Consider the following 71,398-nt stretch of genomic DNA (forward strand, 5'->3'; position numbering starts at 1 on the left):
TCAAAAATTTTCCTAACTTCATATTTAACTTATACTTACTAAATTAATAATATTTTCTACCCATTTGTCGAATTTAATGATCTCGAATCACCGTTCCGACACCTCTGAAAATTCAAGCCATTACATTTTTTTTTTCGTCGGATTTGTGGTCCCGAAACCACTGTTCCGACTAAGCCTAAAATCGGGCTATTACAGGGAGTTAGCTCGAAAATTACGGTTTGTATTTCTATAATCCGAACCTAATACTTAATTGTTGAATTTATTTCTTAATATGTATATTAAGTGTTTTGAAGTAAGAATTATTGTGTTTTGCAAATGAAATGGATTGATATAGTATGTGATGAAATTATTGAATTTATATTGATTGAATTGGCGTATATATATAGATATATATATTGAATATTGAATATATATTGATTATTTGAATTGAATTGAAATATAAATTGTTTGAAAATTTTAAATATGAGATTTGTGATATTTGGATATTTGTTATTGAAAAGTGAATTGAATTGTATTGAATTATGAATTTATGTGATTAATTAAAATGTGTATTGATTGAAAAAATTGAAAGTGAATTGAATACCCTATTAACAGTATCGGGCTGAGTCGGATATAGTTGGTATGCCATAGGATTGGAAGTGTTCAGGGATTCTTTGACCTCGAGTCGATAAGACACTGGGTGTCACTATATTTCTTCGGATAGATTCGATGAGGTACTGGGTACCAACTTTACTTCGGCTAGGCCGATGAGACACTGGGTGTCAAATATTGCTTCGAACTATCCGATGAGGCACTGGGTGCCATATTGGTGTGTTTGGTTGGATCCGTGTATCCGCCAAGGTCCGAGTCTTGTTAATAGGGGTAAATAAGTGAAAAGATAAGTCGAATGAATTTGATTGATTGAGCTATTGGAATGAAATGAGAAATTGAATTGAGAATTGAAATTGAGATATGAGATTGAAAACATGAACCAAAAGGTTCATGAAATGAGTGAAGTTCAAATGGATGATGATTGATGTTAGAATGAATTAAAATGGTATATTGTTAAGAAATAAAGTGTGAAAACAAGTGAATTGTGAATATATTGTATAGAATTTATACGGTAAGTAAATGAAAAGAATTGAACAAATATGTTATTGTGTTTGTTATATGACTTGTATAGAATTTATATGGTAAGTAATTGAAAATTTATCTATAAAACAAATAAATGAATACTTATAATTGTTATTGTGATTTTAAGTTTAATTGTTATATTATTAAGTGTTCGGATTATGGAAATACCACTGAGTATACCATACTCAGCGTACGGTTTGTTTCCGTGCGCAGGTTTAGTAAAGATAGAACGTTGAATCAGCATCCCAGTTCGATCCCGAATTCATTAAGGTAAAGTGTGTTAATTATTGGTAATGGCATGTACCTAGGATGTTTTATGAGAGTCATTTAGGTTGTAGATGTACTCATGAAATGAGTAAATTATGGTTGGCAATAGTATGTAGTATGAACTTTGAAATTTACTAAAAATTCGTAGTGATTCTAAATTATTCCCGAATTGAATTTACTGTTCATATTGGACCGCGAGGGCCCATTAAAGGGACGACATCTTAAAACTAGGATGTGTGTAAATATTTATTTTAATTAATGACCGAAATTGGACTGTACTGACTGGTAATGTCTTGTAACCCTGTTCCGATGACGGTATAGGTTTAGGGGGCGTTACATTTAATGTATGCATGAATATGTATGGGTGTTCAAAATGGTTATGATAAAAAAAATTCATACGTTATAAATTCAAAAAAATTATATTACAAAAATAATTTGTGTATTTTATAAAATTATAACGAAAAATTATATTATTTAAATCTTAAAAATAATTAAAGTTATATCCAAAAAAATTATTATAAAAATAATTTACATATTATAAAAATGTTATAATATATTTATTTACAGAAATTTCTGATAAAAAAGTATAGACATAACTTATTTATACGTTTATGCTTTATATTGTAAAAATAATATACGTATTCATAAAAAAAATATTGTATCTTTTTTACCACTACTTATTTATAGAAAAAAATTATGAAAAAATTATATTATTTGTAAGAAGCGTTACAAAATTTATTAGACAATTTATAAAACCTTGTTTATAAAAGTTATATAATATAAATTTTATATTATTTTTTACTTGGTTTACGTACTATAAAAAGAATATAATCTAGCATAAGTCTTTCTCCAATTTGTTTTACCATTAGTGTTTATCCAAATTAAGTTTATATAAATATTTATAACTAAAACTATGAATTATTTGGACGGTGAACCCAAATATTATAAAGTCAATGCTAATTATGCAAATACAAAAGATTTTATTGTACTATATCATGGAGGCATAAATGTAATACCAGTTGAGAGAATGGTACCAAACACAAACATTAAAGATAGCTTGTGAATTAATATTTTTTAAAAAATATATAAATTGTATAACTGTATAATTGTAAATTGTACTATAAAATAAGACATAAATAATTACGATATAGTTACACATTGTCAACCAAATACGCCTAAAGAATTACAATTTTTTGTAACTACAAAATTAATAATTATATTTTCAATCAATTATTTTGTGTTTCACAAACAAACCCTAAATTTTACGCTAATATTTTTTAATTATTGAAATTGATGAATAAAATTGTCAAAAATAAGCGTCTAAATGTTTGGTTGGATTGTGGCCCATCATTATGATAGTGAATTTATTGGTTTTGATTATTTAAATGTTTCTATTCAATTGCAGGGCAATTATTATTTGCTGGCATATTCGCTATGCCAACTATAATTTTTTCTATATTTTAATGGAATATTTGATAAAATATTAATTAGATTACTAAACAATTAAAATGCGGGAATATCAACTTTAATTTTATGTAATTATGCACATTAAATTTTAATTTTAGTCTAAATGTATATATAAAATTTTGATTTTTAATAAACAATAACATTAAAATAAATGAATACATCAATTCATTTTCATATTAGATATGTATAATTATTTGTATATGTAATATATAAATGTAAAATAATAGTTATAACGATAATGGTGTTAATTATTTACAAAACCTAAACAAAATCAAATTTTATGTATAATTTATACATTAAACAAAAAATTAATGAAGAAGGCAATAAGCAACATTTCTAAAAATGAAATATTAATAAATATTTATATTGCTGCAAGAGGCCCACATTAACACGGGTCTCTCTTTTTCGTTTTGGATGAGTAGTCCAATAATGCTTTAATATTTTAAAGAATACAATGTTAGGTTAGTTTTGAATTTGATGTGTTATTGTTGTAATATCTCGATTTAAAGTTATTTGAATTTTATGATTCTATATTCTATCCTTGTGTCAATTTTCGACACATAACTTGTTAATTGCATTTTTTTTAATTTACTTTTTTCGTAGTTAATTTAGAATTGCAATAATTAAATGTTTTTGTGTTTTTAAAATATTAACGGTATTTTTCTTTAAAAAAATTATAAATATAAATATATTAGAATTACAAAATAAAATTAAATTATTTCAACATAAAAATTTATAAAAAAATATTTAAATTAAAACTCATATATGTATATATAACTACCATTCAAATTTAATATTCACAAATAGAGAACTGTCATTGCATATGGAGAAGTAAAATTATTCGCTTAAATAAAACTATGGTGTGTGAGTCATGATGTGACAGTAATTTATTGTTAATAGCGTGTGAGTTATAGTTTTTTTTTTAAATTTTTATTTTTATTGATTGAGTATTAGTTTAATTGGTATTGATATTGTTGTCAATATGGGAGCATATGAGTTTATATAAAAAAGAAAAAATATGATAAAAACCTATTATGAGATTAAGGCTCTATTTATTTCACTGAAAATAGTTTTCGGAAAATAATTTCTAGAAAATAATTCATTTCTTTTGTAAAACTAATATTTTCCAGTATTTAGATGAATCTGTGTAAAATATTTTTTATTATTTGGCAGATTTCTTAAAAATATTTTTAAAAATTTGTTTTCAATGAAGCAAACATACATTTGAGATTTTATTATCTTTTCATTGTTTAATTGAATATATTTCATAAAGTTTGTTTATATTTTAATTAATCATGTTTTAGTTTTAATTAATCTTAATTTACTTAATTAAGCTTAATTGTTTTTTTACCTTAATTAAGCTTAATTGTTAATTTCATACATTAGGGAATATAAATTTATATTTAATTAAGTTGAAAGTGGTAAATATTTATTTTGAATATTATTTGGATGAGTAAGTTGAAAAATAATTTAATTTGATAAAAATTGAAGTAAGGACCAAATTATAAAATTTATAAATTTTCGAATTCTAAGGGTTTGAGTAGTAAAATTTGAAACATTGATGTAGTAACTAAATTATATGATTATGAAATATGAAAATTGGGACAGTTGAGCATAAAATAGTAAAGTTTGAAACTATAAAGGGTTAAATAGTAAAGATTTCAAAACTTGAGTTTTAGGACTAATTTACATTATTTGAGAATTTACAAATTTGAAATTTAGAATATGAAAGTTTAATTATTTAAAAATCAAATACTATTTTTTGGAAAATTTGACAATTTTAGCTGGAAGGATTAAATTAAAAAATCTAGGAATTTTAAAAAAGTGATTGTTTTACAAAATTGTACAAAACAAGGTTTAAGACTGAATTGTATAATAAGAAAATATGATTTTGAGGAATTAAACTGTAGACTAGTAAAAATTTGGATTTTAAGAACTAAATCGTAAAAATAATAAAATTAGAATATAAGGGATTGTTTCCCTCTACAGTAAAAGGAGCTTCCTTTCTGTTGCTCTGAATGCTTCCCTTTTTATTTCTTCGACAGTAGAGATAGTAAATAAAGCCTTATCAAATTGAAAAATGTCTTACGAACAAAATTTGGGAAGACATTTTCCTTAAAAAGAATCTTGATTTTATCTCTTTTTGGAGAATGATTTCTTTTGATAATTCATTTTTTACCAAATAAATATAGTAAAATAATAAAAAATATTTTACAAAAAAATATTTTACATACAAAGAAGCAAACCTTAATGTCTAAAAAAATATGATAATTTTATTCTCATTTTTTGTTTTATGTCATAAATTCTCAATTTAGTTAATTACTTATTATTTTATCAATTTGAGAAAAGATAATTTTTTTAAGATAAACTTTAAATAATAGCATAGAAATAACAATCAGTTTTTTAAGGTTTTCTTTTAATATTTTAAAAAGGTCCACCAAAAACAAAATATGGAACTTTGTATCTTGTTGACTTATTACCAAAAAAAAAAAGAGGAAGAAAGGTTAAAAGGAACACTTCAGCACAAGGAAAGCTTAAACAAAACTCTTTGGTCTATGTAAGCTCTGCTTTTCTTCTCAACTTTTTTTTTCTTTTAATCCTTCAAATTGGCCAAGTTGCTGGAAAAGAAAGACTGAGAAGAAGAACAATAATAAAAGAGGAAAAAGAAGACTTAAAAAGGCATCATCAGTGAAAATTTTCGAGCAACTAGAGACGCTGAATAAAACAAAGAAAACCCAAATTGACACAGGTAAATTTGTTTTCTTTCCCAAGAAGAATCAACCTATATATATATATTGTTATGCCTATTTGGTTTTTGTTCCATTTCCATAAATTTGATTAACTGCTGTTTCCTCAATGTTTGGTCTTTCATTTCAGGAAATCAGATTCCATTGAATTGCAGATCTCTTTTAGCTTTTGCTAGTTCTTGTTTTGTATATATGGGGTAAGTTTTCTGTTTTTCCCCCCTCTTACGATTTTGTTGTTTTACGTCGTTTTTATTGATTTTTTCCCCAGTTGCTTAGGGAAATTTTATTCCTCTCATTTTTTTTTTGTTTTGAATTTACCATTTACTTGTAAACATTTTGATGGGAAGTACTGATACCCACTCAATTCGGACATAAGCTTCATCCTGACCCCTTTTTACTTTAGGAATTGCATGCTCATTTGGTTCTTTAATTATGATCATAAATTTTTGTTGTAGCACTTGGTTCTGCAAACCACTAGGGTTTTGTTTGAAACTAAATACGAAAGTCCATTTAGTTTTTGATGGATATGGCGAAAAAGTGTATGCGCTTCTTTATTAGCATTGGTAATTTGTGAAAATTTGCAATGTTGTCTAGGGGTTTTATTTTAGTGGATAACTTTTCTTTTATTGAGTGAACATGAATGATTTTTTATTGAGGTTGATAAGATACGGCAACATAAGGACTTCAGAATGCCCTACCACTTTTTCCAGTTTCATATGTGTTAGAAGTATTGAGTCCATTATCGAAGGATGTTTATCTTGGTAACCCCGCTGCAATGCCGGGCATCAATTTTCAAGGTCAATGAATGGTTCCAGTCATAGTTTTGATTGGTTTAGTTTTCAGATAAACTGCCAGCACTTACTTCTTTAGGGAGCATTTATTGTAGGTTTTATACCTACTTAACTTTGTTCCAAGAAGTTAGTTTTGATGAAATAATGCGACCAATACCTCTGCTTAGTAATAGATTTGTACCGTGGATCACCTTTGAATATTTTTGGTCAAGGGCTAACATGGACTTGAGTTCTGTAAGGAAACATTAGACTGGAATGTTTTTAGTCAAGTTGGTCTGAGATGGAGTACATGGATTGTGAGTTCACAAAAGAAAGAATGTTAAAAGGAGCAACTATAAAAAATGGAGAGCAAAACCTATTGCAAATTGAACAGATACTTTGGCCCAGTCATGTCAAATGATGATGGCATCAATCGAGAAGTCGACCAAAGGAGCCACAAGTACAATTGCTAAAATGAAGAAGTGCTTTAGAAGTTACATATGCAACATACTTCTTAAGATCAAGTGAAACTTCTACAAGGCATCTTAAAGATCAACATTGCTTTGTGATAGCTACTGTTGGGTTTTCAATTATTGATATGTACAAAAAAAAGTTATTGTGGCTGATATGAGAATTCTTTGGTCGGCATTTGGATATGCAAAAACGTTAGGACTAGAAAATGGACACAGTCAGAACAGATTTGGATGGTACCAATATGGGTTAACATGAGAGACATGTTTTAAATTAGTTTGAACATTTGAGATAAAATGCTTATCAATGCTTTTTGTTAGGTTATGTGATGCTTATCAATGCTTTTTGTTAGGTTATGTGATTTAATGGAGAGTACTCATTAAGAAAAAGGTAGATTGAGATCAACTAGTACATCTGTGGAAACCATTGAAAAGGACTTTGCTATTATTTTACCTGGGATGTTAGTCCTAAACAGAACAAAATGGTGAAATTTTACTCTACACCATGGGAGAAGGCTTTATTGTTGTTATTGTTCTATGTACTTTTTGGCTATTTAAGGTGGTGCTCTGATTCCTATGAACTCTTAGCAAGTTCTGTCATTTTGAAAGAGAGTCTTGCCAAGATGTTTATTGTACTTGGCATAAGTTCAATGTGTCTCTCTGAATTTATGTGAATATTATCTCTGCTTATCAATGCTTTTTGTTAGGTTATGTGATTTAATGGAGAGTACTCATTAAGAAAAAGGTAGATTGAGATCAACTAGTACATCTGTGGAAACCATTGAAAAGGACTTTGCTATTATTTTACCTGGGATGTTAGTCCTAAACAGAACAAAATGGTGAAATTTTACTCTACACCATGGGAGAAGGCTTTATTGTTGTTATTGTTCTATGTACTTTTTGGCTATTTAAGGTGGTGCTCTGATTCCTATGAACTCTTAGCAAGTTCTGTCATTTTGAAAGAGAGTCTTGCCAAGATGTTTATTGTACTTGGCATAAGTTCAATGTGTCTCTCTGAATTTATGTGAATATTATCTTGTGTCTAACTAATGAACTTTCTATCATGATATTAGGCACAACTTTGGAGTTTTTGGTATGGTACTAATCATTTATATGATTATCCGTGATTGTAACAGAGCAGTGGTTGTCTAGGATGCTGTGCGAGGCCCATTTTCAATCCCTTGGTGAATGAGTCATCAAAAGGATTAAAATTTCAAGGACAGACAGTGAGTAAACCCAATATATCAGAAGGTTTCTGGACCACTAGCACTTGTGATATGGATAACAGTGCCGTGCAGTCACAGGGAAGCATCTCCTCAATCAGCACAAGCAACCAGACACTTGATCCAAATGGCAATGCTGCAAGTGCTAATGGCCCCTCCGAATTTGTAAATCATGGCAAGTTCTCTGTTCTTAAGTTACTTTGGTTGGTAGTTAAAAAACAAAGGGTTACCTTGGTTGGTGTTGGACTAATATATCTGACATCTGGATACCGCCGCCTATCTGGAATCTAGATAGTCCGGTTCAGACCACTTTTGGCACTAAACAAGATAATGCTCCGTTTTCTCCAACTCACTGCTGCTCTTGGATGCAGGCCTTATTCACTGGAACCAGACTAGGCAGCGGTGGGTAGGAAACAAGAAGTCTGAAAATCAGCCTCAGCAGGCCCGAGAACCGAAACTAAAGTGAGTTGTTATCAGAATGTATTAAATTAGTGTTTTTTTAAATTCCCATAGTTTTAAGATCTTCAAGTTCTATTCTTCCTATGAATTCTCTTCCATTTGCTATCAAACCTTTACCTATGTGGGGCTGGCTGTGTGAATCATATTTTGTCACTATGCTCTATTTGCGACCATAAAATTGAGGTCCCTTTTTAAATTTACTGTCTATGACATCTTTTGTCTTTCTGTTCACTAGTTGACATTGGATTTCTCCATTAGTTCACTTTGTTTTCCACGTGTGTTGATATTTATTTGCCTAGTATTCATTTCCATAGCTCATAAGATTTGAAGATTAAAGAGAAGGAAAACAAAAAAGGTTAATGCGTGTATGTCAATAATTCATAATGCTTCCATTATTTTTCGGTTTCTTAAGACTTGTGTCTAGCATCCTGGTTTTAGCAAAAATCCAGATGCTTGCCATTGTAGAATCTGTATCTTAGGTTATTACCTTGGAACAGAATTTTGTGTATAGTGAGGGAAAATCACTTTTGGGATATAAGCCCTAATCATTTAGGAACTTCCCTTTCTAATTGGCTCTGCATGGTTAAACGATTCTGGCTTTGCAGTTGGAATGCAACTTATGAAAGTTTACTTGGAAGCAACAAGCTGTTCCCTCAGCCTGTTCCTCTTTGTGTAAGTCCCATCTCCACCGAACTCATATAATCATAAAGTGCTTGCTTACCTGATTTGCATTCTCCTGAAATTTGACAGGAAATGATAGATTTTCTTGTGGATGTCTGGGAGCAAGAAGGATTGTATGACTGAGCAACAGAATAAAAACTGCATTTGGAAGATGGTTAGATATTAATATCAATCTTACTTGCTGTAACATTTTTATTGGTCCCATAGGGAAAACGCACTAGAGCTTAGCCTTGCTTGTATGTCTATTGTAGCAATTGCAGGTCTTGCTTACCTGCGGTTTCCCATGTTCTGGTTTTTTTTCCACCAACTGAATGGACCTTTTTGAACGTGCCATTGTATTGCATTGGAACTAATCCAAAAAATTGCTGGCTGCCTCAGGTGTTTGAGACAGCAATTTGTTTTTTTCGCAAAATTTCTTCCATAGGTTAGTGATAAGCTGTGACCATATGTCCCATCAGAAAGTATTACGCTTTCATTAGTTTCAAAGGTCCAAGATATATAGCTAGTCCCTCAGGATCTTAATGTTGGCTAGATTGGAATCTGAAGGACGAGAGACAAATCCAAAATTTATGTGATGTTTGGGGCGGGGTCAACTATTTATTCCAGGAAGTTTTTGAGTTGTTAATGCAATAACTATGGTCCTCCCTTTCACTAGCTAAGGATAAAACTTTACAGATTCATTTAGTCCAGGCAATGCCTCACCGTTCAGACCTTTCTCGCCTTTCAGAGACTGTTTCTTATTTTGTGAAAATTGTGTTAGTTGCCAAGGACCGGTGACTCAGTTTCTGTTAGTTGTGTGTGTGATTAGGATGAAATAATGGGAGCTTAAGCCCTACTTTACCTTTACTTAAATAGGAGCTATTGACTTAAATCTGGCCTGGATTACATACAAGCATTAGAAGCTATTTGCTAGAAATGAGATTCTCTAGGCAAGGCACTGATACTTTCATTAATTACCCAAGGGTATCACAGGGAGAGATTGTGGAAATAATTAAATACTGTTATCTAAATTTATCATTTTCCCAAAGGAAAAAAAAGGATAAAAAATATCTTACAAAGTGAGAAGGTAGAAAGCATCTGATGCCTTTTCCTCTGGAACACTCCACAAGAGTAACAGTTAATGTTTGAGAAGGTCCAGGAAAAAATCCTCTCAACTGTCTATCAATCTGTTGATAGGATTGTCTCCACCACCTCCTAGAACCTCGCAGAACACTCTTCCAAACTCCAATCGTCCAACACACGTATAAGATTTGCCTTAAATTTCCTCCCTCAGCATCAAACACTTGGACACCACCAACAAAAGATAAAACAGGAAACAAAGAAAAGTACAACCATTCTAAGTTTGCCTGCGTAGCAGCTTGTAAACTCACCATCAATCTCTGCACCCAACAATGGCACTGGCTCGTTTGGCTTTGAGAAATTTGCAACTAAGGGTGTCATCTTCTTCATCATCTCTTTTGGGTCATAATGTTGGAGAGAGGAGCGTTGGTGGGTTGCAATGGCAAAGGTGGAATGATGAGATGCTGAAGAGGTTTATGGCAACAGCTACTGATAAGGACTCTGACGACAAAAAACAAGTATCCGTGTCAGATGGTGAAAAGAAATTCAGGCTTTTCCCTAGGAGGAAAAACAGGAGGAGTCTTTGGAATTGGAGGAATAAACAACATGATTATGCTCCTCCCCTTTATGGTGGTAAATCTCATGGATTTCAAGTTCCTGGTTTAATCCTTAATTTTTTTTTCTTATCTTGTTCTCAGCTGACTATTTTTTTTTTCCTTTTTTGGTTCTTAAGAGTTATTCCCATCAGGCCTTGGGAATGCACTGTTGCAGGCGAGTGAGAACATAAACAGGCTATTCGACAGCCTCAACATGACACCATCCCAGTTGATTGGGCGCGTAAAAGAGCAAGATGACTGCTACAAACTGCATTACGACATGCCGGGGTTAACCAAAGAGGATGTAAAGATCACCATTGATGATGGGGTTCTAAACATAAAAGGGCAGCATAAGGAAGAAGAAGAACAAGGTTCCGGCGATGAGTATTGGTCTGCCAGGAGCTATGGCTACTACAATACAAGCCTTGTGTTGCCTGATGATGCCAAAGTCGATGATATTAAGGCTGAGTTGAAGGATGGTGTGCTTTCTATCATCATCCCTAGAACTGAACAGCCCAAAAAGGATGTGAAGCAAGTTCCAATCAATTGATACCTTCATGTATGAACTTGCTTGCTTAGTATCTTTCTGTTTGCCATGCTGGGTGTTTTCGTATGAAACTGAAATGGGAAAATAAACAGTTTGAACATATGTTGCTAATAAAAATTTAACTGGTATTTTGTCTGATTTAAATTTTTATATTTAATGTACTAAATCAAATGTGATAATTATTAAAAAAATAAAATGATGTTATTATTATTAGTTTTTTGCCCAAAAAAAAACATTCATGTATTAATTGAATAAATAAAGTACTGCAGTATCATCAACAAAGAAAAAACACCAATGAATCATTAAAGGTAAATAGGGTGCCTAATAAAATTAAAAGAGCAGACATAAAATCAACTCTATCAATATTAGGCCAAATAGGCGAATATGACAAGCCATTATATTTTAAGATAAACACCAAAAAAGATGGTGGGTGATGAATCTAACCCTCCAAATACATTTCCACTGTAGCATGCTTAGCTGCCTAGTTCGCAGCTTCGTTAGCATTCCTTTTGATCTTTTAAATTAAAAAGTTGTTCCCTTGATTTTTTTGAAGTATTAAACCTCTTTAAAATTAGTTTCAGCTTCCACCTTCTCTCAGAATCTTTTTTCTTAGATTCTGAAAAAAGAATAAGAGAATCAAATTTCAAAAACACAAATCTCCCAATCTATTTTTAACACCAAGTTGGACCCCTTTAGTGACAGCCATAGCTTCTACAACCTCAACCTCATCCGCTGTCACCTTTTCAGCTGCTCCATCAAGAACCATTCCTCTACAATCTCTACAAATGACACCTACACCAGCTTCACTATATTTAACATCGAACATCCCATCGCAGTTAATCTTAACCATCTTTCAGGTGGTCTCAGTACCCTCCTGCTTTAAATCCCCCTCAATCGAATATTCATTTCTGACTGATATATATTGTTGAGTAGTAGATTTTATTTATTCTACAAATGACCCCATTAATATCTACATACTTACCATCAAGAGTAACCTCGCACTTCATTTTCTAAATAAACCCGAATATAAAAAATCATCCTAGTGGTAAGACCAAAATGATATTATTTTATTCACTAAAAGTCAATACATCAAACATAAATTTCAATTTCCTTTCTCCCAAGGGAAAAAAAAATATGGATTAATGTTGTACATGTTAACCGAAAAAGAAAGAATATACGCTTGATGTAGTAAAATTTAAATGTAATTTAAGAATAAAGAAATACTTTCAAGAGAATAGTAAAAAATAAAGGAGTGATATAAGATTTTATAAGATTTTAAATTTAAAAATTTAACTAAAATTATATAAAACTGTTTTATTTTTTTTTTATTTTAAATTAAGATAAGAGGTAGGCTCAAATTGAAAAGAGAAGATGAATAACAATAATGAGTCCCGAAGCAGAAATTGAGCCACGCAGTTCAAGCCCATTACTATATATATTGATGGTTTTATCAATTTCAGACATTTGGCGTCGATACCTTAGAAATGGCAATGACCACCACTTTGTGTACTTCGTCTCCTTGGCGCCATCACTATTGTTTCACTTATTCCAATTCCAAAAGCTTCCATTCGGGTTCGCCTCAACAGTTGATCTTTCCCCGGAAGTTTGATCGCCATCGTCCCTCATTCCTTGTCCGCCTCCGGTCCAATTCCAAGACGCGCTCGCCACGTTGTCTTTCGGCTGGCCCCGGACCGCCTGACGCCGACCCGCCTCCTCCCCCAGGTTTCCACTGCCTTCTGAATCCGCTTTCTTATTTTTGGTAATTTTATTCATGCGTTTGAACTCAGATTAATTTGTTTGTATAAATAATTCTTCAAAATTTAGGCTTTGTCGACTAAAACAAAAACTATTCCTCTAATATGAGTACGGGATATGATCCTTCAAGCTTTTCAAATATGCACACATATCCATATTCAATACTCACAACCGAAATTGAGTGGACATACTATGCTGAAGACTCTTTTTGAGCAAGAGGAGGCCAAGGGCATGGGGAAATCGGAATGTTAGGTTAAGCCTAGGTTCCTTATGTTGATGTTCTGTCCTTCTAGTTTTAATTGCTTAGTTTTTCTTTCTGTGTTTTTTTTTCTTTCAATTGCAGATATATCAATGTAAATTCAAGCTTAGTGTAGACAAAGAGAGTGAAAGTTTGTATAGGAAAAACATTGGCAAGGTTACTCTTTTTTATTGTTAAAAGAAAAAAGAATTCGTGGTGTAAGAAAAGAAATAAACAGAGAGAATCATAATAGTATTTCAAGTTCCTCCAGAATTTAGTAATATTATTAAACAAAATAATATAATTGTTGAAACAAATAAGCATTAGTGCTTAATCTTGGACATCATCCATAAATGCAGAGACTAAAAGCGACTGATGAGAAATTTTTGTTTTGACAATGGTAATGGAAAAGATTTGAATTAGAAGTACCCATATTTTTCCTTTGCATGTAATTGGCTGGATTTGACTCTTTCTTCCTTGCTTATTGCATTTGAAATTGCTTAGAAGGTGGCGTCTTATGATCTTTTTTCATGGAACAGAGTTTGCAGGAAAGTTATCAAAATTTCAAGATCAAGTGCGGATCTTCTTTGCTGTCCTTTTCTGGGTGTCTCTGTTCTTCTGGTCCTCTGCATGGGATGGGGGGAATTCTGGTAGACCAGATAAAGGGTCTCGATTTAGAAGATAACCTAGTAAGATTTTGATTCTATATACATGCATATATATACAAGAAATACATCATTAATATAGACAATGATATGTAATTGTGTTCTTCCATTTCCAATTGGTTTTGTGATGTTAAGGAAACATTTTCCTGTAACATCTTAGTGAATCAATTCCATATTTCTTTCACTTTCTAAGATCATAAAGTTGAGATGCCGGACAGTGTAATTAAAATAGTTAGGAAGGGGTAAATGTAGCTTGCTGCTGTTTGTAGTTTCCATTGTTGTTGTAGATTAACAGATTCATTGACTGCTTTTTATGTACCGTTATTTGTCAGCAAGAGTAGAAAAAATTGTCTCTTGTTGGCGTGAGTGTTATTCTGCATTATTGGTACTCTTTATTTTCCCTTAAGAATCCCATCTGACTTCTTTTCTCTACAACATATTCAGATACACTGGCACGGCTCCTAAAAATATATGAAAGAACTTAATAAAAATTGAGCATACCTATGTCTGTTACGTATTGATATCCAATACTCGATCTTGAGTCCAGGTAACGTAGATGTTTCCACGTTGCTTACAAAATCAATCCCAATAATAGTTACTCTTATTATGTCTAATTAGACATCATAAGAGTGAGTTGCTACATGCGTAATCAGATGGCATTAATATGAAAATCTATTAGTCGTTTCTTGCTGCCGTTTATTGAATTTATAAATTTTATGTATATCAGGGCTATTGTTCCTTGAGTACATGGTGGAGATGCTAACCAATTAGATTATGATTGAGATTTTGCACAAAAGCTGTTATTAGTTATTATTGCAAATAATATCAAGATCAACAATACTTTTTCAAGAAGCTGTATTTCAACATTACTCCCTTTTAATGCAGCTGTAGTCAGGTCAAATAGCTACGTACTTAACTGATATTATTTGGACCAGAGGTGAGTGTCTGATATGGATGGGCTTTTGACATGTTTATGCTCAGTTTCCTGAAAGATGTTCTAATATTTGGAGAATCATATCTATATATATTAGACATGCGTGCCTAGCAATAGTTATTTTAGAAATAAAAAAGGTATAGCTAACATAGCTTTGTTATGTATGCAGCTTGTTTTGTACGTAGGACGAGGTATTCATATGATTAATTAGATTCAGAGAATTGGTGTTTTGTTTCATGTTCAATTACAGCATTGTTAGGGGAGGAAGGGTTTAGTTGATTGTATTCTTGGGAGGTGGTCTAGGACTAGGAGTAATGGAAAATTTGGTGGTTCAAGTAGGTAGTAAGACTGCTTGAATTGGTCTCGTATTTTAGGGTTTATTAATGTAAAACCAGCTGAGTAATGTGAAATGAACAGAAGATTTGACAAAAGGCCATTGTTTGTCTAACGTTGATGCATACGATGTAAGGGTAGACAAAAGTAGATTTGATATAAATCTATAAGAAATACCATTGACGGCAATACTCTACAGCTTGGGCTCAAATTTGACCGTCGTTTTACTGTTTTGATATTAGTAAGAAAAAAAAATTTACATTTAAATGAAATTCAGAGAGGATTAAATTGATCGGGTAAGAAAAAAAAAATCTTTGCCCAAATCTGACTCGTTTTTCGGATGGGGTGGTGAAACAAGTTAAAGATAGCGATCTGTTCGCGTGTGTTGTTATCTGTGAAAAGCAAAGGGCACGCGTCGACATAGTTTTGGGCAAGCTAAGATGTCAAATGAATATGATGGTGATGGTGAAAGCAAACGAGGTGCGTTCATTTACTTTGATCCAAAATGCAATCGGAAAGCGGGTGTGGTAATGCGCCGCCCACAGTGTGCCTTGCCCACTCCTGGTGTTCCTGTAAGTCGGAAATCGATATGTATACCTATATCCATATTGCGATCATATTGGTATTATAAGCTATAATTATATCTAATATATTAGATGTCCGAATAAATTTGAGTGGATTAATGCTTCGTCTGTTATATAAATTTCATACGGCATATTATGATATTATTTTTTCTTGTTTTATGAATCTTGTCTCAGATTAATGGGAAGTATTAATTGTATGCTTAAGCAGGGAGCTTGGGATCAAGCACCTTGAATCAATTTTTACTTTTAAAACCTTTCGAGATAAAAATGAAGTATTTAAGGTACACGATTAAGTTTATTTAAGTAATAAAAAATAAGTTGACTTTTGGTATTTTATTTTAAATTAATTATTTGTATTTGAATTGGATCTCAAACTTGGGTTTGTATTATATAAATAACAAACGAAAAGTTGACTAAATTCATGAATTAATTAAATGGTTTTGGACGTGTACAATAATAGCTCGATGATATTATTATTATCATCGTCATCAAAATAAAATTATCTTATCAAAGCATGCAGTATCAAGACATGGAAAAGTAAGTAGGGTTGTTGGGATGTTTGTCGTTTTTTAATGGATTGAGCTGATGCTTATCCGGTGGATCTGATCAAATAATACGCAGTTTCTTTATTCTTCTTCTTTAAATCCCAGTTAGCTATTTGCTGTTGTAAGCAGAGAAGTCTCCTCTGACAAACCCAAACCCAAACCCAAACCCTGTCAAATCTTCTTCTCACTTTGAAACAGATACTTGTATAAATCCTTACAAGAATCATATATATAGAATCTCTCACTTTATACTTCGTTACTTATTGCAAGAAAATATCAAATTTGGTTCGCTTGTAGAAATTTCCATATGGTTAGTTGGGTTTCTGATTCAAAAGAAAGAAAAAATGCTGCTGATGAGAAGCTTATCGACACCAATCTTAAATTCATGGTTATGTCACTCCAAAGACTGTTGTTCATCACCAGACCCCGACTTCCCCATTCTCCAAAGATCCGGATCAGTCTCTTTTTACACCCCAGCTTCCATTGATTACCATAAACATAAACAACTCAATCTCCCAAAACCAAGAAAAAAAGAGGGCAAACCCATGATACCAACACCGCACTCTCTCGACTTCCACAAACAAGCAGAGCAGGAAAGTGATGACCAAGAACAAGAGTCAGAACCCAAGTCTTGTTCCATCCGAACACTATTTTCAATTTCTGGGGTGGGAGAAAGAGTAGTGGATGATGATGAAGTTAGTAATGTGACGGATGGTGGTAGTATCTGCGGCCCTGGAGATGATTGTGGTGGCGGCGGCTCAGGGTTATTTGGGACTGACAGCACTGATGTTTACTACCAGAAAATGATTGAAGCAAATCCTGATAATCCGCTTTTTCTTGGGAATTATGCCAAGTTTTTGAAAGAGGTAAGGGATAAATTCTTAGGAAAGATAACTCTTGTTGGGTTCTTGATCTGACAAACAACTTCATCTGTCTGAATTTACATCTTGGTTTCATTGCATCGATTTACGTGTTGTTTGATTGCAGATTAGAGGGGATTTTGGCAGAGCTGAGGAGTACTGCGAGCGAGCAATTTTGGCAAATACTATTGATGGAAATGTTTTGTCACTCTATGCTCATCTAATTTGGGAAAACCAAAAGGATGCTCATAGAGCCCAAACTTACTTTGATCAAGCTGTTCAGGCTTCCCCACATGACTGGTAAAATACCCCCCCCCCCAAGGCACCAATTTATCAAAAGAATATTTTATATGTTCTTGGCATCTAAATTCTATAAGATCCAAATAGACCAACTATTTGCCTGAAACTTTTGCAAGTTCCAGAGCACTTGATGGATTCTTTGAATTCAATCTATTCAACGCTCTTCTTCCATTGTTGGAACTCCTGAAACTTAACGTGTGATCATCTGCAGTTTTCTCCTGGCTTCATACGCAAAATTTCTTTGGGATGCAGAAGAAGAAGAAGAGCATAGCGGGCAAGGTGACTGGTGAGAGTGGACAAGAAACTGATAACCATATACATCGTCCAGATTTCTGTCCTCGGCTTCCTCAACATCCATCCATAACCGCACCTTCTTAACTTATAAGTATCAATGTATGTTCAAAAACTGACTCGGTGGGAAATCCTATCCTACTCTCAAAGTGTGGGTTGTGAGTGTGGGATGCAGTATATATTCAATTCGGGTGTACAGGAGGTCTTTCTACACATTCATATGTCGAGAGCTAATGTATAGAACACGGTAGATGACAATCTCTTGTGTTGATTTTCCTCATTCACTGCATCTCGTAACAATAATTTTGCCTACATATATATAATAAGAAGTCATTTGTAAATATCAACACCTGGATTTAATCATCTGGCTTGCTCTTAAAGCTTTTATTACTCACTCAATCTTCATTTCCTGGACACCGTATGCTGTGTCTTTCTTTCTTTCAACACAGAATATTGGGACTAAAACACGATAGATGACATCATAAATTGATGATTTAATATCTTTTGCTACATATTTGGAAGATGAAATATATTTTATACATAAAAAACGTTGGTTTGATTTTATTTTATTCGTCTTCACAACGTGGACCAAATCCAAATGTACTACACATTGGTAATTGCAGAGGACGCATATCATTGATATCTTATAGTGGTTACTGCAATGCTTGTAATCATCTCAACTTTAGACCCATTTTATCCTTTTATCCATTTCTCACTACCTTTGTTCTGTTGTACGCAATTGCCTTTTTTCCATCTAATAACATTTATTTATTAATCACACTGATAATCATGTCTTTATCCTCGTCACCAGAAATTAAATTTTGGTTTGTTTTTGGGTAAGTATCATTAATGTTCTGTTTTTTTTTTTAATTTCTCAATGTATCCATTAGAGCGAGTCTAATGATTAATCATTCATGTTCTGTAAATTCATTAAAAAAATATATGCTAATCACAAGCTTTAAAACTATTTTATACCTAATGCGAGGATCAAACTACTAATATTTTAGTTCTGGTTAACAACTTAGTTATATCAAATTAAAAATTTGGAGAATAATTGTTTAACCAAAAACAAATATATGTTAGTGAGATTTATTTTATGCTATTTGAATTTGAATAAATAAGAGTGTGAAATATAAATATATGTTTTAGGAGGGAATATTTTTCATTTTATATGTTTTGTAATAGATCTAATTCTGCTATTACACTTTATACTTTGAGTAAGTTGTGGATTTAATACATATATATTTTTTAATTTGGTTATTTTTATTTTTTTTATTTTTTAAAATTTTAAACTCCTAACTAAATTATAGTTATTAAATTCATTAAGCTAAGTTTGTTATTTTTAAAATTTGATGAGCAATGCTATGTTTGTTTTGTTATTTTTACATATTACTCGCAAAAAATCAGTTAATGGAATTAACAAATGTCATTTGTATTAAGATTGAAATTTTGAAATTTTGAAATTCAACAAATATAGTCACAAAGAATGATCCAATTGATGAGCATGGACTAAAATTATAACTTCACGTATAATACGGGACTAATGACATAATTTAACCAAACAAATTTAATTGCCACCCTTGAGTTAGGAGTAAAATTTTAAAATTTAAAAAATATATAAACTAAAATTGATCAAATTAAAATATAGGTATTAAATACACAACTTATACAAAAAGGTTTAATAACAAAGTTTAAACTTTGTAATTTTTTGTAAGCTTTTGGTTTAGACCAAAATGAAAAAAAAAAACATCTATTGCTCTGAAAAAACCTAAAATCAATCTGAATCTGATTATTTAGATTACATATGACATGTCAATTAAAAAGTTATCATTACTCAAAATTCAATTGAATTTTATTTATTTATTTTATAAATATTTTATATTTGAAACGGTGAAAATAATTTAAAAGATGTATATAAAAAATATTTTTCAAAAAATATCATATTAAAATTATTGATTTTTTTTATTTACTTAAAAAATTATTGTTTTAAATAATATTATTGAAAAAATATTTCAAGATTTGGGTAAACTACATCTATGGTGACTATATTATTGATAAGTTTACGTTTTGGTCCCTCAACTTCAAAAAAATATAAAATGGTCATTGAATTATTAAAAAAATTTATTTAAGTCACTAGACTATTAAATTAGTTGTTGTATGACTTTTTCTCTTTGTAATGCCAGCAAACAAAAGATTTTATTTCCCTTCTCTTCTAGTTTTTATATAAAATAGTAAAAATAACTTAAAAGTTCTATATAAAAAATATATTTTTTATATTTAAAAGTGTGGAAATAACTTAAAGTCGTATATAACAAATATATATTTTAAATATCATATAAAAGTTATGGTTATTTTTTTACTTAAAAAATTAAATTTAAAAAATTTACGAAAAATCAAATAATATTCAAAACAGTTGTTTTGTTAAAACAGTAAAAAGAAAATCAAATCTAAAAAATTAATTTAAAAAAGAAAGCAAAAATCCAAAAGAATTCCGGCCAACCAAACAGAAATTATCCGAGGTTGACAGCTCCAAGATTAAAAAGTGGATACAATATTGTTTGAGTCAATTTTTTGGCTACATTTGCAGCAAAAGCCTTTGTGTAAATCTAAATCATCCAGTGGAGTGGATAGTGATTATGGTTTGAAGTGCTAAAGCATGATAATGGTGTATGGAGCAAAGGAAGGACAGTATTAGCCATCCATGAAATATCCCACCAAAACATTAAAAAAGAAAATAAAATTAACCAAAGTTTTCAATTAAATTAAATTAAATGCATAAATTATTTTTTTTCATGCGATCTCTTAAAATCATTGTGATCCACTCTACAATCATCAAAAGTCAAATGTGATATAATTTTAAAAAAAAAAAAGTGTAAATGAAAATGTGAATCCAAAGCCCTCCTAATACAAAATATTACGGCAGTAGTTTTGAATATTTACATTTACCTGAGAAGCAAAGAATCAAATAACAGTAAACACATTAACCGAAGGCCAAAGCTTAAAAAATAAATAAAATAACAACATATTCATTTTGTGTCCATCTTCAAATCATAGGCAAAAGAAAGATCAAAATCTTATCTCGTAAATATTGTAACCTTCAAGTCAACAGCCCCCCATGGCCATCGAGAGTTATAGGACAGGTGCAGAACCTTTCTCCAACACATCAAGGAACTCAGTTCTGCTTCTTACAATCCTATGAAACACTTCCCTAATATGCATCTGTAAAGGGGTCAATCCTTGATCCATCCTCCCAAAAATCTCCTTTAATTCCGAAACATTTACTGCTGCTTCCTTCACTTTCTCAGCGTCTCCAGGGAAGTGGAAAGAATCCGTAAAGTCAATCAAACTCTGAGCCAGTTTCTCCATTTTCTGCAGCTCATCCAACAATCCAGACATCCCTTTCTTCTCCTTCTTCTTCCACTCATCAGCGATTTTCTCTTGTAATCCAATCAAGCTATGGGCCCAATTCAGTTGCTTGGGAACCGGGAAATGAGTGGGCAACCCGTTCCTCTCTTGACAAGGTATTGCAGCTACCAATGCCCACATCACAAATATCATGATCACGTTCATGGTATAAATTGGAGAGGGCAAACCCGAAGCCTCTGCTCCACGTGGTGCAACCAGGTTGTAAATCATGGATTGAATCTGTTTTGCGGATGACCAATTCTTAGCCACCTGCCAAGAAAGTGACCTGAAATGTCCGGCGATCTGCTCCTTATTAACACCTCGGCGACCAAAGGACCAGCTCCTTTCCGTGGCTTTAACATGAGTACCTTCTTTATCGTCCAGATTCATTGCGGAGAGGAGCATAAGTAAGGCCTTTTTAGCTCGCTTGGCATGGCCGTCCCCAAGAGGGTTTTGGTCCAAAGCCGAAATAACAATCTCAGACAGTTTTTGGCAATGCCTAACGGAGTCAACCCCATTGGCAACGGCATTACAAATGTCCAAAGCCTTGACGGCGCGTTCGATGAATTCAGGGATCAAGCGATCAAAAGGAGGCTTGGAGAGTTGGGAAGGGTCACGATCCATAATGAGAATAGCCTCGAATTCGGCTTCGCAGCAAAGGAAAACATCGAGGAGTCTGTGTAGCCAGGAAACTGAGAGAAGGGCATCGTCCTCGGGTGGTGATGAGAGTTCGGTGAAGCGATCAGAAACATGCTTTTGGAAAAGCTCAATGTCTTCAAGCTCTTGCTCCTGAGTATCCATGATCACCTCCTGACACTGATTCTCCCCAAGAAAGACACTTGGTTTTCGTTTGAATGCATTGCATTTCTGTTGCAATTGGTTTTTACAATGAAAGAGGGTCGTGTGTGAGGATAAAATTGCTTGCAAAGAATTCAATGGTGAGGGGCCCCGACTGGTTCTTAGCACGCTGACTCGGGACTCCTTTCCATTTTTTTTTTCTGTCTGGCCCCCAAAACCCGCCTTTCTGTTTAAAAAAAAAAAAACAGATAGTCCCTCCCTTTGACCAGGTCATTTCATGATGGCCCCGCCCGGCCCCCCTCTCATTTCTTTTTCGTCTCGGTTAAATTCTGCTATTGAGTACCTGTATTTTTTTTTTTGCAAAATTAAGTTTTTATATTTTAATTTTATCAATTTTAGTCACAATTCAAATAGTAGCAAATAAATTTATTTGGTGAAATTTAATTATTAATCTTATACTATGCGAATAATAGTAAATTTAGCTCGTATTCTCTAATTGGATCATTCTGAATCTCTATAATTTTCAAATTTTAAAATGTTAATCTTGAAAAAAATAACCGTTATTAATCTATAAGCTAGATTCTTAGTGAATAATATGATAAATAACTAGCTGACATGGCGTTATACATATGATCATATATTTTTCATATTAAATTTTAAAAATAGCATGATTTAACTTAATAAACTTAATAATTGTTATTTAACAAAGATCAAAATTTTAAAATTTTAAAATAATTAAATTAAATATAAAAATTAAATTCACAATTTTTATAAAATATAAACACTATCTGCACGATCGCATCCTCTTTGAAGACCAACTCTACCACAGCGATAGCACCTTTGATTGTAAACTATAACCTCATCAACAATGATGAATGCACAAAGATTTAAAACAGTGATCCAAATCTTTCAAATCTTGTCAGAGTTTGAAGTCGGATTAAAAATAAAAAATAAAACTAAGTTTTTTTTTTAATAATTTAAAATTTATAAAACAACAAATTTAAGCTTCAATAATTATGTATTATAGCATTTAATTCTGTTTTTCTAATTAACTTTTTATATTTACAAATTTTGAGGCTGTTTATACAACATTCCAAAAATTATAAAAAAAATTATTTTATTAATAATCTTTGTACTTTTTAAAAATTCAAAAATTAATTTATATATTTTAAAAGTTCAAAAAATTGTATCTTCTTCCTTTTACTTTTTCTATTTAAAGACCATAGTGTAATCATTATTATTGTTGTTGTTTTTTATCAGATGAAATCCATTCATTAAAAACCAGTTACAAAGGATGGGTTAAAGCCCAAACATATACAAATCAAAAGCCCAAGGCTTGATCCACACACAGCCACCTAGAACCTTAGTGACCTAAACAACATCGCCACAGAGGAGGGGAGAGAGGACCAAGGTCCGGCAAAGCGGCATGGTTTTGTGAGCGGTGTTGGCCCTGAGGCTGAAGTACCGCTCATAGGAGGCTCAAACCAAAGGAGGAAAAGAGAGAAACCCTAGAGAGAAAAATATTTGAGTGTGTTGTGTATTGTATTTGGTAATGGTTGTCTAACTATTATTGTTGGTGATAGTCTTCTATTTATTTAATAAAATAAAAATAAAATTTCTTCTTGAGTCAACCTTCTGAGTCTTTATTGACTATGTCTATGTTATTGGATGATACACGTCACTAAGATCATTTGCCAAATGATAATAAAATAATACCCATATTTTTACTCTTAATTTAATAAATTTTGTTTTTGCATGATATATATGTGATATTTGAAATATTAAATTCATATTATCAATAAATTTTTATATAATTAGATTCATATCTAAAATATTAGATAAATATTTTATGTACTTGTAGAACATATATTTAAAAATATGGACACAGACATAAACTTAATAAATTAAAATATGAGCAACACGATTAATTGATGGATACGCATAACAAAAATAAATAAAAGCAAGCGAATCATACAAAGTATGAGTCTCTTCCATGACTTAACCATAAATTGGCACTCATTTTGTTATAAAACAATCCATATTAAATCCTAGTAGATATATTCAAGCCTTCACTTAGAATGTGTTTCGGACAAAAAATGAGACATGTTATTAGAAAAAGATAATAAAATTAGCTTGCCCAGTTTGTAAACAAAGTCGTTGTAGTATAGTGGTGAGTATTCCCGCCTGTCACGCGGGTGACCCGGGTTCGATCCCCGGCAACGGCGGTTCTTTTATGATATATTTTCTTTTCCTTTCAATAGTTAGTGAAATAAATTTATCTAAATTAAAATATTCATATAAAAGTATGAGAGAGGTTATTCTCGTTCTCATTTTTATTTATTAAACACGTTTTAAAATAGAAATAAAATATGAAAACTCACTAAAAATGAGAACAAAAATTATTTTAGAATTTAAAGATGGCTTTATTAACAAAAAAAACACCATTTATTCTTTATTTTATTATTAAATTGACATTAAAAATAATTTATTATATTACTAATCACTATGTGGCATTAAAAATAATTTATTATATTACTAATCACTATGTGGCAATAATTAAATAATAACTAAGGTGATAGTATGTAATGTTAAATTAATTAATTTGATTAATTGAGGTGTGAAATTATGTCAAAATTTATATATAAATATTAAATAAAAAATTTGAATGAAGTATAAGAATCAAAATTGAAATTTATCTTATTCTTACATAATCTTAAAAAAAAAGGAATTAAAATTAAAGTAGTAACAATCTTATCGAGTACAAAGAGAAAGTCAGTGCCATATAAGGGAGGTTTTAAGGCCTCTTATATATATAGTAGCATAGAAGTAAAAGTACTATAAAGATATAATAAGAGTTAGATTTTATTTTAGTTCATTTATTAAAAAATAAATAAATTAGTTTTTATATGGTAGATTAAAAAGTAAATTGGTTAATTATGTTAAAATTTTTATACTTTTTTTACTATTAAAAATGAGAGTGGTTGAGAGAATAACTAGATAGTTATACGTGTGTGTCACGTGTACCTCGCGCTAATATGCATGGACTTGTTGTTAATAAGTAGAAATTGATGAAATTTTTAATAAAAAAATATTAATTTTCTCTTTGATTTAATGTGCATTGATTAATTTGCCAAATTTTTAAAGTAAATGAGATAAAATGTAATCTAACTCTTAATATGAGAGTTTCTTTGATACTATTTCCTAATAGATATTATTTATTATTATTTGATATTTAATAATACTTATATAATTGTGAATCTTTTACCATAGTTATTTAAAGAAGAAATATCAAATCACAATTGCACTTGGAAGATGGAAGATCAATTGTAACACCCCTACCCGTATCCGTCATCGGAACAGGGTACGAGGCATTACCTGAGCTTATCGAATCATTATTAATTAGGGGAAAAAGTAAAACAAAGTAAACATGTAATATTTAATAAATTCGTATATCATAGTAATTAATTTATTGCTTTTCTATATTCAACATAATTATGCAAAACATAATTATTCGAATTGATCATGAGCCCTAATACCTATTCTTATCACATTATTAGTCATATAATTCATATAAATATTAAGAAACATGTATGGGCTCAACTTTCATTAAATTTCTCGTATGCATATATTTTTACACATCATTATTCACATAACTTATAACAATCATATATGTATATTTTAAATATGCTTTAATAACAATTTGTCTTGATTTTGGACTATCTCACATTGGAGCTTTACTCATCAAATCATTTGAAATACTATCTTTATACAAGTAGTACACTTGAGTTGCACAATTCTATATTTATGAACGAACGCATTTATAAAATATATTCCATATTCATATATCATAGTCTCATGTCTCCATATATCAAATATATAACCATCATTTTCTTGTGTTTCAGATAAATACATATAACCATACATAAGCATGTCATTCACCATTTCTTCATGTCTATCACAATTTCAAATGACATATTCATGTGAATGGGCTCAATAATAACCATGAAAATACTTACCACATTCTATCACACATGTTCCACTTATAACATATATATTTTTTTATATTTGGCTTGACATTTACTAAGCAATATTGGATATTCATTTATTAGGCAATATCAAATATTCAAATTATTCTTTAACATATATAACATTTAATTCAAACATGAATTTATAACATTTTTCATTTTAACAAAGTTTAACATTTACCAAATATAATCAAACATGTGATCAATTTATGCTTAAGTCACTCACATATTTTTCTCCTCATCCTCTCCATTCCACATCTTTAATGTATATAAAATGCTTATAAGTAACATTATCTATAATTTCACTATTTACTTATATTTATATTCCAAAGCCATCCATCCGTGTCATAGTCACTAAATTATTTTAAACTTGAGCTATGGAGCTCCAAATTAAGATCCGCTAATTTTTCCTGAAACTAGACTTACATATCTTATTACTATAAAATTTTCAGAATTTTTTGGTTTAGCCAATAAGTACAGTTTATTCTTTAAAGTAACCCCTGTTCTGCTGTCTGATAGTTCCGATCCTTCTTCACTAAAAATTAATTATCTCCTCGTACGGGATCCAAATAATGTTCCTGTTTGTTTCTTTTTAAAATAGACTCATTCAAGATTCTAAACATATAAATTTCAGCCCATAATTTTTTTTTAAAATTTTTGATGATTTCCAAAGTCAAAACAAGGGAACCCAAAATCATTCTGACCTTGTCTCACAAAATTTATTATATCTCATAATTTACAATTCCATTGCTTACATCGTTTCTTCTATAAGAAACTAGACTCAATAAGATTTAATTTCTATTTTATTCATCTTCTTATTCGATTTCTAAAATTTTTGGTGATTTTTCAAAGTTAGACTACTGCTGCTGTCCAAAACAATTTTAATGCAAAATGTTGATTTCCATTTTACCCCAAATTTCACAGTTCATACAATTCAGTCCTTACTCAATTAACTCATCAATTGAGCTAATTTTTCTCAATTAATACTTTAGTCTATCATTTTAGATTACTTCATAACCCATGAAAATCAGAACTTTAGCACTAGACCTTAATCCCAAACTCTTTCATAATTAGGTCCTAAAATCAATTTCCATCAATTTTACTTGATAAAATCATCATATATCAAAATTAAAGCTTCAATTCTATATTTATTCATCATATGCTTCCAGCAATCCCATAGCAACTTTAAAAATTAGCCATGGAATCAAAAACTAATGACATAGTAAGTTGGACCTAATTGTAAAAGTCCAAAATCTTAGAAATTTCAAGGAGAAAGCAAGAATTAAACTTACATGAAGCTAGAGTATAAAATCCAGCTTGAACTCTCTTCCATGGCTGTTTTTCAGCTGATGAAAATGAAGAGAAAATGAAGAGAATTCTAGATGTTAGAATTTGGCCCCATTTTTATTTAGCTAATTTTGGCAATTTTTCAATTTTTCCCTTATTTCACCCATTTCCTGATTTTACTCAGTTATTGCTGCTTAAAATATCTCTTTTGGGATTATTTTCACTTTAGGTCATTCCTCATTTGACAATTGAGCTATTTAATCCTTTTAGCAACTTTTACACCTTTTTTTTAATTTAGTCCTTTTTATTTAATTAATCACCCAAACGTCAAAATTTTCTAACGAAATATCTCCTTTGGGCTTATTTACACTTTAGGTTCTTTCTCATTTGAAAATTGAGCTATTCGATCCTTCTATCAGCTTTTACACCTTTTCAATTTAGTCCTTTTTATTTAATTAATCACCCAAACTTCAAAATTTTCTAACGAAATTTTAATACTATCTTATTGGCACTCCATAAATATTTATAAAAATATTTATGGCTTGGTTTATAACACCGATATCTTGATACTTTTTTTTTCTCAATTTCTTGACCAAAAAATCGTTATAAAACATAATTTACTATTTCAAAAATATTTTAAAAGCTACATTTGGCTCATAAATATTAAATAATATAATCTACAAGTTCATTTTTCATATTTGGTGGTCTCGAACCACTATTTCCGACATCGCTGAAATTTGAGCTATTACATCAATGGTGAGATAATGATAGTTTTTTAATTATTTTGTTTTATATGTTTAGAGTTTTCAATTTTAATTTATAGAATTTATTTATTTATTTTGTTGTAATTATTCAAAATAATACATTGATTAATATTTTGTTTATTTGATCTAATTATTTACTTTCATTATTTTCTTAGTATACTCAATTAATTTTCAAAATTCATAAACTTTTCCCCAAAATTTTTTTTTATGAGCTAGCAATTTTATTACAAATTAGAAGTAATCAATAAAAATAAACATGTTTGGATTGGTAAAAAAGTAAGGGAAAGTTAAGTGAAGAAAATGGGAATCCTTTCGGATTAGGGATTTTTATAAAGAAAGGAGAAGGGTCAATTTCCTTACCTTTAAACCATATCTTAATACCTCAATGAGAGGAATCACAACATTTAAAATACCAATTTTTTTTCGTATTTTGTAATTAACTATTTTTAAAAAATTTATTTTCAGCAAAAATTTATTAACTATTCATTGCTTTTAAGTTGTTAAGTATTTAAACTTTGAAGTTAAAAAGTTATCAACCTTTAGTTTTTACCCTATCATTATATTCTATATTTTAGGTTATTATGTTTTTATTTATTTTTAAATTTATAACAATCTTTTTTTTTTTATTTTCTATTTTTAGACTACTAAGAGTATTTAATTTTAAATTTGTTTGATATATATATATATTGAATTATTAGATATCAATACTTTTACCGTATCATTAGATTATCTCTTTATTTAAAAAAAAATATAAACTTCATTTAATTTTTTATTTTGTTACATTACTGAGGTCTTAATTTGTAATTTTTTTTATTTTTATTTTGCAATTTGATCAAATAAGCTTCTTTTAAATTGTATATTATCGATTAAAACTTTAATAATTCAGTTTTTATGATAATTTTCATATTTAGAGTTGTTTTAGTATAGTTTTTATAGCGTTTTAGTTTTTATTGCATTTTATACAATATTGGATAAGAGTCACATGGTTTGAACCTATATAGAATTTAAGTGTACAAGAGTTTTAACAACTACTTTTTACAAGTTAAGACTAATAATTTATTTATTTTTAATTTGAAATATTACAGTTATATATAAAAAATAATTTCACTTTAGGAACAACAGTGGTATAGTTTTATACTAATGTAGATTTAATAAATTAATAAACGTATATATTTTTGAGACTATTATTTCAATTAATATAAATATAAACATATAAAATCACTTGAAAGGAGCGTAATATTAAAACCCCTTTCTACAAGGAAAATTCAAACGTATATGGTAATGGAACCCTCCAAGTTTATTTGAAAAAATTTAGTCTTATTGTTTTGTTTTTTCTGAAAAACATAATAATGACATTTTAAATTTATTAAATGCCGAATAAATTGTAAGCTCTTTGTTTTTTAAATAAAATATTGTATTTTATTCACTTGGAGGCTAAAATGTCCTACTTTGAGGAAATATCCTATCCCTCATTCACAAAGTCACCATTACTTAATTTTAAAAAAAAAATCTTTAGCCATCAGATAATGCCATGAGAATTTTCTTTTTCTTTTTTTAACTTTTTTCCTTCGCTTTAATTTTGTGTAATTAATAGATCCAATAAACATAAATTAACATTTTTATATGCAAAATTTTGATAACATTCTCCTACTTACGTGTATATATTATATTTGAAATTTTTTTAACATGAATTGTGTTCGATAAAAAAAAATCATATTTTAAGAGTTGATACAGTACATTCGTCCTCGTATTACATGAATACAAGTATTTTTAAAAAATAAAAAATTATAATAAAATAATTTATTTTTTTGAATTTTTTTAATATAATTGGAAGATTATGCCTTTATATAATCATACAAATATTAAAAAAAAAAAGAAGAAAAGAAAGTAAAGTATAGTACGGAATTATGGTGTGTGCAAAATTTGCCAAATTGATGGAGTAATCCTTACTTTATTCCTATAGCGAAAGCTAACCGAAAAATTTGTGAAGTTAAGGTCAAGCTGCTTTGAATAACCAGGTAAGTTTTAGGTAGTCCAGGAATAAATAAGGGTTGACTAATCTTGAGTTCAGATTTTCTATGTCGGGTATATCGGGGAGGGAGAGGGACCCACCCCTCACATATGCACTAAGTAGACCGGCGTTCATGCTTTTCGTCTACGTTGGTGCCCACGACCACCCGTTTCTTCTTCTTCTTCTTCCTGCCGGTGTCTATGCTCACTTCTTATATATACAGGCTTAAACATGGTTCATCTCACCGCGTTTATAATTATATATACAGTTCAATTAAATAGTATATTAAGAGTTCTGGTTCAATGGCGAGGTTCATCATGTACATCTTATTTTTCGTAATCATCAATGCGGTGGCTTTAATGCAATTCACGGCGGCTCAAACGGTGCATGTTGTCGGGGATGACTTGGGATGGATCGTTCCGCAGAACGGTGCCACCGCATACAGCAATTGGGCGGCTAGTAAGAGGTTCTTGGTTGGAGATATCTTAGGTAATTAACAAAGCTCTCATCTTATTATCTCTCTCCATTTAAAGTAATTTCCAATAAAAATTGTTAATGATGTTTTTGTTGGCTTTAAAGGTGTATTTTTGACACAATATTGACTTCATGTATGTCTAAAGTGTTCAACTTCACAACAAATGAGCATGATGTACTACAAGTCCCCAAGGCATCTTTCGACGAGTGCAGCGACGACAACCCTATCGGAAACATGCTCATCAACGGTCCAGCCAACGTTACCCTCAACTCCACTGGCGAACAATATTACATTTGCACAATTGGGCGGCACTGTGAACTCGGCCAAAGATTAGCCATTACCGTCTCCGCCACTTCCAGCTCTCCTTTGCCAGCACCTTCACCTACTACCCCTACAACCCCTTCTCCTACTTCCAATGATTGTACACCGGCTCCGACATCCGGTCCAACAGCTGGCTCGATACCTGCTCCCGATGCCACTCCTAATTCTTCATCTTCATCATCTGTTCTTGCCACTCTGTTGCTGTCCATGTTCCCCATTTTCATGGGTTTAATTTTCTGATCTATATTGAGGATCGAGGATACCAATCTTCTTACACTTCACACTTCACACTTCATGATTAATTATTTGTTCCTTCCACGATATGGTTTTCCTTTCTGCCTTTTTTTTTTCTCTACTGAGCTACCATTGAATAAAGTTGCAATTTCATATGAAAATTTTGTACTTTAAGATATATTACCGTGTTAGAAGTATGGGGAATAAAAAACTTTAGTTTTTTTTTTTCACTTCTTATTTTCCTTAAAAGAAATCGTGTATATGATGAATAAATTGAGTTGCTCAAAAGTATTAACATTAACAGCCATGGCTTATTCTAGTGCAAAACTTGATATGCTCGAATTTAGTTAAATATTATTGGTAAAAATATCAATATATTAAAAGTTAGATTGTATTTTATTTTTTATTTAAAAAGTAAGTAAATTAATCTCTATATATTATATTAAAGAACAAATTAATCTTTATATTAAAATTTTTATTTAGAACCTTTTAAGTGCTGACATTTTATACGGTAAATATCTTCACTATCTATTATTATGGTGATTAATTAGCTTAGTTATAAATTGTGCTAGTTGTAAATTACAATTCAAAATAGAGTATTAGGAATCTACAATGCAAATGCAAAAAAATGTATTGAGGAGTCATTTAAAATGTTTAATAATTTAAAATTTATTATTAACTTAATAAAACACCATTATTACTAATGGTAAAAAAATCATATTAAAAATTTAATTTTAAAAACAAAGTCTACTTTAAATATAACTAAAGCAAATATTTTGGAACTCTAAAAATTAATATTATTTCCATTCCTTATTTTATATTACATATGTAATCCAACATTTCAAGTAGAGTAAAATAAATAAAATTTTTAATTTTTAAATAATAAATATAATGTTACTTAAAAAAATATTAAAGAAGCATAGGATTTAATTATTAATTAATTACTATTTCATTTTGGTTTAAGTAAAATGAATTAAAATAATAAAGTTGAAAAAAATTTCACATATAAAGTATTTTGTATCTATACTATTATTTAAACACTTGATTGTGTTGGTGTCACGAGTCAATCGGGCACCGACTCAGTTAGGATAATTAAAAAAAATTTCCATTCTTAGTTAAAACAAGTAATATTATTTGAAGATATTTTAGTCTTTTTTATTTAAAAAACTGATAAAAATTATACACATGAAGAAATTTGAACCCATGCTAGTTGCATTGACAAAGCCCTAAATTTACCACTTAATCGAAACATTAGTTTGATTTTATACATTTTAATTTAATTATGCAAAAATTATTACCTCCATCATATTGTATATATTAATAATGTTATTGATTGAGACTGTGTTACAAATTAATTTGACATGAACTTAGAATTGGTGACACCATCATAATAAATAATTATATTTATTTAGTATTCTTAATATGATGTATTCATATATTAAAATTTAATTTAATCAAATTTTTTATTTTAATATTGTATATATTTCAGGTCTTATTATTAATTATAATTTCAACCTATATTTTTTTATTTTTAAATAAAATTTATATAAGAAATAGGTGGTTTAGCATATATAAGATTGCTTAACGGAGTTTGTAGTAAGAATATAAGATTGCTTGATCTTTGGAACTGTTATTTCGGAATTTGCATGTCTACGATTCAATTTCCTTTACGCTAGTAGAAAGTACCCAACACTTTGCATCAATTCATTGCTTATGGGCCGATCCAAGTTTATCTACCATTATTATTCTCTTCTGCACCCCATAGATTAATAAAGTGATAAAATTCGATCCTTTTTCTTTTTTATATTTCTTCTTCCATTCCTTCAAATATGCTGACTGAACTTGCCCAACTGGGCAATTGGCTATTAGTTTTGTCCACTGATAAACATTTAAGAGTTGACTACTAACAACAACATTATTATTATTATTAATTTTTCATGAAAAGGTTGACAGATTGTGAGAGGTGGTGGGTAGATTCTTTACTTCATTGCATTCACAAATCTTATAACACATGTATCATGAACATCGATTATAGAATCCCCTTTTTCTCAGTTATAAATACATTTATTGAAACCTCAAAGCAAGTTATACTGTCTATGGGGTGGGGATGTTGAGCCATGCATTCCTTCGCATTTGAGGTTTCAGAGACAGTAGGGTTTATAGGTCTTTAGCCCCAGAGTTTGTAACTAATTAAGAAAGCTTATGGAATCTTCCCCAATAGATTGCTTATAGCATTTCTTTATTATTTTGTTAGGAAAAAAAAGGATAGAGATTCTGTGAATAACAGGTCAAGTTAGAAATGCTATAAATTGCATTAATTTAATCACACTGAAATGCGATTGCAGGCAAGGTCTCCAAGGGCTCAAGTGTAAATTTGTTGCATAACAAGCACCGCCCAGAATGATAGTTACAAGTAAGTGCATGGAGGTGGAATTATATATATCACAGCACCATTTATTTATTTTATTTGTTTATATTTTATTCGGCTGCTTGAATAGTTTTTAGTGTTTCGCATGAATTAATTTCAATTTTAAACAAATGTAATATGAAATTAAAAATCCGAATTCAACATCAATAAGAATGAATAGAAATAGAAATTTATTTATTGAAGATTATGATTTGGACTTACATATATAGGTATAAAATCCTTTTTCTTTTCTATTTATTTTGTAAGTAGCATGAATCCTATTACATTTTATGTTAAAAAACCTAATTGAAACACAATATAAGCACATCGACACTTCCAAATCTACATAAAATAAATAACTGAATCTAGAGATAATAGTTATAAATTATCCTAATGAAATAAATGGTGGTACAAATATTTTTTTGATAAAACAACATATATGAGATAAATTTGTAATTTTCCAAATAAAGTTAGAAAAAAAGACAAATGAAATTCATCATATATATATATATAACTTCTCCTTTTTAAAAGAAATTTCAATTTCTAGATTTGTATTACATAATGAATTGATGAAATCTAAGTAAAATGTTTCTTTGCTTTGAAATTCAATCACAAATTTGGATTTGGAAATCCAAATCCAATCTGAGCTTCAAGGAGCCGTTTAGCAAACTCTGTTTGTCAAAAAATCAAATTTATTAATTGAAAAGTAAGCATTCAAGAATAGTATTCTCATTTTTTACATATAATTAAATCCCAAATCTTTTGTTTAATTCCAGTTGCAAGCGCTCTGCTGTTCATAGAGATCAAGGATGCAGCATTTATGAGAACGTTGTCGCAGGTGATGCTATCGCTTTGGCTGAAATGGGAGCTCCGGGCAATGGTGGTCCTCAGCCTCACTGTTCAACTTATATTGATAAAATTTGGGAATCGGCGGAAAAACAGCGGGAGACATCTAAAGATCGTCTCCCTCCTGGTGTGGACCATGTACCTGTTTGCGGATTGGTTGGCGACGGTGGCCTTGAGTACCCTCCTTAGAAGTAGAAGGGAGCAAATAACCAGTCCTCTGGTTATATTTTGGACTCCATTCTTGCTCTTGCATCTTGGTGGCCCCGATACCATCACTGCTTACTCATTGTCGGACAATGAACTGTGGCCTCGACACCTGTTCGGGCTGTGTTTTCAGGTTGGAGTGGCACTCTACGTATATGTAAAGTTCTGGACTCTAACTGTAACAAAGCTCACCTATTTGGCCATTCCAATATTCATTGTTGGGATCATCAAGTATGGGGAGAGAGTTCGGGCTCTCTTCCAAGCCAGCAACGTTCGGTTTAGGAAATCTGTGTTTTCTAGTGGCCAAGCTTCGGAGCTGGAAGTTGAGCTTTCACGGAGGGATTCAAAAAGCGATACCACACTGGAGGAATATTTGGATAAAAAACAAATTGATAAGAAATATCGGTATCTTTATCGAGCATTTCTTTTGTTTCAGGTGTTCAGGCCCATGTTTTCGGATCTCAAGCTCAGAATCTACAATAAATTGGATTACATCTTTGAGTTGGAGGAGAATGTTGATGCAGAAGAGGCCTTCAAAATTGTGGGGATTGAACTTGGGTTCCTCTATGATCTACTGTATACCAAGATTCCTATAGTTATAACTCGAATCGGTGTGATTCTTCGCTTTATTTCCCTGTCATTAATCACTTCCACACTGATTGCCTTCTTGCTGGTGGTTGGGAAGCATGGATTCTCCAAAGTTGACATTGGCATCTCCTACTTGTTAATAGTTGGTGCCATCTTTCTTGAACTTTATTCGGCCTTCCTGCATCTTAGCTCGGATTGGGGAATCCGCTGGTTGACTAGTCAAAACAACAGGCTTCTTACGGCTGCTGGTTCTAAATTGGTCCATTTTAGTAAGCCCAACAAGGGAATTCGAGCCATGGCACAACACAGCCTCCTAGATTATTGCCTCCAGCCCAGGAAACTGAAGCTTGCTAAAGTTTTAAACATCTTCGACCCTGAGGACACTGCCGAGAAGTACTTACACACCAGTTGGAAAGATGTAGATCTTGAGCTGCAACAGATCATCTACTCCCATTTCCAAAAAAAACGAAAAAAATATAAAGAAAAAAACTTTGAGTACAAAGAGCTCTTAGAGTTATTGGATGAGAGAGGTCGCATTCCGCTTCTACAAAACAATGTTGATGATGACTTAGGTTGGAGTGTATCCGATGTGGAAATCACCCACAGCCTCCTCCTATGGCATATCGCTACTGACGTTGTTTACAACGATGATCATCACTGGTTTCGAGCCGGGAAACTTGGCCCATATTGCAGAATCAGTAAGCTCTTATCGGATTACATGATGTATCTTCTTTTTCTATGTCCTGAAATGCTCCCCGAAGGCATTGGTACCATAAGGCATCATGATACCTGCATTGAAGCCAAGAACTTCGTCCATGATAAGTCCAAATTTAAACAAATCATCAGAGGGTTGTTTGGGATTGACATAGAATCTCGATCGTTCTTTGTCCTGATGGGAAGTTTGAAGAAGTCGGCATTCTTTGAAGGGTGCCAAATCGCCGTCCAATTGCAGACACTGTTAGGGCAATTCAGATGGGACCACGAAGATAAATGGAAACTGATAGCCGAAGTGTGGCTGGACATGCTGACTTATGTCGCGGCTCAATGTTCGTGGAAAGAACATGCGAGGCAACTCCAGCAAGGTGAGGAATTGCTGACTCACGTTGCACTGCTCATGGCACATCTTGGTTTGAGTAAGAGAATTCAAATGGTCCCATTGCCCAAAAAGCTTCAGGAAGTCAAATATGAGCCTACCTTTTATTGGGACAGGCTTGACCGATTGCCTTCCTACTTGGCTTAAATCAAATAAATGTTGCTTTGGTTGTTTTTTTTTTCAATTATTTACAAAATATTGAAATTAGCTTTCTTATGTTATATTTATAAAAGAATTCATGTATTTTAGATGATGTGACATAAATATTTCAAGTAGAAAATATATTTTTTAAAATTTATTCAGCTATAATCTTTGGAGTTTAAATCTTATTAACGTAAAATTCAATCTTTAGATATATCAATTTTAATTGTTTATTTAAAAATTATATAAAAGCATGAAAGGACAAAAACATCATAATCTAATAAGTATATATAGATTAATATTAGTTATAATTTTAGAAAAGGGTAAATAAATCTTTTCTCAATTGAGGTGATACTTGGTTAACTTGTGAAACGAATTCAATTATAAGCTTTGCAAAAAGTAAAAAGACTAATATTAGTTATCATTTTAGAAAAAAATAAATAATTTTTTTCAATTAAATTGATACTCGATTAACTCATAATACCATTTTAATCAAAAGTTTTACGAGAAACAGAAAAAAGAAAAGAAAAGGAAAGATAAATCCTTATTAGATAATATTAACATGAGGATCCCAATTAATTCCAATAAACTAAAATGTTTGTAGTAATTTTGAACATGTGCATCAAAGCTAAGAATTCTTTTTTTCAAATTATAATTTATTTTTTATTTTTTTATCAACATCATTTCACTGTGTATAATTATATTATTATATTTATATATAATTAAATTTGTTAAAGAATTAAATTACTTGTTGAAGCTCGAAAACTCATCTAAACTTTGAGAAAATATTTTGAACACTCCTGGCAACTCCTCTTACTCTAGGCATGCTCACTAATTGTACAGCAGCTCCAACAGCTGGCTCGATGCCTCCGGGATCGATAACTAGTCCTAATGGCACTCTGAGTTGATCTTTCCAGTTTGTTGCCGTCCATGTTTGCTGTTTACATTGGTTTAAATTTTTAATCTATTGTGGCGTGAGAGAGGATGCTCCATTCTCTTTTTATGGTTCACAGTCCATATTACATTTTCTTTTCTCGAATGGATTATCATTTGAATAAAGTTGTAATTTTATTTTGAAATTTTTATACTAGTAAATTTTATGTTTTGATATAGGTGGAACAATCTGGCATTTTGTGTACCTTCTATTATATATAGAAAGTCTCGATTTAAGATTATATGAATGTCTTTATCGAAAGGCCACTTAAATTAAGTGCCAATAGTATTTTATAAGGCAAACTGAAAGTGAAAAGTGCTAGTGGCATGTTAAAGAAACCATAATGTTTCAAATCTAGCTATTCTCTTGTCCTCTAGGCAACAAGAAGTCTAATGAAACTGAAGTACATGCGATTCTATTAACATTGTGCATCTTAAATAAAATAAAATAGAAAAATAATTGGTATTTGATTGTTGTATCCAATTCATATGTTATTATGACATGGTATTCTAGTCCGTCTACAAGGCCCTGACAGCTTTGGAGATCTTTTAATCTATTGATTGTTTTGCATCTCATGGAAACAACATTGGTGACGCCTGGCTAAAGGGGGAATTGATAGTAGTTCCTTATTTTCTATATGGTAAGGGATTGTTATTGTTTGTGTATTGAGTGGATTGTTGAAGTACTGTCTGTAATGTTTCTCTTTTATATTTCATAAAATTCCTTTTGATGAGAAAAAAAAAGGTTTATCATGTATAATACCATGATGGCATAATTCAAAATCGGCCCCTATTTGGCTTCAATTTTTTTCTTCAAAGCATTTTGACCCTCGGCATTTAATTTCAAGTTAAATTACTTATTTTTTTAATAGAAATGCTAATTGTACTATTAAATATTAACGGTATTAACATGGTAATTTGATGTGTGAACATTTTAAATGATGTGTGTAAAACGATATCTTTTTGGAGCAATGAAATAATTACAACTCAAATATGACATTGACATAAAAAATCGATTAAAATAGTAAAGCAATAAAATGAAATGAAAAGTTAATAATATTTTTTTTCCATTTTATTGTTTTATTACTTCCAAAAATACTAAGTGTTGTTTGATAAAATAAAAAATTAAATGCTAAAATTAAATGTTGAATTTTTGTCATTAAATTTTACAAATACTGAAATTATGTTATAATATTATTTGGAATATTAGTGTTAATAAAAATAAATCTTGATTTTTTAAATTATTTATTTTGTAATTTTACTCTTATAAATATAATATTTTATATAATTTTAAATAAAAATTAAAATATAATAATTTTAATATTTGATTTGTTTGTGGCTGTCAATTTTCATTGCTTACAGTTTATACTCACATAATTATTTTTCTGGAAATTCTAATTTAGCGTTGATTTGAATGAGGGGTGAAATTGGCTTTAATGAAATTAATTACTACAGTAATAAAATCAGCTATTATATCGATTGGAATTGGTAACATAAGGCACCATGATACCTGCATTGAAGCCAAGAACTTCGTCTTCGAAAACTTGAAATTTAAGATAGCTATCATAGGGGTGTTTGGGATGGACATTGAATCTCGATCATTCTTTATCGACATGGGAAGTTTGAGAAGTCGGCATTCTTTGAAGGGTGCCAAATCCCCGAGCAATTGACTTTGGTATCGGATTTCCAATGGGATCACGAAGATAAATAAAAACTGATAGGGGAACTGTGGCTGGACATGTTGAGTTATGCCGGCTCAATGTTCGTGGAAAGAGCATGCGAGGCAACTCCAGGAAGGCGAGGAATTGCAGACCCACGTTGCACTTCTCATGGCACATGTTAGTTTGAATAAGAAAATTCAAATGGTGCCATTGCCTGAAAGGCTCTACAAAGTCTTTAAGCCTAGCTTTTATTAGGACAAGCTTCATGGTTTGACTTCTTACTTAGCTTAAATTAAATATAATTTGCTTGTGGGTGTTCTTATTTTCATTTCCTTTTTTACCAAATAAAACATGTCATGAATTTGGACATTTACACTAATAGTGTTTAAAAGATTATATATTTTTATAAATTTTGAAAAATCCATGATTTCATATTGTGTTTGCAGTTTTTCTTATCAGAGTCTAATTATATTATCATATCCAAGTGTGATATTGTAATATTAAAAAAAAAATAGTAGTAGTGAACAAAATTTTCAAGGATAAAAGGGGAAGAAAAGTCATAATTAGCACCAACCAGTTGCCATTGTTTTTGAATGTATGTTATTCTGCATATGATTTTGCTTCGTTCCCTAAAACCATGTTTGGCAGGCTGCTATTACCACTATCACCGTCAGTGCATAAAGAGTTCCTGAGCAGCTTGACACACCCTTCAATCCTATAACATGTATATATACACGTGCTTAACTATAAATGCTATCAAAATTCAGAGTAATAATACAAAAATAGGGACTGCAAATTTGAGAACTATGACGTTCAAAACATGTTTAGCTATAATGATCATATCAGTATTATGACGATAAAAGCAGTAAAAATATCACAAGGTCATTTTAAGACGGTTCATTTTCGTTAATCAGCTGGCTTGAAGGGTTATTTGACTCCCAAGTAAAAATAAAATAAAATTAGGTATTTAATTTTTTGACTCATCTTGAGTATTTATGATTGGATTTGATTCGAGATGATGAACTCAGAATATGTAAATAATTAATAATAGTAAGCAATTTTTTTTTTCAAGTTTATTTATTAAGAAAACATATATAGTATACTAAACTTAAAGTAGTTACTTAAAGTAGTTACCATTGCCATATGAGGTTGGACTATTAGACGATGGTGGTGGTGGCGGCGGATTCCCAGAGGGAAACTTCAAACCAAGGCCCTGGCAGTCAGCTCCAAAGTAACCTGCAACAAGAAGTTCAGAATTTGAAGTATTTAATCTCCTATACTCGGTTCTCTTTGCTGGGTTTTAACCTAACAAGAGAGTGGGTAGTGGCAACTTACATGGTTTAAAACAGGCTAGCCCAGAAGAATTAAACAAATTCTCAGAGTTTTGATGGCATTGGCAGATATATCCAGTTCCATTACTCACACATTCCCCATCACCGCACCAAACAAGATCACAATCTGTCAAAAGTAAAGCACCTTCTTTAATTCCTCGAGTTGGAGCTTGTATAAATATTAACCACCAATCTTAAAAATAGAGTAATTGAAAGCAATTTTCATCAATCAAAGCATTAGATATTGATTTATTCAGTTTCTTTTTATATTTGAAAGATGATATACACTTCTACATTCATATTTAAATACATGTTAAGCACAGATGTTTAGCAAAGATATTATAAAAGAAAATTAAAAAAACTTATATAACAGTGATTTATTTATACTGTTAGTCTGATTTGGTGGTGGTGGAAGAGAAGGTGGCGGTGGAGATCCTTTGCCGCAATCAAAATCGATTGTGCCTGCAATTGTTTAATTATAACTGCGGGTATTAGTTTTCTTGTTCTCAACAAAGATAGATGCAAATTCATGCTAATTTTCTGTATTTGACTATTATCCGCTAATTAATTGAATGTTAATAAAGATGATGACTTAAAACTTGCACATAAATAATTTCACAAGCTTATCATGCCGCTATTTTCTAAGATAATTAAGACGAACCAAAAGTTTGGCCGATATTAGGCGGAATGGAAGCTCAGCCATAAGTAAACTGTGACCACTAATTAACATATTAAAAGGGTTTAATTAAAATTATATATAAGTAAATATTTATGTACATTTTAATAAATTTTTAAAAAATTTCGTGTGTTAATTTAAAAAGTGTTTATTGTCTCATACGTAACTTAAGTTTAAATTGCGCTAATTGCATTATTGTTTGCTCTCCTCTTATAATTAAAAAAAAATTTAAGCTTTCAAAATTTTATTTTCACCCACTTAAACCATCAACTAACAAAAACTAATTAATCATGATTTAAATCTATTTTAATCAAATAAAAATAAAAATTTGAGATTGCAATAAAAGAAGAAAACTTGAATGGTTATTTAATTTTAGTTAAAAAACTTAAGGATGCTTTGATCTTAGAGAGAGAGAGAGAGAAGGGGAAACTGACAGTTAGGAACAAGACAAGAGGGGAAGGTGAAAGGACCGATCTGAATCTTTTTCCAACCAGGTTTGCAAAGGCAGTCAAATCCAAGCAGTGAGTTGTTGGAAGCTTGACATGTTCCTTGCCCACAATCTATAACCGAGCAGAAAACACCTGCAACATGCCCGCAGGTTCCATCCTCAGATATTCAAATCTCATCATCGTAACTGAACTACGAAGACGATGGATGTTACCTTGTAATGGATTTAATGTTACATGTGAAGAAGTGGTGGTTACAGTTGTTGAGGTAGCCAAATAAAAAAAGAGAAGAAAAAGGAAAGAAAAAAGAGTGAGATGGAGACTCCGGTTGTCCATTGATTTTGGGATCAGCAAGTCGGTGTTGGTGAGTGAAGACAGTTGGAACGTATTTATAGTAATAAAAGCAGAGCAGCCTAGCAAGTGCGTGTTAACGTTAACTCTGCCTTTGGTTTTGGTAACCTTATCGTTCCTTGGAAAACCAAGCAAAGGCTTCAATACATGCTCCATTAACCTATTCTGCTCAAATACACAATCATATTCTTTATCTAGGCTTGACCATTTTGAGTTCAGAAACTTAAATACAATCAATACATTAGCACAATATCCATAATATTTCTTTACCAATGTTAGTCAACGTTTTTTAGAATATAAGAGTTAAATTAACCTTATTAAATTTAGAAAATTACCCACACCGCTTCATGTTACATAATTTCAATCAAATATTCCTCTCTTTTTTTAACATAAAAAATTCATTTAATCTTTACATAATATCACACATTAAAATTAAAGATAAAGTTTTATTTAATTAAATTTAAATCCAAATTCAAAATTTAACTCTCCAAACAAATTATTTAAATTAAATCAACTTTAAGTTTACAAAGCCAACTTTATTTATATCCAAAGCATAAATTTGGATTTGTAAATCTAAATAAAATAAAAAAGGCTTTTTTTCTTTTTGTTTGTTTTTCAAATCCACGTTCCAAAGGGCCAAATGGCAAATTCCATTTTGTTAATGACTCTAGAATTCCTTCCGCAATGGTATTCTCCTTCCTTATGTCATATGTTTAATTCCAGTTGCAAGTGCTCTACTGTTCGAAGAGATCAAGGATGCTGCATTTCTGAAATCGATGTCGAAGGTGATGGCAATGCTTTGGCTGAATGGGAACTCAGGGTAATGGTTGTCCTTAGCCTAACTGTTCAACTTATACTTGTAAGTTGTGGGAATCTACGTAGAGTCAGCGGCATACATCTACTTAGAGTTACCTTGACTACCCTAACAAGGAGCCAATAACCAATCCACCGGTTCTATTTTGGACCCCATTCTTGCTCATGCATCTTCGTGGCGCCACTACCATCGCAGCTCGCTCTTTCTCACACAATGATCGATGGCCTCGACATTTCTTCGGGCTCTGTTTCCAGTGGAGTGGCTCTCTATATATATGTTAAATTCTGGACGCTAGCAGCCCCAACTATGCTCATTTTAGCCATTCCAATCTTCATTGTTGGGATTATAAAGTATGGGGAGAGGGTTTGGGCTCTCTTCCAAGCTAGCAAAATGGGGATGGAGTTTCAATCTAGTGACAAAGGTTCCCAGCTGGAAGTTGAGCTTTCACAGGGGGCTTCAGGAGGCGATATGACACTGGAGGAATTTTTGGATCAGAAACAAATTAAGTACAAATATCGGTATCTTTATCGAGCGTTTCATTATTTTCAGGTGCTCAAGCCCATGTTTTCGGATCTCAAGCTCAGAACTTACTGTTAACATTATGATTAATAGCAGTCAATTTTAATGGCAAACAATCCAAGTGGTGAAAGTTTAGCACCCTAAAGTTGACTTTGAAAAAGTGGCATGGGATAATTTTTTTTTGGTCCTTGAGATAATGGGCTATTTATTGTTTGGTCCTTGAACCTCAACTATAAATAGGCCTTCTCATTTCTCATTTCAAATCATCCCAACCAATCTTTCTCTCTTAGTTTTCTCTCTTCTCCCATTTGAGAATTCTTAAGGAATTCTATTTGTTTGTAATATTTTGGAGATAGTAAAGTTATCATCTGGTGTTAATGCCCGAGGACGTAGGTATAATTTACCGAACCTCGTTAAAACTCTTGTATTTTTTCTTGTCCTATTTTTCTTTCAATATTTGAGGGATAATAGTAGTATTTAATTGTGCCATTAAATTACTATAGAAGGAATATTCTGACTAAGGAAAGACTTGGTATTTAAGAGATCCATGTGATCCACCTCTCTTCCCTAGGAATTGAACTTTGTGTGATTTTTTAGTACAATAATTTACACGCTTCCGACCCTATTGGAACAACAAGTGGTATCAGAGTCGAAGGTTAATCGTAGTATGCTCTGTGGTTGCAGTTTAGACTAATCTTCCACATCAGAAAAGATTTCCTTAGGTATATTGAAAGATTATGGAGAAGATGGACGGTTTAGGACCTTCAACATCGTCCATGTGGACAAGACCGACAATTGCAAATGCAAGATTGGCCGTGGAGATCTTTGATGGCACGGGCCATTTTGGTATGTGGCAAAGTGAGGTTCTAGATGCCCTTTTTCAGTAGGGTCTAAACATTGCCATTGATGAAGAGAAACCAGATGATGCACAGGAGAAAGATTGGAAGGCGATCAATCGATTGGCATGTGGCACAATTCGATCATGCTTTTCTCGAGAGCAGAGGTATGCTTTTTCAAAAGAGACTTCTGCAAATAAGTTGTGGGTGGCACTTGAAGAAAATTTTTTGAAGAAAAACAGTCAAAATAAGCTCCACTTGAAGAAAAGACTGTTTCGCTTCACTTACGTCCCAAGTACCACAATGAATGATCACATCACTAAATTTAATCAGTTAGTCACTGATTTGCTAAATATAGATGAGACATTCAAAGATGAAGATTTGGCTTTGATGCTGTTGGGGTCACTTCCTGAGGAGTTTGAGTTCCTAGAAACTACTCTACTTCATGGCAGGAGTGATATATCTCTGAGCGAAGTCTGTGCGGCCTTATATAGTTATGAACAGAGAAAGAAGAACAAACAGAAAAACTCAATCAGAGATACAGAAGCTTTAGTGGTCCGAGGTCATTCATACATTCGGAAGAAAACTCAGAAGGGGAGATCAAAGTCAAAGTCCAGACTCGGGAAAGATGAATGTGCCTTTTGTCATGAGAAAGGCCACTGGAAGAAAAATTGTCCAAAGCTGAAGAATAAGGGAAAAGCTGCTGTAGATGCTTGTGTTGTAAAGCATGATACCAGTGACTCTGAACTATCATTGGTTGCATCATCATCGTCATTCTATTCAGATGAGTGGATATTGGATTCGGGTTGTACCTATCATATGTCCCCTAACCGGGAGTGGTTCTCTAATTTAGTTGAACTAAATGGAGGAGTTGTTTATATGGGCAATGACAATGCCTGTAAAACTGTTGGGATAGGTTTAATCCAATTAAAAAATCAAGATGGATCAACCAGAGTTCTGACTGATGTTCGGTACGTGCCCAGTTTGAAGAAAAATCTCATCTCATTGGGAGCCTTGGAATCCAATGGTTCAGTTGTTACTATAAGAGATGGGGTTTTAAAAGTGACATCTGGCGCACTTGTGATATTGAAGGGCATCAGAAAAAATAACTTGTATTACTACCAAGGTAGTACAGTTATTGGAGCAGTCGCTGCAGCTTCTGGTAACAAAGAATTGGACTCAATGCAGTTGTGGCATATGAAGTTGGGACATGCCAGCGAAAAATTCTTGCAAATTCTGGCAAAGCAAGGATTGTTGAAAGGTGCAAAGGCTTGCAAATTAAAATTTTGCGAGCATTGTGTTCTGGGAAAGCAAAAGAGAGTGAAATTCGGCACTGCTATCCATAATACAAAAGGTATTTTGGAATATGTTCACTCAGATGTGTGGGGGCCTTCCAAAACACCTTCGTTGGAAGGAAAACACTACTTTGTTACTTTTGTTGATGACTTTTCCAGAAGAGTTTGGGTGTATACCATGAAAACTAAGGATGAAGTGCTTGGAGTTTTTCTTAAATGGAAAACTATGATCGAAAACCAGACTGGCAAGAAAATCAAGCGGCTTAGGACGGACAATGGAGGGGAATATAGAAGTGATCCGTTCTTCGATGTGTGCCAAGAGTATGGTATTGTTCGACACTTCACAGTTAGGGATACACCACAGTAGAATGGAGTGGCAGAGCGTATGAATCGAACATTGCTGGAGAAATTTCGATGTATGTTGTCCAATGCTGGGTTGGGCAAGCAATTTTGGGCTGAGGCTGTGACATACGCTAGCCATCTTGTTAATCGTTTGCCATCATCTGTATTAGAAAGAAAAACTCTTATGGAAGTATGGTCTGAAAAACCGGCTACAGATTATGATTCCTTACATGTGTTTGGATCCACTGTATATTACCATGTGAAGGAGTCAAAGTTAGATCCGAGGGCAAAGAAAGCTCTCTTTATGGGAATCACTTCTGGAGTGAAGGGATTTCGTCTTTGGCACTTAGACACAAAGAAAATGATCTGTAGCAGAGATGTTACCTTTGATGAATCTGCCACATTGAAAAATGTAACAGATAAAGATATTCAGACGAGCGATACTCCACAGCAGGTGGAGTGTACTCCAAAACAGGTGGAGTTTGAGCAGATGGGGATTTGCCCAGTTAATAAGTCTAATTCTCCAGCCATAATGGAGGAATTAGAGGTTGAAGAGGTTCTGACCAAGAACCGTTAAGTACACCAGAACCAGTTGCAGTTGCAAGGCCATGGAGAGAAATTCGTAGACCTGCTCGATTTACTGATATGGTGGCCTACGCCCTTCCCGTTGTTGATGATGATATTCCTATCACTTATCAAGAAGCAATGCAAAGCTTAGAAAGTGACAAATGGAAAAGCGCCATGGATGAAGAAATGCAGTCTCTCCATAAGAACAATACTTAGGAGTTGGCGCAATTACCGAAAGGTAAAAGGGCAATCGGATGCAAGTGGGTATTCGCAAAGAAAGATGGATCTCCTAGCAAGAAAGATGTTCGCTACAAGGTAAGATTGGTAGCTAAAGGCTACGCTTAGAAGGAGGGAATTGACTACAATGATGTATTTTCCCCTGTTGTGAAGCATTTCTCCATTAGAATTTTGTTGGCCTTGGTAGCACAGTTGAATTTGGAGCTAGCTCAACTTGATGTTAAGACGGCTTTCTTGCTGGTGAGTTAGAAGAGGAGATCTATATGACTCAGCCCGAAGGATACACAGATGCTAGTGGTAGAAATTGGGTTTGTAAGCTGAACAAATCGCTATATGGATTGAAGCAATCCCCGAGGCAGTGGTACATGCGATTTGATAGCTTTATGAAAAGGCAGAAGTACACAAGAAGCAAATATGACAATTGTGTGTATTTGCAGAAGCTGCATGACGGATCTTTCATTTATCTACTCTTGTATGTTGATGATATGTTAATCGCTTCGAAGAGCCAAAAAGAGATAGACAAGCTGAAGGCTCAGTTGAATCAAGAGTTCGAGATGAAAGATCTAGGTGAGGCCAAGAAGATTCTCGGCATGGAGATAAGTAGAGATAGACAGAGAGGCAAGCTTTGTTTGAATCAGAAGCAATATCTGAAAAACGTATTACAATGTTTTGGTGTAAATGAAAACACAAAACATGTAAGTACCCCACTTGCTTCTCATTTGAAACTTAGTGCTCAATTATCTCCGAAAACTAAAGAAGAAAGAGAATATATGGCAAAAGTCCCATATGCTAATGCAGTTGGGAGTTTGATGTATGCGATGGTGTGTATGTGGCCTGACATTTCACAAGCTGTTGGAGTTGTGAGCAGGTATATGCATGATCCTAGAAAAGGACATTGGCAAGCTGTGAAATGGATTCTACAGTATCTTCGAAAAACCGTAGATGTTGGTTTAATTTTTGAACAGGATGAAACACTTGGTCAGTTTGTAGTTGGATATGTTGATTCCGACTTTGCTGGTGATTTAGATAAACGTCGTTCAACTACGGGGTATCTGTTTACTCTTGCGAAAGCCCCAGTGAGTTGGAAGTCTACCTTACAGTCTACAGTAGTAGTGTCAACTACAGAGGCAGAATATATGGCAGTTACAGAAGCTGTTAAGGAGGCTATTTGGCTTAATGGATTGTTGAAAGACTTGGGAGTTGTTCAAAGTCACATTAGTCTATATTGTGACAGTCAGAGCGCTATTCATTTAGCGAAAAATCAAGTCTATCATTCAAGAACCAAGCATATCGACGTAAGATATCACTTTGTGCAGGAAGTCTTTGAAAAAGGAAAAATTCTACTTCAGAAGATTCCGACAGCAGATAATCCTGCAGATATGATGACCAAGGTGGTAACGACAATCAAGTTTAATCATTGTTTGAACTTGATTAACATCGTGAGAATTTGAGCCCCTTCAGGTGTATGGCGCTCGAGAGCGCATTTGGAGGCACTACAAAAGATAGCTTTATCGAATTTGGGGAGTTGAAGGAAGTGTGTGAAGATGTCATTATCCTAATCAAATCTTCAATGTGGAGATTGTTAACATTATGATTAATGGTAGACAATTTTAATGGCAAACAATCCAAGTGGTGAAAGTTTAGCACCCTAAAGTTGACTTTGAAAAAGTGGCATGGGATAATTTTTTTTTGGTCCTTGAGATAATGGGCTATTTATTGTTTGGTCATTGAACCTCAACTATAAATAGGCCTTCTCATTTCTCATTTCAAATCATCCCAACCAATCTTTCTCTCTTAGTTTTCTCTCTTCTCCCATTTGAGAATTCTTAAGGAATTCTATTTGTTTGTAATATTTTGGAGATAGTAAAGTTATCATCTGGTGTTAGTGCCCGAGGACGTAGGTATAACTTACCGAACCTCGTTAAAACTCTTGTATTTTTTCTTGTCCTATTTTTCTTTCAATATTTGAGGGTATAATAGTAGTATTTAATTGTGCCATTAAATTACTATAGAAGGAATATTCTGACTAAGGAAAGACTTGGTATTTAAGAGATCCATGTGATCCACCTCTCTTCCCTGGGAATTGAACTTTGTGTGATTTTTTAGTACAATAATTTACACGCTTCCGACCCTATTGGAACAACACTTACAATAAATTGAATCACATATTTGAGTTGGAGCAGGGGAGAGTTAGTGCCTATGAAGCATGGACACATAAATGTAATACGGATACAACACGATACGGATACGGCAATACGGTAATACGGTAATTTAAAAAAAATAAAGACACGAATACGAGAAGATATGACAATAAAAAAATATTTTTAATATTTATATATCTTATGTTAAAATACTTAATATCCAGCCTAATATTTTAAATCAATTTACGAATAGCCCAAAACAGAACTTGAGCTGACCACAATAATAAACCAAAAAGGCAATCCAGCCTAATATTTTAAATTAATTACGAATCACTAAGAAGTGCCTTAGACTGCTTCAAATTTTTCTGAGAAAAGTAACTTTGATGACTTTGGTTGGAGTATATCCGATGTGGGATTCACCCACAGCCTCCTCCCATGGCATATCACTACTGACGTTTTCAACGATGATCATTGTAGTGACCAATTTTGGCGCGAGCCTGCTAAAAACCCCAAACACATATATAATTATAAAATAAATAAATAAATATAAAACCTAAGTTTTATAATAGTCCAAGTTACATGATTAAAGACCCAAGACCCAAATACAGGCCCTATAGGCCCAAAAAAATTACAACTTTAGAACCCTAGGGCTTTCTCTCTTCACGCTGCAGCCATCAGCCGCCGTACAGCCCCAACGCCGCTCTTGCCTCCACGTCAACAGCCCTCGTATGCCAGTACAGCTTCGTATACACGCCACACACCCGTACCTGCAAAAGAAACAGACAAACACAACAGCAAATACAAACAAAAAAACACATATTGTATTTTGATTTATTTTCCTCTTTCTTTTCGGCTTTTTTCAGCTATAAAGCCAGATTTTAATCTTATAATCGGGGGAACATTTTTTACAAATGAAAATATACACAAGCAATACAAAGCGACCAAAGAGAAAGGTGATCTTTAAGTCTGTTTATCCGTTTGTTTTTTTTCTCATTCCCTTATGACTTTAGTAAAAAAGAAAGAAACGTTTGGAACGACACCAATGCAACCCTGAATATCTCAGAAATATTGAGATACGGATGAGGGTCGGATGATATTAAGTTTCTTTTTTTATATTCGGTTTCATTTTTTAGAACAACATTAGATCTGATGTTTTTTTTAAAAAAAAAAGAAAACGAAAGAAATAAGATGGCATACCTGGTTCCTCGCATGGTGCTGTCGTCGGGGAAATCTGGTCGTGGCCCGTGCATCGCTGACCACCGAATGAAATGGTGGATCGGCGGTCGCTGGAAGGAACCCTAACAAATTGTCTTTTGGGGGCTGCAAATCAGAGATAAAATGAGGGCTGCGTTCGGTGAGAAAGAAAAAAGAAAAAGGGTTTCAAATAACCTGCTTATGAAAACGGCGCCATTTGGGACATTGAGGCTCCGCGCATCGACCCGTCCCAAGACTCGGATCCGCGCCTCTGTCCCTCAAATAGGGAATTTGCGATACAGGCCCCTCCCCTTTCGCGCTATGTGCAAATCAGCTCACATTTCGCATTTCTTTTTCTTTTAAAATTTCCCCTAATTTGCGCGCGTTCGCACCGTGGTCCGAGCTTCAGCACTGCGTTTTGGGGTCTGGCTATTTCCAGATTCAGTCCCTGCGCATTCGTGCATGTTACACGCCGGTCCCCTTTGTATCTTGTTAGTTGATTTTGTTTATAATTTGTCTCTCTTATTTTTAATTCTATTTTAATTAAGTCCCTTTTATTTTTATTTTTCATTTTGTGATTCATTTTTGTTTTAAAGGCACATTCGACACTTTTATCTTTGTTTTACGTTTTATATTTTAGATTAGTTTAATGCTTTTATTTTATTTCTCTTTTCTTGGATCATTATTGTATTGTTTGCTTTTTTTTATGTCATATTATTACAACATTTTGCACAATGCTTCGTAAATATCCTTGTATATATTACTATTATATATATATGCTTTATAATAAAATTCAAGTTTATTTTGTGCACATTATGTAACCCTATGTAATATTTTTTAGCTACTATCATTAAATGTGAACACTCACATTTAACCTATACACTACTAACCCATGTATTTTATAATAAAGTTATTTTTATTTCATGCATATTATTAATATTGTATTATTTTATATACATATAATTTCCTTCAAATATATTCTTATATTATATTACATAATTCTTATAATATATCTTTTAAATCATCCTTATGCAAGTGTATATATATATCGATACCTACCTTTGATCTATATATTATTAAATCCATATATTTTAATATACATTTTTGCTATTCGAATATGCTTTGTATATATGTTTTACATAAAATTTAAGTTATTTTACATTCATTTACATTAGTATATGTTTTTGATTTACATACATTATTAAACCTACATTTTATATATAGTCTTTTTTATACAAGAGTATGCTTTTAAGTCCGTCATAATTTATAATAAAAATAATTCAATCTTGAGTACGTTTCTATAGCATTTTTCACAAGCAATTATTTCTAGTTTATTTATATACATATATATATAATTTATGATAAAATCATTTTTTCATATATATAATTCATATTTTAATTCCATGTTATATTTGTAAAAATATATCAAGATTTACTCATACTTGTATATATATATGTAGCTACATGCTTTATACCCATTATCCTTTCACATCTTATATATTATATAGATTATTCTCATGGTAGGGATATTACCAACCTTAAGTAAATGCTTTATGGCTAAATATTTAGTATTTTATTTGATCCAAACGTTTTTGTAACGTCTATTAGATTTTCTTTACGTATATATATGTTCTCAACTTTTCTTTTATAAATTATTTCAAACTCTAGCATATATCATTTGATTGTTAGTCCATCATTTTTAGTCTATTATTTTTATGTCACGTTGATTCTGTATCATTTGTGTAATACCCCCTACCCGTATTCATTGCTGGAATAGGGTACGAGGTATTACCGGAGTTTACGAATTTTATTTTTTTTTAGGAAAACTCAATATAATCCCTTTACAGATATTTAACCTTCCTTGCAATATTATATCGAGACCAATCCAAATCAACCAATCCAATTCAACATATTTTCAAGATAAATTCATGCATATTTATAAAATAACGTCATCACATACCCAAAACCAGGTTTGTTAACCATACCAATGGCTAACTCTACATTCATTTCACAGAATCATTTACTTTATTAGCTTATACATGCCATTGATTTCCAAAATAAAGTTTCTTTATATACCGAAGTCCTGAGGTTGATAGTGTGATGTGTCTCCGACCAAATCCGACCTCCGAGCTCTTAACACTACAAAACAGGGAAAAAGGAAACGGGGTAAGCACTTCGTGCTTAGTAAGCTCATGTAACAAGAATTATACTTACCTAATATTTTCAATACAATACAATAAACATTCATATATCCATTCAATGCATTATTACCCTAATATGCACAAACTCAACATTCAAGTTAGTACAATAATTTTCATGTACCAATAATATATACCATGATTGATGAGCTCATCAATATCATAATTTCCATTTCCTTGTTATTTTTTCATATTTATCCCGTTGAATTTATCGGAATTTCGATGGATTTTCAGAGGTACACTTTTAGTGTACATTTCCGGGTCTGTCAATTCATATTCATGTGCGCACATTTCCATTTCAGAGAGCACACTCCCGCAAACCTCAACCTTACAGCGGGATTACCAGTCCAGGCTAAATCCCCTGCAATATAAAATCATAGAGTATTGTCGAGATTACCAGTCCAGGCTAAATCTCCTGCAACGACAATTACTCTAATGAGCTTGGATCTGAATTACCAGTCCAGGCTAAATTCAGACCCTAATTCGAATTACCCATCCGGGCTAAATCCATTTTACACATATTCTTCGGGAGGGCTATATCAGGATAGGATCACCCGTCCGGGCTAGATCCTTTTTACCGTCAATTCATTTTCAGAGATCCATCGAATTTTCCTTTCATTCAACCGGGATTTCTTCCTATTTTATCAAATATATCAATGTTTCATTAATTTTCATACAATGAATGTAATGGCCTAAATTTAAGGTTATCGGAACAATGGTTTCGTAACAATAGATCTGTTTTAAAGAGAAATTTATTTCAATATTTTTGCTTTAAAATTGATATGATAGGAAAATCGTATGAAAATATTGATAGAAATATTTTACCGATTTAGTGATTAGATAGAAAAAGAAATTATTGAAGAAATTGGGTAAAAACAAGGTATCGAGACCTCTATCTGGTAAAACCGAGTCAAAAATAATTTTATAAATATTTATGAAATGTTATTAATGTGGTATTAAAATTTCGTTAGGAAATTTTAATGTTTGGGTAGTCAATTAAATGAAAAGGACTAAATTGTAATAGGTGTAAAAGTTGCTAGAATAATTAAATAGCTTAAGAGTCTAATGAGAAAGGATTTAAAAGGAAATTAGACCTAAAAGTTATTTGGGCTGGACGGCAAGGGTATGAAATCAGCAGAAAAATTGATAAATTAAGGGTAAAATTAGAATATTGCAAAATTAACTAAATAAAGCTAGGACTAAATAGGAAATATCTAGATTTCTCTTCATTTCTCTTCAATTCCAGCAGCTAAAAACGCCATAGGAAGGTTCTCTAAGCTGGTATTTCATAATTTTTGCACCAATTGTGTTAATCCTTGCCTTTTTCTTGTAATTTTTGTGTTTCTAAGACTTTTACAACTAGGTCCTACTATTAAATTCATTAGTTTTTGATTTCATGGATGAAATTGAAAGTCACCATGGTTGAGTGCTGTAAGTTTATGATGAAATAGAATGAAATTAAAGCTTTAATTTGTTTATGAGATGATTTTATTAGGTAATTTCAATAGAAATATATTTTTAGGACCTAATTGTGAAAATGCTTGGAATTAAAGTCTATTGCTGAAATTCTGATTCCTAAAGGTTGTAAACTAGTTTAATGTGATAGAATAAAATGTTAATTGAGAAAAATCAGCTCAATTGAGAGGCTAATTGAGTAGGGATGAAATTATCATTTATTAAAAGCTTAGGGGGAAAATGGTAATAAACAGCTTGCACAAAAACAGTTTGGACAGCAGCAGTAGACTAACTTTGAAAAATCACCATAAATTATATAAATCGAATTAGAAGATGAAAAAAATATGGCATTAAATCTTATTGAGTCTAGTTTCTCATAGAAGAAATAGTGTAAGCAATAGATTTGTAAATTTTGAGATATAATGAATTTTGTGAGATAAGGTCAGAATGAATTCAGGTTCTCCTGTTCTGACTTTGAAAAATCATAAAAAATTTAAGAAAAACAATTATGGGATTAAATTTATATGTATAAAATCCTTAATGAGTCTATTTTTAAGATAAACAAACGAAAATATCATTTGAATTCTGTATGAAGAGATAACTAATTTTTAGTGAAGAAGGGTCAGAACTGTCGACAGCAGAACAGGGGTGACTTTAAAGAATAAACTGTACTTATTGGATAAACTAAAAATTCTGAAAATTTAATAGTAAGAAGATATATGAGTCTAATTTCAGGGAAAATTAACGGATTTTAATTTGGAGTTCCGTAGATCGATTTATAAATGAACTATAAATAATAGTTGAATTATAGAGAATGTTGCATATGAACATGAAATGTATTAAATTGATAATTAAATTTTTTTATTTAGATCCGGAAGATTCAAATAGGAAGCTAGATTGAGGAAAGGAAAAATTTCGGGATTAGTAGATTTTTATTATTTACAAACAAGTATCGAGGTAAGTTCATGTAACTTGAATTATATTCTTAAATGCTTGAAATGTATGTTTTTGATATGAATATGATTTGAATGTTCATTATATGAAAATTTATGAAACATTGATATATTTGATAAAAGGGGAAGAAATCCCGATTGAATGAAAGGAAAATTCGATAGATCTCTGAAAAGGAATTGACGGTAAAAAGGATCTAGCCCGGACTGGTGATCCTAACCTGATATAGCCCTCCCGAAGAATATGTGTAAAATGGATTTAGCCCGGACGGGTAATCCGAATTAGGGTCTGAATTTAGCCTGGACTGGTAATTCAGATCCAAGCTCATTAGAGTAATTGTCGTTGCAGGGGATTTAGCCTGGACTAGTAATTCCGACAATACTCTATGAGTTTATATTGCAGGGGATTTAGCCTGGACTGGTAATCCCGCTGCAAGGTTGAGGTTCGCGGGAGTGTGCTCTCTGAAATGGAAATGTGCGCATATGAATATGAATTGACGGACCCGGAATTGTACAATAAATGTGTACCTCTGAAAATCCATCGAAATTCCGATAAATTCAACGGGATAAATATGGAAAAATAACAAGAAAATGGAAATCATGGTATTGACGAGCTCATCAATCATGGTATATATTATTGATACATGGAAATTATTGTACTAACTTGAATGTTGAGTTTGTGCATGGTAGGGTAATAATGCATTGAATGGATATATTAATGTTTATTATATTGTATTGAAAATATTAGGTAAGTATAATTCTTGTTACATGAGTTTACTAAGCACAAAGTGCTTACCCCGTTTCCTTTTTCCCTGTTTTGTAGCGTTAAGAGCTCGAAGGTCGGATTTGGTCGGAGACACATAACACTGTCAACCTCAGGATTTCGGTATATAAAGAAACTTTATTTTGGAAATCAATGGCATGTATAAGCTAACAAAGTAAATGTTAACGTGAAATGAATGTAAAGTTAGCCATTAGTATGGTTAACAAACTTGGTTTTAGATATGTGATGACGTTATCTTATAAATATGCATGAATTTATCTTGAAAATATGTTGAATTGATTTGGTTGATGTGGATTGGTCTCGATTTAATATTGCAAGGAAGGTTAGATATTTATAAAGGGGCTATATTGAATATAAAAAAAAATTTAATTCGTAAACTCTGGTAATGCCTCGTACCCTATTCCGGCAATGAATACGGGTAGGGGTATTACATTTATTGGTATCAGAGCTACGGTTTAGCCAGTTCTAGGACCGATGTAGCAAATACGAGATTAGCTATACATGCCATTTAAATTATTATTGATAGTGTGATATCTCCTGACCATTTAAAATGTGTTTTTCTTATAGTAATGTGATCCGATCAAGCTCAATCTGAGGAAGCTGGGAGTCATGCTCCGGCTTCAGTACAAAGAGAAGAAACTAGCAGTAGAAGGCCCGAGACAGACGGTCGAGGGGAGGAGGCAAAAATAGCCTTCTTTCAAATGATGAATGAATGGTTTAATCAATACTTAAGAACTAACCCTGTAGTGCAGCAAGTTCAAGCTCCCCCTCCTGCTCCTCCACCGATTCCCGAGATCCCACAAGGTACAGGTACTGAATCTGTCAGAAAAGGGAAAGCTCTAGTAGATAAAATTTGAAAATATGAGGCCGAAGAATTTCGAGCAGCAATTGATGATGATTCCGAACGGGCTGAATTCTGGTTAGAAAACACTACTCGGGTTCTGGAGGAATTATCTTCTACACCAGAAGAATGTCTGAAATGTACCGTCTCACTGCTAAAAGACACGGCTTACCATTGGTGGAATACTAAAGCTTCAGTTGTTCCGAAAGAAGAAATTACATGGGAATTCTTTCAAACCGAGTTCAGAAAAAAATATATCAGCTAGAGGTTTCTCGATCAGAAAAGAAAAGAATTTCTTGAGTTGAAACAGGGTAACAGATCAGTATCTGAATATGAAAGAGAATTTGTTCGATTGAGTAAATATGCTCGAGAATGGGTACAGTCAGAAGCTGAAATGTGCAAACGATTCGAAGAAGGGTTAATTGAAGACATTAAACTACTGATCGGAATTCTTGAAATTCGAGAGTTTGTTACATTGGCAGAGAGAGCTTATAAAGCAGAAGAATTGAGCAAAGAAAAGAAACAGGCTGAGAGGGAAGCCCGAATTTTTAGTAAAAGACCGATGGGAAAATCCCAGTTTTCTGCTTCAAAGAAATTGAAGAAGTATCAGGATCGTTCTACTTCAGCCATTGGGTATTCGGGCAAAGAGCGAGGTTCTCAACGCACTAATCCAAGGCCTTCTACTCCATCAATGACCAGTGTTGGCAGTGTTGGCACTCCTAAACCGAAATGCCAGTACTGTAATTGTAACAGTCTAATTTTCAGTGGTATCGGGAATAGAGATTTGAGATCACCAAATCCGACGGGTGAGTTAAAAATTTAATAAATTAATACCTATGAGTCAAATGCGAATATAAAAGCATTTTTGAATTAGTGAATTTGGTGATTTAAAAGAATTAATTAGGTAAATTGGGTCGAGAATGAGGTATCGAGACCTCGACTTCATAAATCGAGCCATAAATATTTTTAGAAATATTTATGGAGTGTTGGTGAGGTAGTATTAAAATTTAGTCAGAAAATTTTGACGTTTGGGTGGTTAATTAAATAAAAATGACTAAATTGAAAAGGGTGTAAAAGTTGCTAGAAGGATTAAATAGCTCAATTGTCAAATGAGGAAGGACCTAAAGTGAAAATAGTCTTAAAGGAGATATTTTGGGCGGCAATAGCTGAGAAAAATCAGGAAATGGATGAAATAAGGGCAAAATTGGAAAATTGCCAAAATTGGCTAAATAAAAATGGGACTAAATTGGAATATCTAGAATTCTCTTCATTTCTCTTTATATTCATCAGCTGAAAAACAGCCATGGAGGAGGGTTCAAGATGGTTTTCATACTCTAGCTTCATATAAGTTTAATTCTTGCTTTCTCCTTGAAATTTTTATGTTTTTGTGACTTTTACAACTAGGTCCACTTGTTGAATTCATTAGTTTTTGATTCTATGAAAGAAATTGAAAGTTGCTATGAATATGTACTGGAAGTATATGATGATTTGGCATGGAATTAGAGCTTTAAATTATTTATATGCTGATTTTATTGAAAGAATTGAATAGAAAGTGAATGTTTGGGACCTAATTGTAAAAGAGTTTGAAGTTAGAGTTTCATATGGAAATTCTGAATTTCAATAGTTATGAAATAACTTATAATGTCTAGAAAAAGTATTAATTGATAAAATTATCTTAATTGAGGGGTTAATTGAGCAAGGATTGAATTGTATGAATTGTGAAATTTGGGGCAAAATGGAAATCAACATTTTGCATTAAAACTGTTTTAGACAGCAGCAGTAGTCTAACTTTGAAAAATCACCAAAAATTATAGAAATCTAATTAGAGGATGAATAAAATATGAAATTAAAGCTTATTGAGTCTAGTTTATTATAAAAGAAATTATGTAAGCAATGGAATTGTAAATCATGAGATACAATAACTTTTGTGAGACAAGGTCAGAATGATTTCGAGTTCCCCTGTTCTGTCTTTGGAAAATCATAAAAAATTGGATAAAATTAATTAGGGATTAAATTTATATTTTTAAAATCATAAATGAGTCTATTTTCAAGAAAAATAAACGAGGACATCATTCGAATCCTGTACAAGAAGATAATTAATTTTTAGTGAAGAAGGGTCGGAACTATCAGACAGCAGAACAGGGGAGACTTTAATGAATAAACTGTATTAATTGGCCCAACCAAAAATTATGAAATTTTTATGGTAAGAAGGTATATGAGTCTAGTTTCAGGAAAATTATAGGATATTAATTTGGAGTTCTGTAGCTCAAGATAAAAATAATTTAGTGACTATGACATAGATGGACAGCTTGAATATTCACATAAGTAGATAGTGAAAATTATGGATAATGTTACCTACAAGTGTGTTGTTTATACTAAGGATGTGGAATGGAGAGGAGGAGGAGGAAAAATATGTATGAATATTCAGCTAGCATGGCTAATTTGTATGTTTTAGGCTCAAGGACTAAATTGAATAAAAGTAAAACTTTATGGGTAATTTTGTAAAAATGTCTAAAATGACTAAATTGAAGGGAATGAATTGTTTTATTATCTAAATTAATAAATTGAATGAAATTATCAATTTAAGATTGGGTGAAATTTGGGAATATGGTAAATTACCAATATGCCCCTAAATCTTAGTATTTCTGCAATTTAGTCAGGTAGGTTCGTATATCCTGCATGAGCATGTAAATATGAAAATTTAAGTATTGTATCGTATTTTATATGATATTTTGAATTGAATATATGAAAAGAATGTTACATGAAACATGAAAATGAATACTAAATAATATAAATTAATTAAAATTATTCTGAAAATCTCGGTAATGCCTCGTATCCTATCCTGGTCTCAGGTACGGGTATGGGGTATTACATTTAATGGGACATATGACATTCGTGCCAGAGAAGATGCCTCAGCACCCGATGTTATTACTGGTACATTTTCTTTACTTGATACTGATATTACTGCATTGATTGATCCTGGTTCTACGCATTCATATATATGTGTTAAACTTGCAATTATTAAAAATTTATCTGTTAAACTTACTGAATTTGTGGTTAAAGTCTCGAACCCCCTGGGCCAGTCTGTGTTGGTGGATAAAATTTGTAAAAATTGTCCAATAATGGTAAGAGGTTATTGTTTCTCGGCTGATTTGATGTTACTGCCATTTGATGAATTTGACGTGATATTGGGCATGGATTGGTTAACCCAGCATGATGCGGTAGTAAATTGTAGACAAAAATATATTGTGCTAAAATGTCAGAATGATGAGTTGCTCCGGGTTAAATTTGATCAGACAGAGGGGTTATTTGATATGATTTCAGTAATGGCAGCACAGAGGTATGTCAAAAAAGGGTATGATGCTTACTTGGCTTATGTACTTGACACCAAAGTATCTGAGTCAAAAATACAGGCAGTTCCAGTGGTATGTGAATTTTCCGATATGTTTCCAGAGGAATTACCAGGATTGCCACCAGAAAGAGAAGTGGAATTTTCTATAGATTTGATTCCGGGAACTACTCCGATCTCCATAGCTCCGTATCGTATGGCTTCTACAGAATTAAAGGAGTTAAAGACACAGTTGCAAGAACTTGTTGACAAGGGTTTTGTCTGACCGAGTCATTAACCTTGGGGTGCTCCGATTCTGTTTGTGAAAAAGAAAGACGGGTCTTTGAGATTGTGCATCGACTAACGACAGCTTAATAAAGTAACCATAAAGAATAAGTACCCGTTACCCCAAATTGATGATTTATTTGATCAGCTGAAAGATGCTACTGTGTTTTCAAAGATTGATCTTCGATCAGGTTATTATCAATTATGGGTAAAGGAGTCAGATGTGCCAAAAACAGCCTTTAGAACCAGGTACGGGCATTATGAGTTTCTCGTTATGCCGTTTGGGCTAACTAATGCACCTGCAGTATTCTTGGATTTGATGAACCAGAAATTCAGACCGTACTTAGACAGATTTGTAGTAGTATTCATTGATGATATTTTGGTTTATTCTCGGGATGAAGAAGAATATGCAGAACATTTGAGAATTGTGTTGCAAATTCTACGAGAGAAGCAGTTATATGCTAAATTCAGTAAATGTGAATTTTGGCTTCGAGAAGTGGGTTTTCTTGGACACATTGTATCTGCCGAAGGCATCAGGGTAGATCCAAGTAAAATATCAGTTATTGTCAATTGGAATCCGCCGAAGAATGTATCTGAAGTTAGAAGTTTCTTGGGTTTAGCTGGTTATTATCGGAGATTTGTACAGGGATTCTCTATGATAGCTTCTCCAATGACTCGATTATTGCAGAAAGATGTAAAGTTCGAATGGACTGATGAATGTCAACAAAGTTTCAACCGATTGAAAAACCTATTAACGAAAGTACCTGTGTTAGTGCAGCCTGAACCGGGTAAGGAATTTGTTACTTACAGTAATGCCTCATTAAATGGTTTAGGTTGTGTTTTGATGCAAGAAGGTAAAGTAATAGCCTATGCTTCAAGACAACTTAAACCACATGAAAGAAACTACCCAGTACATGATCTTGAATTAGCTGCTATTGTATTTGCGCTGAAGATATGGTGGCATTACTTGTACGGTGAGAAATGTCATATTTATACTGATCATAAAAGCTTGAAATATTTGATGACACAGAAGGATTTGAATTTGAGACAGCGCAGGTGGCTTGAACTGATAAAGGACTATGATTTGATTATTGATTACCATCCGGGTAAGGCTAATGTTGTAGCTGATGCTTTGAGCCATAAATTTCTGTTTGCTTTACGAGTTATGAATACCCGGTTATCATTGACTGATGATGGTTCAATCCTAGCAGAATTAAGAGCTAAACCGACATTTTTACAGCAAATATGTGAAGCTCAGAAGAATGATGAGAAGTTACAAGTTAAACGGGCACAGTGTGAGTCAGGTAATGATTCTGAATTTTAGATTAGTTCTGATGGTTGTTTATTATTCAGAGGTAGGGTATGTGTACCTCAGAATTCAGAGCTCATACAGAAGATTCTACGTGAGGCTCACATCGGTATTATGTCTGTACATCCGGGGAGTAATAAAATGTATAATGATCTGAAAAAGATGTACTTGTGGTCGGGAATGAAACGTGATATCTCTGAGTTTGTATCAAGGTGTTTAATATGTCAACAAGTTAAAGCTGAACATCAGGTACCTTCGGGGTTACTTCAGCCAATTACTATACCAGAATGGAAATGGGAAAGAATCACTATAGATTTTTTATCAGGGCTACCTTTGTCTCCGAGGAAAAAAGATGCTATTTGGGTGATTGTTGACCGATTAACAAAGTCAGCTCACTTTATTCCGGTACGTATGGATTATTCTTTAGATAAACTAGCTGAACTGTACATATCTGAGATTGTTAGGCTACATGGAGTGCCTGTCTCCATTATATCAGATAGAGATCTCTGATTTACGTTTCGTTTCTGTGACAAATTGCAAGAAGCCTTGGGTACTCAGTTGTATTTCAGCACTGCATTTCATCCTCAGACAGATGGTCAATCTGAGCGTGTAATTCAAGTATTGGAAGATATGCTCCGATGTTGTATACTAGAGTTTGAAGGTAATTGGGAGAGGTATCTACTTTTGATTGAATTTGCTTACAATAACAGTTATCAGTCTATTATTAAAATGGCTCCGTATGAAGCTTTGTATGGTAGAAAATGTAGAACACCGTTATATTGGACAGAGCTTAGTGAAAGGAAGATACATGGGGTTGATTTGATCAGGGAAACAGAAGAAAAAGTAAAGGTTATTCGGGATAGTCTAAAAGCAGCTTCCGATCGTCAAAAATCATATGCCGACCTTAAACGAAAAGAGATTGAATTTCAAGTCGGTGACAAGGTATTTCTGAAAGTGTCTCCTTGGAAGAAAGTCCTCCGATTCGGTCGAAAGGATAAACTGAGTCCAAGATTTATCGGGCCTTAAGAAATCATAGAAAGAATTGGACCGGTCGCTTATCGATTGGCATTACCACCGGAACTTGATAGAATCCATAATGTTTTTCATGTATCTATGTTACGACGATATCGATCAGATCCTTCACATGTTATTTCTCCGACAGAAGTAGAGATTCAACCGGATATGACTTACAGTGAAGAACCGGTCAAGATATTGGTACGGGAGACAAAAGAGCTTAGAAATAAAAAGATAAATTTGGTGAAAGTATTGTGGCAAAAGCACGGGATTGAGGAAGCGACATGGGAACCAGAGGAGGCAATGAGGAAACAATACCCAAACCTCTTTACTGGTAAGATTTTCGAGGACGAAAATCCTTAAAGGGGGGAGAGTTGTAATGGCCTAAATTTAAGGTTATCGGAACAATGGTTTCGTAACCATAGATCCGTTTTAAAGAGAAATTTATTTCAATATTTTTGCTTGAAAATTGATATGATAGGAAAATCATATGAAAATATTGATAGAAATATTTTACCGATTTAGTGATTAGATAGAAAAAGAAATTATTAAAGAAATTGAGTAAAAATAAGGTATCAAGACCTCTATCTCATAAAACAGAGTCAAAAATAATTTTATAAATATTTATGAAATGTTATTAATGTGGTATTAAAATTTTGTTAGGAAATTTTAATGTTTGGGTAGTCAATTAAATGAAAAGGACTAAATTGTAATAGGTGTAAAAGTTGCTAGAATGATTAAATAGCTTAAGAGTCTAATGAGAAAGGATTTAAAAGGCAATTAGACCTAAAAGTTATTTGGGCTGGACGGCAAGGGTATGAAATCAGCAGAAAAATTGATAAATTAAGGGTATAATTGGAATATTGCAAAATTAACTAAATAAAGCTAGGACTAAATAGGAAATATCTAGATTTCTCTTCATTTCTCTTCAATTACAGCAGCTAAAAACGCCATAGGAAGGTTCTCTAAGCTGGTATTTCATAATTTTTGCACCAAGTGTGTTAATCCTTACCTTTTTCTTGTAATTTTTGTGTTTCTAAGACTTTTACAACTAGGTCCTACTATTAAATTCATTAGTTTTTGATTTCATGGATGAAATTGAAAGTCACCATGGTTGAGTGCTGTAAGTTTATGATGAAATAGAATGAAATTAAAGCTTTAATTTGTTTATGAGATGATTTTATTAGGTAATTTCAATAGAAATTGATTTTTAGGACCTAATTGTGAAAATGCTTGGAATTAAAGTCTATTGCTGAAATTATGATTCCTAAAGGTTGTAAACTAGTTTAAGGTGATAGAATAAAATGTTAATTGAGAAAAATCAGCTCAATTGAGAGGGTAATTGAGTAGGGACGAAATTATCATTTATTAAAAGCTTAGGGGGAAAATGGTAATAAACAGCTTGCACAAAAACAGTTTGGACAGCAGCAGTAGACTAACTTTGAAAAATCACCATAAATTGTAGAAATCGAATTAGAAGATGAAAAAAATATGGAATTAAAGCTTATTGAGTCTAGTTTCTCATAGAAGAAATAGTGTAAGCAATAGATTTGTAAATTTTGAAATATAATGAATTTTGTGAGATAAGGTCAGAATGAATTCAGGTTCCCCTGTTCTGACTTTTAAAAATCATAAAAAATTGAAGAAAAACAATTATGGGCTTAAATTTATATGTATAAAATCCTTAATGAGTCTATTTTTAAGAGAAATAAACGAGAACATTATTTGAATTCTGTATGAAGAGATAACTAATTTTTAGTGAAGAAGGGTCAGAACTGTCGACAGTAGAACAGGGGTGACTTTAAGGAATAAAATGTACTTATTGGATAAACCAAAAATTCTGAAATTTTTTTGGTAAGAAGATATATGAGTCTAATTTCAGGAAAAATTAACGGATCTTAATTTGGAGTTCCTAGCTCGATTTATAAATAATTTAGTTACTATGACTCAAGTAGACAGCTTTGAATGAACTATAAATAATAGTTGAATTATAGAGAATGTTGCATATGAACATGAAATGTATTAAATTGATAATTAAATTTATTTATTTAGATCCGGAAGATTCAAATAGGAAGCTAGATCGAGGAAAGGAAAAATTTCGGGATTAGTAGATTTTTATTGTTTACAAACAAGTATCGAGGTAAGTTCATGTAACTTGAATTATATTCTTAAATGCTTGAAATGTATGTTTTTGATATGAATATGATTTGAATGTTCATTATATGAAAATTTATGAAACATTGATATATTTGATAAAAGGGGAAGAAATCCCGGTTGAATGAAAGGAAAATTCGATGGATCTCTGAAAAGGAATTGACGGTAAAAAGGATCTAGCCCGGACGGGTGATCCTAACCTGATATAGCCCTCCCGAAGAATATGTGTAAAATGGATTTAGCCCGGACGGGTAATCCGAATTAGGGTCTGAATTTAGCCTGGACTGGTAATTCAGATCCAAGCTCATTAGAGTAATTGTCGTTGCAGGGGATTTAGCCTGGACTAGTAATTCCGACAATACTCTATGAGTTTATATTGCAGGGGATTTAGCCTGGACTGGTAATCCCGCTGCAAGGTTGAGGTTCGCGGGAGTGTGCTCTCTGAAATGGAAATGTGCGCACATGAATATGAATTGACGGACCCGGAATTGTACAATAAATGTGTACCTCTGAAAATCCATCAAAATTCCGATAAATTTAACGGGATAAATATGGAAAAATAACAAGAAAATAGAAATCATGGTATTGACGAGCTCATCAATCATGGTATATATTATTGATACATGGAAATTATTGATACATCAATCATGGTATATATATTATTGATACATGGAAATTATTGTACTAACTTGAATGTTGAGTTTGTGCATGTTAGGGTAATAATGCATTGAATGGATATATGAATGTTTATTATATTGTATTGAAAATATTAGGTAAGTATAATTCTTGTTACATGAGCTTACTAAGCACAAAGTGCTTACCCCGTTTCCTTTTTCCCTGTTTTGTAGTGTTAAGAGCTCGGAGGTCGGATTTGGTCGGAGACACATCACACTGTCAACCTCAGGATTTCGGTATATAAAGAAACTTTATTTTGGAAATCAATGGCATGTATAAGCTAACAAAGTAAATGTTAACGTGAAATGAATGTAAAGTTAGCCATTAGTATGGTTAACAAACCTGGTTTTAGATATGTGATGACGTTATCTTATAAATATGCATGAATTTATCTTGAAAATATGTTGAATTGATTTGGTTGATGTGGATTGGTCTCGATTTAATATTGCAAGGAAGGTTAGCTATTTATAAAGGGGCTATATTGAATATAAAAAAAAAATTTAATTCGTAAACTCTGGTAATTCCTCGTACCCTATTCCGGCAATGAATACGGGTAGGGGTATTACAATGAACATTCAAATCATATTCACATCAATAACATACAATCTCGAGCATTTAAGAATATAATTCAAGTTACACGAACTTACCTTGATACTTGTTCGTGTACAAAAATCTACTAATCCTGAACTTTTTCCTTTCCTCGATCTAGCTTCGTATTTGAATCTTCTGGATCTAAATAAATAAATTTAATTATCAATTTAATACATTTCATGTTCATATGCAACATTCTCTATAATTCAACTATTATTATTTATAGTTTATTCAAAGCTGTCTATTTGAGTCATAGTCACTAAATTATTTATAAATCGAGCTACAGAACTTCAAATTAAGATCCGTTAATTTTTCCTGAAATTAGACTCATATATCTTCTTACCATAAAATTTTCAGAATTTTTGGTTTAGCCAATAAGTACAGTTTATTCTTTAAAGTCACCCATGTTCTGCTGTTTAACAGTTCTGACCCTTCTTCACTAAAAATTAATTATCTCTTCATACAGGATTCAAATGATGTTCTTGTTTGTTTCTCTTAAAAATAGACTCATTCTGGATTTTAGACATATAAATTTAAGCCCCTAATTATTTTTCCTCAAATTTTTATGATTTTTCAAAGTCAGAACAGGGGAACCCGAATTCATTCTGACCTTGTCTCACAAAATTTATTATATCTCAAAATTTACAAATCCATTGCTTACACTATTTCTTCTATGATAAACTAGATTCAATAAGCTTTAATTCCATATTTTTAGACTCAATAAGCTTTAATTCCATATTTTTTTCATCTTCTAATTCGATTTTTAAAATTTATGGTGATTTTTCAAAATTAGTCTACTGCTGCTGTCCAAACTGTTTTTGTGCAAGCTGTTTGTTACCATTTTCCCCCTAAGCTTTTAATAAATGATAATTTCGTCCCTACTCAATTAGCCTCTCAATTGAACTGATTTTTCTCAATTAATATTTTATTCTATCACCTTAAACTAGTTTACAACCTTTAGGAATCAGAATTTCAGCAATAGACTTTAATTCCAAGCATTTTCACAATTAGGCCCTAAAAATCAATTTCTATTGAAATTACCTAATAAAATCATCTCATAAACAAATTAAAGCTTTAATTTCATTCTATTTCATCATAAACTTACAGCACTCAACCATGGTGACTTTCAATTTCATCCATGAAATCAAAAACTAATGAATTTAATAGTAGGACCTAGTTGTAAAAGTCTTAGAAACACAAAAATTACAAGAAAAAGGCAAGGATTAACTCACTTGGTGCAAAAATTATGAAATACCAGCTTAGAGAACCCTCCTATGGCGTTTTTAGCTGCTGGAATTGAAGAGAAATGAAGAGAAATCTAGATATTTCCTATTTAGTCCTAGCTTCATTTAGTTAATTTTCAATATTCCAATTTTGCCCTTAATTTATCAATTTTCCTACTGATTTCACCCTTGCCGTCCAGCCATAATAAATTTTGGGTCTAATTGTCTTTTAAATCCTTTCTCATTAGACTCTTAAGCTATTTAATCATTCCAGCAACTTTTACATCTATTACAATTTAGTTCTTTTCACTTAATTGACTACCCAAACATTAAAATTTCCTAACGAAATTTTAATACCGCACTAATAACATTTCATAAATATTTATAAAAATATTTTCAACTCGGTTTTACAAGATAGAGGTCCCGATACCTTGTTTTTACCTAATTTCTTCAATAATTTCTTTTTCTAACTAACCACTAAATCGGTAAAATTTTTCTATCAATATTTTCATACGATTTTCCTATCATATCAATTTTCATGCAAAAATATTGAAATAAATTTCTCTTTAAATCGGATTTGTGGTTACGAAACTACTATTCCGATAACCTTGAATTTAGGCCATTACAGTTTGGTATCTCATGTGTTAATTATATTCACGATATTTCTTGTATATTTGCTACTTCGTGCTTGCCCATTTTTATATGTCATTACATCAATTATTCTCCATGCATTATTGTAATCGGATTACATTTTTTTAGGTTAGCCATATTTAATTATTAGTTTGCTAGTTGATCGTATCTCATATATCTGTTATCCCATATCATCATTCTCCATTTAGTTTATGAAATGTGGTTTTATAAAATCAGAATTTTTATGAACAATTTCATCTTATTTCAAATCGAATTAATACGTTTTAAGTTAGTTTTATAATCATTCATTCAAAAACTCTTTAAAACGAAGACGAGATTTGATATTTGACAATTCGCGGAATCGTGCCCTAACGTGCTGGGTTGCAATTTCGCGTTTGCTCAAAATAATCGAATATCATTTCAAAATTTCACTCATGTCTTTTAAAAATCCCTTAAACGAAGGCGATGTGCGATATTTGGCAATTCGCGGAATCGTACCCTAACGTGTTGAGTTGCAATTTCGCGTTTGCTCAAAATAATCAAATATCCCTTCAAAATTTCACTCAGGTCTTCTAAAAATCCTTTAAAACGAAGGCAATACTCAGTGTTTGACAATTCGGGAATCATGCCCTATCGTGCTGGGTTGTGATTTCTCGTTTGCTCAAAACAATCGAATATTCCTTTAGGTTTTCACTCATGTTTATTAAAAACCTTTCAAAACAAAGGATGTTCGAGGTTTGGCGATTTGAGAATCGTGCCCTATCGTGCTGGGTTGCGCTTTTTCATTTGTTCTAAACGATCGAAGATCCCTTCGGAATTTCACTCATGTTTTCTAAAAACCCTTTAAAACGAAAGAAATATTCAATGTTTGACAATTCGGGGAATAGTACCCTATCGTGCTGGGTTGCAATTTCCCGTTTGTTCAAAATAATCGAATATCTCTTCGGAGTTTCACTCGTATTTTCTAAGGTGAGGCAATGTCCAATGTTTGGAAATTCGAGGAATCGTGCCCTACTGTGTTGGGTTTTCTGTTTTTCGTTGGACCAAATAGTTGGGTATCCTTTTGTAATTTTTGAATTATAAATTTTCGGACGTCGAAACAAGAAGATTTTTGGCAACCAACTCGGGTTATTCAAATGTTATTAAAAAAGAACCACATTTCAAAAACATTTTTAATTTTAGACATGAGGACAGTATTTAATCGATTTGGTTCCAATTTTTGGCGTAGTGAGGGTGCTAATCCTTCTTCATACGTAACCGACTCCTGAGCCCGTTTTCTCATGTTTTCGTAGACCAGAATCGTTGTTTTAGTAAACCAAAATGTTTTATTAAAATAACCAAATTTTTAGGTGATCCGATCACACCAAAACAAAAAAATCAGTGGCGACTCCATATTTCTATTTTTCAAAAGTCGATCCTCGTCCGTTTTTTTCATTAAACCTTAAAATTTTAAATAAAAGGGTGGTTTCGACAATCGTCACTGGTTTCGAGCCAGGAAACTTGGGTAAGTATTGCAGAATCAGTAAGCTCCTATTGGATTATATGGTGTATCTTCTTTTTCTTTGCCCTGCAATGCTTTCCCCAAGGCATTGATAAAATAAGGCATCAAGATACCTGCATTGAAGCCAAGAACTTCGTCCATGATGAGTCCAATTTTAAACGTCATCAGAGGGTTGTTTGGGATTAACTATAAATGCTATCAAGATTCGGAGTAATAATACAAAAATAGGCCTACAAATATGAGAGCTATGACGTTAAAAAATATATTAGTAAACATGTTTAGCTATAATGATACCAATAATGATGATAAAAGCAGTAAAAATATCACAAGGTTATTTTAAGATGGGTTCATTTTTGTTAATCTACTTACACAGATATTATAATCCGAAATGCGGCTGATAAACCATCACTTGCAGTGGCAGTGAACAACCTTACTGCAGCGGAAGGTCCAAAAGATATATCTAATAGCTTAAAGAAGCTTGAGAAAAAATCAAAGAAGTTTCAGCTGGAACATGCAATTAATTGACTTGAAACTAACAAAGAGAGATAATACATGCAAATCCTGTTCTTCTTCTTCATGCAAACAAGATGGATCAGGTTTTCTATTTTGGGGTTCTGCATTTCTCACTTTTGATCTTTTGTTCTTTATTTGAGAATATAGACAGCTCGCTAATGAATTTGATGGTTCTCTTTATTTCTTCTGTTTGCTAGTGAAATTCTACAGGCTCGGAAACTTGTTGCTGTTTTGCCAGAGCTGTTTCCTGACAGCGTGCTGCCTGTACTAGCAAGAATAAACAACGCAGAGAAAGCCGAAGAAATGTTAGGTGAGCTAGCTAGGAAATTTCATTAAAAGAAGATCATCCTCTTAGCAGGGGCACAGATTGCTGCTGCTGGCCACCGTCAAATTGCGGCTGAATCTCTTTCTAAGCTGCCTGATATCCAGCACATGATCACCACTGTTTCTCTCAAAAGAGCGCTGGAGACAAAAATGGTGCAGCTGCTGTGCTTAACTACGCAATCAAATGGTGGAAAACTGCCATGACTGAAGACGAGCAGCTCAATGTTATAATGTAAGAGGCATGGCAAGGAAGAGGATGTTGCATACCTATTCAAGGAGCTTGTAAAAAGTCATGGAAGCATTAGTCGGACTAATAACTACAGTTGCTCGTGTGAATATTGACAAGGAATATAGGAAGCAACTGAAGCCGTTGCCAGGTTTGAAGGGGGTTGATGTCGATGTTTAGGAGAAAACTTCTGTGGCAAAACATGTTGAAGGAGAGCACCTCATGGTGGGCTAGCTGAAGCGCAAGTGGAAGGAAAGACTAAGGACAGATCAAAGAAACGGAGGAAGTGAAAGCCAAGGTATCCCAACTGGTTTGACCCGGCAAATCTTGGTCCTCCACCCGATCCTGAAAGATGGCTCCCAAAGAGAAAGGTCAAGTTACAGCCCGAAAGAAAGAATAAGAGAGCAGCTCAGGTTAGATCTCAACGTGCAGTAGCTAGGGATAAGAGTTAAGCTAGTACCTCAGCTAACAATTCTAATAGTTTTAACTTGAAATCAAACATGGCTAGTGGTTCCAAAGGAGTTCCACAGAATACTGAGCCATCCAAACCTCAATCTAAATCATCAAGAAATAAATCAAGAAAACAATTAGGAGGAAGAAACAATTTTGGGGACGAGTTCTGATTTTTTTTACATTTAACAATATATGTACTTCATTGATCTTGACAGACGTCCAACATAATTATAAACATGCAATAGCCTCTTCAATGCCGTTTAATAAATATTTGGTGGAAAATAAATAACAAATATGGCAAAAGTGCAATGACTAATGAGGTTCCAACTTAAGATCATCTATAAAATTCAATATGACCTGCAATCTCCCTACATAACATCTTTGCTTCACTAGCTAATTTTATGCTCTTAGAAATTGCAAGCCCTGTTTGCTTGTGTGTGGATGAAGGTTCATATGTCTTGGCATCCTCTTCCTTGCCCAGTGATAAGGCCTCCCTAGCAGGAATTACGTTTCCCCACCAAAATTCCCGCAGAATGCCATGAATAAGATCCCAATAATTACGTTCCCTAAGCACGCGGAATATCGTACTTCCATTTTGTGTCCAGCAATACAAATCAACCCATTCTCGGTCCATTATCTCCATTTGACCCTGAACCTGAGGCATGTAATAGAATGGCATGGTTGACCATGGCAGAGCAGTCTCGGGTTTGCCTTTGTTGTAAGGACACTTCACTTCCAGGATGCCACCTCCAGGAAAGCAACCAAGAAGACCGTCCGGCGATGCACCAAGCCAGTCAAACTTCTCCTTTGAATGGATAGCAAATCCTAAAGAGCTAACCTCACGACCTGTGATACTTCTGTACCTCTCAATAGCAGCTACTTCATTGAGCACACCCCACTCCATAGCACACCTTTTAGAAGATTCGAGAACTTGTGTTTCCGATGCGAAAACTTTTTCGTGCCAGAGTTCAGAGCGGCGCTTTCCTTTCCAAAAACCCAAAGCAGTACTGAAGGTGCTTGTGGTCAGCTTGTTCCTACGAAGGGCAAACCATTCATCTGAGCGTTGAGGTGCATCAAATGGTGTAAGGTTCACAGCCA

General features: G+C 32.5%; 7 protein-coding genes, 1 long non-coding RNA gene, 1 other non-coding gene and 2 pseudogenes across 23 annotated transcripts in view; 7 read left to right on the forward strand and 4 right to left on the reverse strand.

The window, feature by feature from the left end:
- The first annotated feature begins 5,297 nt into the window (after positions 1-5,297).
- On the forward strand, positions 5,298-9,800 carry LOC107940969 (uncharacterized). 3 transcript variants are annotated; one of them, XM_016874444.2, is made up of 7 exons: positions 5,298-5,596; positions 5,725-5,791; positions 7,976-8,232; positions 8,429-8,519; positions 9,122-9,188; positions 9,267-9,351; positions 9,449-9,609. In XM_016874444.2, the coding sequence occupies exons 2-6, from the start codon at positions 5,787-5,789 to the stop codon at positions 9,318-9,320; spliced, it is 474 nt and encodes a 157-aa protein (XP_016729933.1). In that variant the 5' UTR covers positions 5,298-5,596; positions 5,725-5,786; the 3' UTR covers positions 9,321-9,351; positions 9,449-9,609. The 3 variants fall into 3 exon arrangements, with proteins under 3 accessions (XP_016729933.1, XP_016729934.1, XP_016729932.1); XM_016874445.2 differs by having other exon boundaries at positions 7,971-8,232; positions 9,267-9,800; XM_016874443.2 differs by having other exon boundaries at positions 9,267-9,800.
- Positions 9,801-10,588: 788 nt separating this feature from the next.
- Positions 10,589-11,537, forward strand: LOC107940967 (26.5 kDa heat shock protein, mitochondrial). The gene is made up of 2 exons (XM_016874442.2): positions 10,589-10,889; positions 10,990-11,537. Exons 1-2 carry the CDS (start codon positions 10,589-10,591, stop codon positions 11,400-11,402), a joined length of 714 nt encoding a protein of 237 aa, XP_016729931.1. The 3' UTR covers positions 11,403-11,537.
- Positions 11,538-16,394: 4,857 nt separating this feature from the next.
- On the forward strand, positions 16,395-18,251 carry LOC107940970 (uncharacterized). 2 transcript variants are annotated; one of them, XM_016874446.2, is made up of 3 exons: positions 16,395-17,319; positions 17,441-17,613; positions 17,825-18,251. In XM_016874446.2, the coding sequence occupies exons 1-3, from the start codon at positions 16,798-16,800 to the stop codon at positions 17,901-17,903; spliced, it is 774 nt and encodes a 257-aa protein (XP_016729935.1). In that variant the 5' UTR covers positions 16,395-16,797; the 3' UTR covers positions 17,904-18,251. The 2 variants fall into 2 exon arrangements, with proteins under 2 accessions (XP_016729935.1, XP_016729937.1); XM_016874448.2 differs by having other exon boundaries at positions 16,415-17,319; positions 17,866-18,251.
- A 2,536-nt stretch (positions 18,252-20,787) lies between these two features.
- On the reverse strand, positions 20,788-22,342 carry LOC107940954 (protein ROH1-like; annotated as a pseudogene).
- Positions 22,343-24,260: 1,918 nt separating this feature from the next.
- TRNAD-GUC (transfer RNA aspartic acid (anticodon GUC)) lies at positions 24,261-24,332 on the forward strand. The gene has a single exon. It is a non-coding gene; the product is annotated as a tRNA-Asp (tRNA).
- A 6,078-nt stretch (positions 24,333-30,410) lies between these two features.
- Positions 30,411-31,477, forward strand: LOC107940958 (cucumber peeling cupredoxin). Its single transcript, XM_016874422.2, has 2 exons — positions 30,411-30,683; positions 30,815-31,477. Exons 1-2 carry the CDS (start codon positions 30,497-30,499, stop codon positions 31,228-31,230), a joined length of 603 nt encoding a protein of 200 aa, XP_016729911.1. The 5' UTR covers positions 30,411-30,496; the 3' UTR covers positions 31,231-31,477.
- A 1,581-nt stretch (positions 31,478-33,058) lies between these two features.
- Positions 33,059-36,642, forward strand: LOC107940951 (uncharacterized). The gene is made up of 2 exons (XM_016874416.2): positions 33,059-33,637; positions 34,408-36,642. The coding sequence occupies exons 1-2, from the start codon at positions 33,625-33,627 to the stop codon at positions 36,507-36,509; spliced, it is 2,115 nt and encodes a 704-aa protein (XP_016729905.1). The 5' UTR covers positions 33,059-33,624; the 3' UTR covers positions 36,510-36,642.
- Positions 36,643-39,568: 2,926 nt separating this feature from the next.
- On the reverse strand, positions 39,569-42,130 carry LOC107940957 (uncharacterized). Its single transcript, XM_016874421.2, has 6 exons — positions 41,766-42,130; positions 41,539-41,685; positions 40,816-40,890; positions 40,433-40,555; positions 40,232-40,333; positions 39,569-39,812 (listed from the first exon to the last, which is right to left on the reverse strand). The coding sequence occupies exons 1-6, from the start codon at positions 42,055-42,057 to the stop codon at positions 39,727-39,729; spliced, it is 825 nt and encodes a 274-aa protein (XP_016729910.1). The 5' UTR covers positions 42,058-42,130; the 3' UTR covers positions 39,569-39,726.
- A 7,044-nt stretch (positions 42,131-49,174) lies between these two features.
- Positions 49,175-50,108, reverse strand: LOC107940959 (uncharacterized). Its single transcript, XR_001695520.2, has 2 exons — positions 49,850-50,108; positions 49,175-49,419 (listed from the first exon to the last, which is right to left on the reverse strand). It is a non-coding gene; the product is annotated as an uncharacterized lncRNA (long non-coding RNA).
- Positions 50,109-69,083: 18,975 nt separating this feature from the next.
- Positions 69,084-70,470, forward strand: LOC107940955 (signal recognition particle subunit SRP72-like; annotated as a pseudogene).
- Positions 70,471-70,525: 55 nt separating this feature from the next.
- LOC107940965 (uncharacterized) overlaps positions 70,526-71,398 on the reverse strand; it is a 3,537-nt gene continuing 2,664 nt past the window's right edge. For all 12 annotated transcript variants that reach the window (XM_041113435.1, XM_016874431.2, XM_016874439.2 and 9 more), the window contains one exon: positions 70,526-71,398. This exon is cut by the window's right edge and continues 205 nt beyond it. In XM_041113435.1, the coding sequence (XP_040969369.1) occupies positions 70,635-71,398 (764 nt within the window). In that variant the 3' untranslated portion in view covers positions 70,526-70,634.

This window comes from Gossypium hirsutum, chromosome A05, assembly GCF_007990345.1.
Source record: "Gossypium hirsutum isolate 1008001.06 chromosome A05, Gossypium_hirsutum_v2.1, whole genome shotgun sequence".
Lineage (NCBI taxonomy): Eukaryota > Viridiplantae > Streptophyta > Magnoliopsida > Malvales > Malvaceae > Gossypium > Gossypium hirsutum.

What these genes read in the sequence shown, in the direction of transcription:
- LOC107940969 (XM_016874443.2), top strand. An exon ending in CTCCGAATTTGTAAATCATG is followed by an intron (nt 8,233 to 8,428) that starts GCAAGTTCTCTG and finishes TCTTGGATGCAG; the next exon opens with GCCTTATTCACTGGAACCAG. An exon ending in GCCCGAGAACCGAAACTAAA is followed by an intron (nt 8,520 to 9,121) that starts GTGAGTTGTTAT and finishes CTGGCTTTGCAG; the next exon opens with TTGGAATGCAACTTATGAAA.
- LOC107940967 (XM_016874442.2), top strand. Translation starts at nt 10,589, where the DNA reads ATGGCACTGGCTCGTTTGGCTTTGAGAAATTTGCAACTAAGGGTGTCA. An exon ending in TGCTCCTCCCCTTTATGGTG is followed by an intron (nt 10,890 to 10,989) that starts GTAAATCTCATG and finishes TTGGTTCTTAAG; the next exon opens with AGTTATTCCCATCAGGCCTT.
- LOC107940970 (XM_016874446.2), top strand. Translation starts at nt 16,798, where the DNA reads ATGCTGCTGATGAGAAGCTTATCGACACCAATCTTAAATTCATGGTTA. An exon ending in ATGCCAAGTTTTTGAAAGAG is followed by an intron (nt 17,320 to 17,440) that starts GTAAGGGATAAA and finishes GTTTGATTGCAG; the next exon opens with ATTAGAGGGGATTTTGGCAG. An exon ending in CAGGCTTCCCCACATGACTG is followed by an intron (nt 17,614 to 17,824) that starts GTAAAATACCCC and finishes GATCATCTGCAG; the next exon opens with TTTTCTCCTGGCTTCATACG.
- LOC107940957 (XM_016874421.2), bottom strand. Translation starts at nt 42,057, where the DNA reads ATGGAGCATGTATTGAAGCCTTTGCTTGGTTTTCCAAGGAACGATAAG. An exon ending in AACATTAAATCCATTACAAG is followed by an intron (nt 41,686 to 41,765) that starts GTAACATCCATC and finishes GGCATGTTGCAG; the next exon opens with GTGTTTTCTGCTCGGTTATA. An exon ending in TCCAACCTCATATGGCAATG is followed by an intron (nt 39,813 to 40,231) that starts GTAACTACTTTA and finishes TACATGTTATAG; the next exon opens with GATTGAAGGGTGTGTCAAGC.
- LOC107940958 (XM_016874422.2), top strand. Translation starts at nt 30,497, where the DNA reads ATGGCGAGGTTCATCATGTACATCTTATTTTTCGTAATCATCAATGCG. An exon ending in CTTGGTTGGAGATATCTTAG is followed by an intron (nt 30,684 to 30,814) that starts GTAATTAACAAA and finishes GTATGTCTAAAG; the next exon opens with TGTTCAACTTCACAACAAAT.